General features: G+C 38.7%; 2 pseudogenes; both read left to right on the forward strand.

Annotated features, from left to right (window-relative positions):
- Nucleotides 1-451: 451 nt before the first annotated feature.
- On the forward strand, nucleotides 452-1,170 carry LOC118929742 (swi5-dependent recombination DNA repair protein 1 homolog; annotated as a pseudogene).
- Nucleotides 1,171-21,645: 20,475 nt separating this feature from the next.
- Nucleotides 21,646-59,046, forward strand: LOC118929741 (transcription elongation factor A protein 1-like; annotated as a pseudogene).
- The last annotated feature ends 13,043 nt before the right edge of the window (nucleotides 59,047-72,089 follow it).

Here is a 72,089-nt window from a genome sequence, read left to right on the forward strand (position 1 = left end):
GATGTGATTAAAGTAAAGTTCAAGATCATCTTGGATTAAGGTCAGCCTTAAAAGAGATGGAAAAGAAGAAGAACATCTACACAATGAAAAAAGTGATGTGAATATAATGGCAGGGTTTGGAGTATGCATCCACAAGCCAAAAAATGCCACAGATTGAGGGCCACCACCAGAAGCTGAGAGAGAAAGGAAGGGAGTGGATTCTCCCTCAGAGCCTCCAGAAGAAGCCAACCCTGGTAACACCTTGATTTGACATCTCCGGCCTGCAGAAACATATTCTGTTATTTTAAGCCTCCCAGTTTGCATTCATTTGTCATGGCAGGGCTGGGGCACTAATATAGGAATGACCCTGCAAGGCCCTATCTCTGGGATGGTGGCTAGGGTGCGCAGGTCTGAGAGCTGAACTTCCTGGGGAGGTGGGGAGCATTTTCTGTGGAGGTGAGCAGAGCTCTCTCTCTGTGAGGTAAACCAAGATTTCACTTTCAAGATGGAAAATCCATCAGACTCAGCTATGATGTTACTGAGCACTAAAAGACCTGTGCCTATCCACCTTCTCCCTGGACAAACAGTTCAACAAAACAACCTGTGTGTGCAACACTTAGAGAACAATCAAGGAAGACAAGGTCCTCATTCGGTTCCTGTTGCAGTGTGACAAATATCTGACAGCAAGAATGAAGAAAATGATCAGAACTTTTCAGAGAAACCAGCATCTTCAATACAAGAAAACTGTTTGAGTATCAAGAATATTGTAAACACATAGAGAGTGAATTTCAAGAAAGGACATATTTGAAAAATAGCATCAAGAATATCAATGAACATTAAGTCAATCACTTGACACAGGATCATGCAGTGATCTCCAAAATGATTTTGTGAATATCTTCCCAAACCAGGAATAAATGGGAAAAAACCCGCAAAATTGGTGATGCAGAATCAGGAGAAAAAAGCCTTTCTTCAGAGACTAAAATTAGGCAAAATGTATAGACCACAAAGAATGACCTCAGTTGCTAATTAAGAAGTGGAGAAGATGTAGGCAGCCATTGCTTAATTAAGTTGCAGTCAGTTACATCTGAGAAGAAAAAATTCAGCCTTTCTTAGCTGATAGACCGACCACTCTGGATAGATGATCGACTCCTACATTTTCATACAAATAAAGAAGAATTTACAGGTGTTTAATTCACAATATTTTCTACAGAATATTTTTGAGAATGACAAGTTAATTAAAAGATACTTATACACTTTAAAGGGAAGATATAAACTATTAGGGCTTAGAGAAGGTATCCTACTAAACATCAACTGAAGCCACTATGTTCTATAAATATAAACTAAATTCTGAAATTAAAATTTGGTATTTTGGGTAAATTTGCCAAGGAAAGCAGTTAAAAAAATGATTTAAAAAATCGTGTTTAAAAAAACAATTTGGGCAATTCTGGAAGTCACTTTTAATGAGTTGATTTAATGACTGTTGTAAAAAGTTTTATGTTAAATGTTAAAAAATAGTCATAGCTGGTGAACGTCTAGACTGAAACGAGTCTAAAATTCCTGCCTCTCTCCTAAGTTTATGATTGTTGTTTCCGATTTTAGTGCGTATTTCCATCTAGATGGTCTAGCAGGTAATTAAACAGCTACGTGCAAAAATTTAAAATAACAACAACATACATGGAGACAAAAATTGGGGGCCACTGCACAAGCCAGAAGCTTTTGCTCACATCCTGCCCCAAAGCTGTGCCATATGTCCGACATCAGGCCCTTTGAGCATCTAACGTGATAGCTCCTCTGCAGTGGCCACCAGGGACTTCACAGCCAGCCTGCAGAACCAGCTGCCTAGCCCTCCTGTTCTCTCCCCATCACATCACCCTGGCCTTGGGCCCCAGTGCTAGGCCTGTATCAGGCCCCTCCCTGGTACAACACCCTCTGTAAAGTGGCATATTGGGGCCCCCAGTGTCCCTTGATCTGAGAAAGCAGTGACCTGTGGAGCATCTGAGATTGTTCTGGGAAGCCTACTAGTTATCTCAGGGATGTGCACTTTGGGGTGTCCTGTGTGAGGAGGAAGGGTTTTCCTGTCTGCTACATAGGTACCTATGCTGAATGAATAATTTTAACCATAACTATGTGAGCTGTACTTTTTAAAAACTAATTCATACATAATGTAAAAAAAATAGATACATCAAATAGAACATTTTCCTGGGGGAAAAAGAGAATCTCCCTTTCCTGTGTGTTCTCATGTCCCCAGTTACTGGACCCTCTGGGTTTCCTAAACCCTCCCTCCACCCTCACCATCTCCTGCTCTCCTCCTGTTCTCATATCTGCTCCGGCTCTGGCTCTGCTGCAGGACAGCCAGAGCAGAGATGTGCAGGATGTGGGGTTCCAGCACCGTAGCAGAAAACAAGCAGTGGGGATCAGCAGCCAGTAGGCTTTTGGTCAAACTTGTCTCTTCCACATAACCAGCTGGGCAAGCTCGGCCACATATTTCACCTCCTCTGAGCATGTTTCCTTGTGTGTGCATGTGCACGTGGGGATCCTAATGTCCACCTCCACACTGGAGGGAATTTGATGGGAGGACAAATGTAAAGATGCCTCACTCAAGGAGGACATTACATAATAGGAAAGCAGGCAGCCATGGGTGCCAGGAACCCTGGGGGGCTCCCAGGTCACCACAGCTTCTCTCTGGAGTCTGCTTCCTTCTTTCACTTCTCTCCTCTGAGCAATTCCTGTGATGTCTGGTCCCAACAGCAGAAAAGGGTTGCCCATGGTGCACACATTTTGGTTCCAGCCCCTCCAGCAATCTAACCAACAAGTCTGAATCCCAACTCCATGTTTCAGGAGAGAGCACCAGATTGGCCAAGCTTAGGTGACAACTGCCAGCCCATTTACCTGCATTCAAGGGTCAAAGACATGCATGTAGCTATAGTGCCCCACCTCTGTGAAAGGGGTGCCCTCATGAACTAGGGGCCCCCAAAACCTTAGCTCTGTCACTACCTTGCTGCCTAGGTTTTCGCACAACATCTCTCTTTTTCCTCAACTGTTACATGAAAGAATTAAACTGTGATTGCTAAAATTCCCTTCAGTTCTGAAATCCTATGGTCCAGTGATTCAATAGAAGGAACTTAGGAAGCTGTGCTATCAGCGGAGGCTAGAAGTCAGAGGAATGGAGATGGTCGTGATCTAGCCTTCCTTGACCGATAGGCTAGACACCCTCATCTGTGAGTAAAGTCAGTCTCCTTCTAAGACTAACAAACCCAAGCACATTTGCTTAGGATCCAAACTGCCTTAGGATGCAGGCAGATACATATTATCCAGGTCTTCTGGGCTTCAGCTGCTGGGGCTCAGTGTCAACCTGTGTCCAGGATGTACTCAAGTGGGCTTAGAACTGGGCTAGATATAGTGGTTCAAAAGGAATATAGTATTTATAATATAAAAATATTTACAAAGTATCACCCCTTTAACAGTACTTATATTCCTAAAAACACAAAAATCAAGTTTTCCAAATGTAATTATATATAAACAGTCTATAGAATGTTTTATTTATGAGATGCACAGAAATGATCATTTTGGAAGGTGAAAAACTCCTGAAATAAAAATAGTTATTTTCTTATTCATCTCTTTTGTTCTGGCATGAATTTTTGTTTGTTTTTAGAGTTTTATTCAGATGTCATTAACAAAATTTTAAGATATTTAAAGTGTCCGTGATGATTTGATATTTTTATCCATTGTGAAAGGATTCCCACAATCAAGTTAACACATTCATCATTTCCCATACTTACCCTTTTTTTGATGAGAACACTTAAAATCTACTCTCATAGCAAATTTCAGTTATACAATATAGTGTAATTAACTATAGTCACAATGGTATCTGTTAGATCTTCAGACCTTATTCTTCTAACAACTGAGTTTATACACTTTAACCAACTTCTCCCCATTTCCCCCACCCCCAGCATCTGGCAATCACCATTCTACTCTCTGTTTCTATGAGTTTGGTCTTTTTTTCTTTTTTTGATTCCACATATAAGTGATACCATGCAGTTTTGTCTTTCTCCAACTTATTTCACTTAACATAATGTCATGAATGAAACATGAACCCCTGGGTTCCCTACATGGTAGTTCAACACGGCCAGAGATGCTTTCTGAAAATCTCTGACTTGTGATTGGGCAACAACAATGGGAAATACTCATTACTACTGCTCTGTGTAGCCCAGAATGCATCCTTTTACCCTTGGCCATATTTATATAAACGATAGATGTGTTCCCTTAATCTCCATCTAAAACTGTTACTCCCAGTGGGAAGACACTGTGTTTTATATAGTTATGTTTATAAATGGGGAAGGCACTCATTGATGCTTTGGCTGATGGCTGAAGAAAAACCCTGGGAGCCTGAAACCAACCCTTTTGATCAAATTAATTCACATTGCCTGGCAAGAAGCAGAAGACAAATAAAAATTTAGAAGAGGAAACCAGCAAGAGCTTCCTGCTCTTTCCTCCACAATAAAGAACAAAGCATCATAGACAAGACTAATACCAAGGCTGTTTAACTCTGGATTTCATCTTTTATTGGCTAAAGTCAGAGTCAAAGAGCAACAGACCCAGACCAGTCTCATCCAGGTTTAAAGGCTAGGGAGTTCTTTATATTCAAGAATAAAATTCTTGTTTTATTGTTATATCTCATAGCTCACTCAAATCTTTTTAAAAATTTTATGCTGCACTTTGACAATGAAGAATGAACTATAGGGTTCTAGGAAATGTAAACCCGACTGTCAGGCTCATTTCTGTAGGCAGGGTGAAATTTTATTTATTGCATTCTTAGTATTACTATCCACAGCTCTGATTCTGGTCCCCCCTGCTGAGTGTGGTGAGTGGGCGTGTTTTCTGGGGGGTAAGGAAGAGGGGTGAAGGGCAGGAGTTGGAAGGGCTTGGGGCAACAGTAAAGGAAACCATCAGGTGCTTGTTAAATCTGCAGAGAGTGCTTTCCACAAAAAGATGACGGTTTAAGGAATCGCTTGACTAAAATTTGCAATCATATCTATTAATTCAATGCTTTAAAAATATTTTTTATACTTCCTTTTCCAGGCTACAATCAAATGAATAGAAACAACCATTGAAAGTTTCACATCAACAATTCATCTCATGCTCTCAACCTCTCCCCCACCTCTTTGTTTTTTAACTGCATTCAGTTTACACTTCTACATAATAACAATGACCGTAATATATTTAATCCCCTCTTAATGTGTATTTTATAACTTTTATATAACACTGTTTTCCTGAGAATTTCACCTTCTCGAGTTGTTCTGTAAAGATTGGGAGGAATCTGAAGCTGGAGCCGGATTCTCAAGTTACAGCTGGTCTGTGAGCTGGTGCTCTCTGGTGGACATTTATCACATTGCACATGCTTTTTTTTTTTTCAATGCAATTTTAAGTGAATTTTAAATGAAATTTTAAAACATATTCATAGGCAAACAAACATCTCATAAAGGCAGGAAGTAATCTCAAAATATCCCTGTGTGATCAAAAATGCATGAATCTACTAAGTTGAGCTGATTGTATTCCTCTCAGGGAACTTGTTATAAAGAAATGGCTTGATAATAGCTTGGAGTGGCAGATAAAACCGCAAGGGACTGCAAATCAACAATTGTTTTTTAAAGTGTTTGTTCCGATTGATGAAAGATGGGAAATTGGGTTTGGGAATTGAAGAAATTCCACCCCCACCCTAGGGACAGTGCAGCATGGTACAGCAGGAGCCACAGGAAATACACAATAAATAAAGCGTGTTTGTTTTGAGCAACCAGATGCTGACCCTTGCACGGACCCTTCAAATCTTCCGCAGAATGCAGCCCAGAGTGATTCCAGGAGCGGAAGGGAGCTGGCTGAGTCAGACCCAGAATCTGAGGGGGAAGCTGAATATGAGGCCAACACTGCCATATGAAGCACCATGGCCTTCATTTGGGAGCTGTGTAAATCTATAAAGCTCAAGTATCTCTGAGTCCTACTGGAAGTGGTTGAAAAGAGGCAAAAGCAACACTTTAGGTCAGTGTTTCCCAACAAAGTAAACACAGGCAATGATGACCTGCATAGCCCCTGACAGAGGTGACCCCAGACCCGGTGCGGCTTCTACAAGCTCACAGACATCAGTGTCTGAGCACAGCTGCACCCTACTGAAGGCAGGCGTGAGTTAATTTTCATATTATTACAATTTAATTTTATAACCTCTGGCTGTCAGATCTTGGAAAACACAGAGCCAAGTTTTCATGCTTTTGACTTATTTGATAATTGCTTAAAAGGTTCTCTGTTCTCATTCTTTGCCTTTGAAAATAGAGAATATGTGAGACTAAATTTTGAAACCACTCAAGGTAAGTGGGTGTTAAAGTTACTTTCCAAATCTGAACCTTGTGATGAAATCATTTTTTTAGTTTGAAATTTCTCTCTTGTTTCGTTGTACAAAATGTTCTGGTTAGGAGATGTGGCTCCTTTAACTTTCCTGAACAAGTTTCGAATAGAAAAGTCAATTGGAGAGAAGAGTGAGTTACAAATAATGTTATGCTATTTCAACACTTACACACATCTGACCAGTTTACATTCTTTCAGTTTGAAAAGAGAAAGAGTGTTGATTATTCTTCCAAAAACAGAACAGAAGTGGAAGAAACCCTTCTCTGACTGAAGGAACACTGGCTCTAAACACTTCACCTCCTAGTAGCTATCTACACCTTTGTCTTTTTCCCCTCTTCAAGGAAGAAAGAAAACAGGGAACTTGGTTGAAGTAACCAGTGTGTGAAGATTACTGAATAACAGTGTAACAGGTAGAAATAAAATATTTGGAACAATAGCACAAAAGTTGCAGGGGGAAGAATGGAATCATACTCTTGTAAGGTTTTTACATAAAGTTGTATAACATTAATATAAAGTAGACTGTGATGAATTAAGGATGCATATTCAATTCCCTAGAGCAACCACTAAAACAAAGGTATAAAGAACCAGTAGTGAAGATAAAATGGAATACTAAAAATACTTGGTTAACCCCAAAGAGGGCAGGAGAAGTTGAACAAAGGAAAGAGGGGACACAGAGAAGAAGGTAGGGAGAAAACAGACTTACCCAACAACAGTCACATTCCCGGTGGGGGGAAGGGACACCCACCAGTTGTAACTACCACTCAGTGCTACCACCACCAGGAAACCATTGCTTCTAGTTCCCAAGATTTGGGAGCACGGGGTGTTCCGGAGTGTTGGTTTGTTTCTATCACTTTCCCCCGTCTATCCCTGTGCAGGTTTTTAATCAAGTAGAAAAGCAGAAACCTCACTCGGTTCATTGCCCTTTGGCTCTCCAGCTTCCAAAATGTTCTTGATAGCATTTGCTGTCATCATTTGTTCCTTTGCGGGTTTAATCCTTTTGTTTTATGTTTATTTCTTTTTTATCCTCTGTAGCCCTTCAGGTGGGGCTTGGGGAGGAAGGAGAAGTAAATGAGTGTGTTTAGTTCACTGTGTTTAACCTCAAGTCCCAAAGGTGTTTTTAATCAAAGCTGATGTTTAAGATTCACATTAGAATAAACCTAGATTGAATTTGGGGGCAAGGGGCAGACACGCCAGAGTGTATGGGCTCAGTTGGGAGGATTTTGGAGTTTGTCTTTTCTAGCAATGCTTAATATCTGAAGTTTTGAGAATTAAAATTAGTATGTGTAAAGGATGGAAAACAGATTACAATCATTACATGGGACTATTTTACACAGAATGATAGATACCTTGCTTCTTTTTTATTTATACCAGTGACAGGCAACCTGTTTTATTGCAAACAGCTTTAGTTAGAATGTTTTCTCACTTTGTGCCAATATCAGTTCTAGTAATTTTCAAAATCTGGGCCAAGTTCTACCTTTGGAATAACACCAAATAAGTCTTATCCTTTAGATTATACTTTCTCTTAAAAACCTTTACTCTAAAATAAATAATTATTTTTGTCATTTAAAATGCATTTTAGATCGCATTTAGAAAGGTGAAGCAAACGTCGTGGTGTATAAGCCAGCTGAAACCCTCCAATTGCAATTTATCTAATTGACATCTAATATATTGATTTCAGGTGTACAACATACTGATTCAGCAATTACATATGTTACAAGATGCTCACAGTTATAAGTATAGTTACTGTCACCATAACAAGTTATTACAACATTACTGACTGTATCCCCTAGGCTGTACTTTTCATTTCTGTGATTATTTATTTTATAATTGGAAGTTTGCACCTCTTTATCCTCTTCACCTATTTCCATCCTCCTCTATGGCAACCACCACTTCTCAGTATTTAATAAAACCACTTTAAAGCAAGGCTTTGCATGTTAGACGTGGCCCTCTGAAGCCTGCTCTAAAGAGAGCAGTCATTCCCTTAATCGCCACAAAAGGAGTGGTTCTGACAGGGCTGTGTGCTTGTGCAGGGATGTGGCCTTGGTGACACTCTGCGACCCTCTGCACCAGCATAGCTGACCCACAAGCAGCAAATCTGGAGATGGTGGACCACCTGCATAAGGTGGCCAGGCCAGGAGGGAGCTCAGGAGGATGGACCCAGACCTCTCTTCTAAGATGTTGGCATATAAGGCTTACATGAAAAAAACAGGGAGTGAGATAACACAAACAGAAGAGATACCCAGAGAGAGAGAGGGGCAGTGAACACCTTCAGCAAAAGTACATGCAGCAGGGAGGTGAGGGGTGGAGAGGGGAGCTGGTGACAGTCAATGGGAGCAGCATGGGGATGGAGAGGTGCCAGGTTGTCAGGCCAGCAGGAGAACCTCCCTGGGGGGGCTGCCTGGGGAGCTGGCCCCTCCGGAGCGTGGGCTGGGCTTCTGGGGGTGGCTCCTGCCTTCCCTGCTCTCAGTCCACTCACCTGTACCCATGCGCATCCCTTCGGAAGGAGCTGGAAACACGCTGGAAGAGGCATTCAGCGTCTTTTGTGTGGAAGTGGTCCACATTAGGTGGGCGAGAAGGTGCTGCAGCCAGCTTTGTGTGATGGAAGATGGGACAGCTTGTCAGGGGAGAGCTAGGTTTTTGTCACTTGGAAATGCAAGGGGCAGGTTTGTTTTGGAGAACATACTTTGCAGGGTTCCAGTAGAAAGAATTCAAAACCCTTCCTTGCCGCCAAGGGAGGTTTATTCCCTTGTCAATCCATCTTTCTGTCTACGTGTCTGTCCCTCAATCTGCTCACTCACCCCTCCATCTGAATCATCTTACTGAGATGTTGGTTGTTGCTACTGAGATCAAAGTTCAGTGATTGTCAAGCTGAGCTTATTACCCTCCAGTCTCCTCAGGTTTACGAGCAGGTGGGATTTCCCATTCCTGCCTACACCTGGCCTCAGGGGATGTCCCCCTGCAAGGACTTCCACTTGCTCTCCCCAGAAGCACTCCCCACCCCACCCCCAGAAGGAAGAAGCCTGACCTCCTAGAGGGTCCTCCACATTCCTGTCGCCTGCCCAGAGGTGACCTGGCTCCTAGACTAACCCTCTCAGGGACCTTGGAACTGGGATTCATGAGATATATCCAGTTAGTCTCTGCAGTGTAACAGACTCCAGTGCTGACTTATTTTGATATGTTATTCTTTATTTTGATGTAATTTCACACATACAGAAAAGGAGCAAGAATCATACAAAGAGCTCCCATATGCTTCCACTCAAGTTCATGCTGGCTTCACTATTGTTTTTTAAATTATAGTATAATGTCTGGTATTGGTAGGTGAGTCTCTGATGTCTTCTTCCCCCAAACCCTTCTTTAGTTGTTTTTTTCTACTTGATTTTTTTAGATGAGATTAGAATCATCAGGTTTCAAATATTCCATTGAAATTTTGATATGATTTTTTTTAACCTATACATTAATTTGGGAAGGCTTCAACACTAGTACTAATTTTTCCCATGCAAGAAAACCAGAATCTTTTTAGGCTGTGTCTAACGTTATTGTAGCTTCTACATATAGATCCCACAAATTTTATTAAAGTTACTTCTAACTGTTATTTTATTTTTGTTGTTATGAAAAGGATTTTCTTCCAATATATTGTCTAACCACTGTTGCTGCTATATAGGAACATTATTTATAAATATATGTAATTATCCTGTGTCCAACTTACCATATTGTTACTAACTTTAACTGTCTTTCAGTCTTATATTTTTTCCGGGCATGTAATCACATAACCTAGAAGGAAGGACAGTTTCATCTCCTTCTTTCCAGGAGCTGTACTACTGCAGGCCCCTTCCATTCCATGTCAGTGAGGGAGAGATCTGGGCTAGACAGGCTCTGCCTCAGACTGTCAATTAGATCTTACCAAATTTCTTCAAGTTTTACCTTTTTATCTATGAAATAAAAACATGACAGCCCGTGCTTCACAGACATGTAATGGTTAAGGTGAGGCTGTATGGGTCTTATATAAAAAATAAAAAACACTGACAATACTCCTTAGTTATGATATGGGTCTGAACTCACAGCATGATGCTACTTAATAGCGTATCTTTGGTGGGTCCTAATAGTCAGTTTGACACCTGAGTGTTTCTATCTTATGCAGGGTTATGTTGGCCTGGACAATTTCCATGTTAAGGAGAGAGTCAGCTCTTCTAAGCCTTTCAGGTTTCCCTGGTCAGTGGTAGATGCTGAATTTTGTCAGTGCCCTGGTGGCATCTGTTGGAATGATCCAGTGGCATGTGTATTTGACCTATGCCTGGGATCTCCTGAGTCACCCTCATATTAATCTGTGGATTTTCTAAACCTAGTTTCTTTATAGTTCTGGAATAAATAAATCCCATCTAGGCATGGCAAATTACTCTTTTAATACTTTATACAAGTAAATTTACTTTATACATGTAAATTCTTCTGTTTATATTTTAAAATCCTTGATCTGTTGTTTGGTTTTGTAGCGGTTCCTCCCAGCTTTGGCCACCTGTATGTTTGGTAACTATAACTTTATGTCCTTATCCAAGTGGTTGATGACAGTGCTGACTAGATCTTGACCACCTTTCCAACCTGGACATGGACTGGAGGAACCCAAATTCCAGTCAGAAGCTCAGCTTCACAGCTGATGACTCCATATTGCACCTTCAGTAACTGGAAGGCCACAGTGAACAGAAGAGGAACTTCTGGTTTGTTTCAACAGTTTCAGCCTGCAAAGCACTTAGTGTTGAGTCCTGAGGTCTGATCTTACCCAGCCCTTTAAAATGCTTTTGGCTGCAAACAATAGAAAACTTGACTCCAACTGAAGTAAAATCAATGACTGCATGTAAAATCAAAATTGTCCTGTAAGAGAAGCCAGGGCAATCCTGTCCTCAGGCTCTCCAGCTCTGCTCTCTGCTGGACAACTGCTTGCCCAGCTCTCTTTGTGTCACACTGACTCTCTCTCCAATCTCTCTCTTTTTGTAGGAGTCCCTACATCCTCACAGTTCTCATGGCCAGCAGCGCTGAATGCACAAATAGCAGCAGGGCCTCGGGGTTAGCTGGGATGACCTGGCTTGCCTTATGACCATCTGCCCAAAGCATGAGCAGGAGAGGAGGGAGGCTGAATAAAATGGGTTTTCCAGCACAGGAAAAGCGAGCAAATGAAGTAAACCAAGCTGGCACCCGTGTCCACCAGGCAGTGGTCGGATAGAGCAGGACTGCTGACCGTGGGGTGCCAGAGAGAGTGACCTACACAGATAGGCGGGAAGCCAGGGCCCTTGTCCGGTTCTGCTTACAGGTCTGGAATTTTATTTTACGTCTATTGCAGTACAAGGGCAGGGTCACCAAAACAACCGCTGTGCAGAGCAGGCCCTCCCTGTCCTTCCTCAGCAAGGCCATGTTGTCAGCAATTCAGACAAATCAGCATTTTGTATTCACCTCTGTAATCGGTATTCTCTGTTAGTATTTATTCAGCAGGGCTCCACTCCTCTTGGGTGAGTGGGCCCATGGGATTTCCAGTGTGCAATCTGGTGATCCGGGTTCAGAACCCAGCAGCCTGAAGCTCTGGGCTTTCCAACAGCTACCCTCCCTGAGAATTCTCTATCGGAACTGTTGTCAGGGAACCAGTGGTTAAGTAAACAGAGCGCTGAGCTTGCAGAAAGAAGAGGCTCTGAGAAGGATGATCTGGCCAGACCCGCAGTGTCTCCCACAAATGCTGCAAGCTGTCTACATCGGGTAGCCGTAGGGGCAGCCGGCGAATGGTGGTCCGTGCAGAGGCTGGGGCTTTGCATTTGTAAATGCTAGTTTGAACTCTCAGTCTTTTATACAGTTCATTTATACTGACAAAACCTATTCACTGGTTTTCTGGGAAGAAACTCAAGGACATTGCAAGCTAGGAGAATATAATCCACAAACATTAGGACATTTCACTGTATTTGGCTCTCAACCTCTTTAGATGCAAAAAGGACACACAATGTCCTCAGTAGGTGTTATACTGCTCTGGATATGGTTCTCAGATGATCATCGTGCCACTGTGAGCACAGGTGTGGGGGGCAGTTGCCCCCAGTGCCATGTCAGTGTGCCCAGGGACCAGAGAGGTGGTGGGCAGTTGGTCTCCTTCCATGGGGGCTGTAGGCTTTTGAATAAAATACAGCCCTTTCAAAATAAAGTACCATCCTTCAAAAGTCATTTTCTTAGAATACAAATGTTGGAGCCATATTTTATATAAAAATGCCATTTTAATAAAATTTGTTCTGAAACGAAGATGTCTGAGTGACTTACATATTCAAATTAAGCACTTCCTATGCAGTTCTTATTGGTGCATTTAAATTTTGAAAGTAAAAAGTTAGTTTCCTAAGTGCCTGCTTATCTTATTTTTTTCCTACCAAGTTGCTGCTTAATATAAATGATTATCAAGGAGTGAATATCTATCACATGCTAAACACCATGCTGAGCCTGGACGGAAAAAAACGAAGAAGGCTGAAACTTACTTTTTAATACCCACAAACCTAAAATCTGACCTTTGGAGCCTAATCATATAGCAGGTTCATGCATAGCTTTATTCCTTAAAAAATGACTTCCTTCCCCAATGTAAGATGTAGGAGGAAGGCCATTAAAGGTTAATGTCTTGAGGAGCAGCTGGTGCCTAGATGGGCTTCCTGCCAGAAGAGCCTTGCTTAGAGCTCAGGAGGTGTTCAGACTGGCTCCGGGAAGAGAGCTGGACGCTCTGAGCCCACAAGGCCTGGGGAGCTGAGGGCTGCCCTGCTCTGTGTGAGCAACTTGTGAATAAAGGGGTGTGGGTTTAGCAATAGCCGACTCTAGCCAGCCCTTTCTCTGTCCTGTATTTGGACATTTGAGGCTGGTTCTGGCCGGCAGGGGCTTCCTGAAATGGGGTCCAGCTTCAGAAACCCTCCTACCTCACTGTGCCAAAGACCAGGTGGCCTACAAAGAAATTCGGAGAGAACAACCCTTGCTTGTAGTAAAACTACAATCCCCTTGAGAGGCAGGGAGGAGAAATGATACATGGAAAGTTAAGAAGCTCGCAAAAGGCAATGGTTAAATGTACAGCAAGTGTGGAGGCACAGACCAAACAGCTCCTCAGAGATGGGGACCTGTCCAGCTGCAGATGTTGTTTTCAGAAATGAAGTCACGTTTTATTTTCTGTTTATGCAATTTAACTAACTGTTGCTCTCCTCCATTAAATACTATCTGCACCAGTCTCAAGGTTGATTTTGTTTTGTGTCAATACTCTGGTGGGTGGAGGGTGGACCTCTTGAACTTCATGCTCCATTGCTGAACTTTGTGCAGCTCCAACCACACATGCACGGCTGGTGTCCGCTGATTCCACCCTGAAGACCTCCTGCGCCCCCAGGGCCTGTCCCTCCTCGAGTACTGCAGGATCAAAGTACTTGCCTGCCAAATTGTAAGCTTCTGAGGCTTTCCTTTGTGCAGGCCCCATTAGTCCCACGGGGGCCATTGCTCCTCCTTGCTTACACCTTGGGTCCACGGACCCGGAACACTCCTCGTTGGTGCTGCTGGGACGGTGGCCCGCACACTCGTGGCAGTTGTTATGGAGAGGCTTGGGAAAAGGAACAAGGAGAATAAAGGGCAAGAGAAATGAAATTTCACACCAAGACCATTTGGCTCAAAGACTTTCAAAGGAGATCTGCCTTGCACAGAAGCCATGGAGGAGTCGGTCCTGAGCACGAGCTGGACTCAGGTGGATTAAGTGCAGGAGACGGATGACCTGCAAGGACGGGCTGCACAGCTGGTGGACATACCCCTTTGTGTATCTGCTGCATGTACCCAGAAGATAGTAGGAGTTCAAATATTCACGGATTGGCAGAAATCTACATTGCCATCTATGAAATATGTGTATATATGTTATATAATTTAAACTTTTTCCCTACCTCCCTTTCTTGAAAACTATCTTACCAGCCATGGTTTTTCCAGCCACAGATATTCTCAGGAGCTTGATGTGTGTGTGTGTGTGTGTGTGTGTCCTGGCTGCATCCAAACTCTATCAGGCAGGACTCAGCCCACGCCGAGGAGGCCAGCCCACGGGAGTGTCTGCCCTCTTTTGCTAGCTGAGTCAATCTGTAATTCTGATGAGTTGCTAGTGAACATTTTGATGACACGCTATTGGGCAAGGACTCAGAGTAGGGAAACAGGAATTGATGCCAGTGTGAAGGAAGAGGCAGGTTAGCAGGATGGGAAAGCAGGATCAGATACGGCTACAAGTAGGGAGGAGCCCGGTGGGTCACCTGCGGAGATGGTGAGTCAGGGGTGAGGGAGGGGGCGGTGATCGGCAGGGGGCAGCTGCAGGGGTGGCTGGTGAGACCCCGTGTCCTGTCGGGAGCCTGTTATCAGGCTTTAAATGCCCCAGTAAACACGTGGTCTGTCTTGTGGACAAGAGGCACAGCTTGTGATTGGTGAATGATCGAAGAGAGTTTTAGACTGATGTGATGTTAGAAGGATGGAGTGGGTGCAAGCTTGCATTGTCATTGTCGTGTACAGTGCATGACTGTGTTTCAGCCTCTGCACGAAGTGGGGGAACCATGGCCTTGCATGCTATCAGCCCCATGTTCCCACCCCTCTTACTTCTGGCCCAGGGCTCCAGGTGCAGCTGGCGAGTTTCTTCCACTTCACTGAAGGGTTGTTACACAGCGTCCCTGATGGGGAGTTGCTCTTCCCTCCGCCTCCTCCTCACCTGGCCTCAGGCTGCCCTCCTACCTGTTTCAGTTGTCACCCATTCCTTGCACTCACTGCTCTCCTAAATGCAAGGCCTTTCTCTGTCCCTCTCTTCTGACCATCCCCACCTTTGCCGCTCTCCAAGTTTTTCCTTTGAAGCATTTTCTCCGAATGTGGAAAACAGACATAGAAGCATCCAGGGCCGGCTTCTCTGGGCTCCGATGACATCTGAGTGAAAGCACCTGCTGGGATGTGGGGTAAAAAGTTGCAACTTCCTCCATGCACTCATCACATTAGGGAAGAACCAGGGGCACCTTTGGAGTTTCAGTTCTTCCTTTAGGGAAAAATAACTTGGAAGAGTGTGGGAGAGTGAGGGAAGAGGCAGAGTAAACTCCCACCTCTGTAAGGGCCGTGTAGCATGCTGAGTCCTCCCAGGAAGGCCCTGCAGGCCCGACTCCTTGGGATCTTCCCATGGGATGGTGGTAGTGGAGGGTGTTGCTCTTGACTAGGGCTGCAGGTGCTGCTAGGGACACACCAGGTTGTGTAGAATCCGGATCAGGAGCCATGGGAAAATCTGTGGTGTCAGGGTGGGTGGGGGAGGGGTCCCAGCGAACACAGCACATTTCCTCGCAGCGCCACAGCAGGTACTGGTCTAGAAGTGTGGTTCCTCATGTAGCACTTGTGACTAAAGAGCTGATAAGCACAGACTGGTGGGGAGGTACTTGAGGAGTCCAGGTGTGATAGATAGTCGCTGATGGACATACAATATGTCTTTTGTGACTGGCTTCTTTCACTTGGTGTTTCCAGGATTCATCCCCATTAAAGCATGTCAGTACCTCATTCCTTTGCATTACTGAATAGTACTCCATTGTACTGATGGATATACATTTTGTTTATTCACTCATTCAGTGGACATTTTGGGCTGTTGCCACTTTTTTACCTATTATGAATAGTTATGCTAAGAACATTCCTGTGCAACACTCAGTATGAACATATGTTTTTATTTCTCTTGGGTATATACCGAAGAGGCAGAATTGCTGGGTCTTAGGATAACTTAACCTTTTGAGGAACTTCCTGACTTTTCCAAAGTTGCTGCATAGTTTTACATTGTCATCAAGTGTGAGAATTTCCAATTTCCAGTTTTACCACATCTTAATCAACACTTGTTACATCTTTTCGATTATAGCCATTGTTGTGTATGTGAAGTGATATCTCATTGTGCTTTTAATTTGTATTTCTCTGATGACTAATGATGATGAACATATTTCATTGCTTGTTGGCCATTTGTATATCTTTGGAGAAATATCTGTTCAGATTCTTTGCCCATTTGTAAACTGAGTAATTTTATTAGTGAGTTGTAAGAAATCTTCATATTCTGCATACTAGACCCTTATCAGAGATGAGATTTGCATGTATCATCTTTCATTCTGTGGGTTGTCTTTTTACTCTCTTGACAGTGTCTTTTGATGTGCAAAAGCTTTTAATTTTGATGAAGTTTAATTTATATCTTTTCTTTTGTCACCTGTACTTCACATTTAGAATAACTACAAATTTGAGGTGATGTAGTAAAATTATAATTCACAGTTTAAGTGATGTTGCTGAGCTGTAACTCAAATTCTTATAGTGTTTTCCTTTTTAAAAATACATCTTTATTTTTAAACCTCTAAATCTAATAATTCTTACTCAGAAGCATTTAAGTTGACTGAACATCAATAATGCACACTTAAAATGCTGGTTTATGGCTCTTTGAAAATATTGTTATGATAGAAATGGATAATTGTTTTTATATCTTTGTATCCCTTATCCACCATCTCCTATGTGTCAGGCACTCTATTTTTTTTAATTTTTTATTTTTTTTATTTTGTTATCATTAATCTACAATTGTATGAAGAACATTATGTTTACTAGGGTCCCCCCTTCATCAAGTCCCCCCAACAAATTCCATTACAGTCACTGTCCATCATCATAGTAAGATGTTGTAGAATCACTACTTGTCTTCTCTGTGTTGCACATCCCTCCCCATTCCTCCCCCACACATTATACATGCTAATCATAATACCCCCTTTCTTCTTCCCCACCCTTATCCCACCCTTCCCTCCCATTTCTCCCCAGTCCCTTTCCCTGTGGTAACTGTTAGTCCATTCCTGGGTTCTGTGCTTCTGCTGCTGTTTTGCTCCTTCAGTTTTTCTTTGTTCTTATACTCCACATATGAGTGAAATCATTTGGTATTTGTCTTTCTCCGTTTGGCTTATTTCACTGAGCATAATACCCTCTAGCTCCATCCATGTTGTTGCAAATGGTAGGATTTGTTTTCTGCTTATGGCTGAATAATATTCCATTGTGTATATGTACCACATCTTCTTCATCCATTCATCTACTGATGGACACTTAGGTTGCTTCCATTTCTTGCCTATTGTAGATAGTGCTGTGATAAACATAGGGGTGCGTCTGTCTTTTTCAAACTGGGCTGCTGCATTCCTAGGGTAAATTCCTAGAAGAGGAATTCTTGGCTCAAATGGTAAGTCTATTTTGAGCCTTTGGAGGAACCTCCATGCTGCTTTCCACAATGGTTGAACTAATTTACATTCCCACCAGCAGTGTAGGAGGGTTCCCCTTTTTCCTCAACCTCGCCAACATTTGTTTTTGTTTGTCTTTTGGATGGTAGCCATCCTTACTGGTGTGAGGTGATATCTCATGGTGTGGTTTTAATTTGCATTTCTCTGATAACTAGCGATGTGGAACATCTTTCCATGTGTCTGTTGGCTATCTGAATTTCTTCCTTGGAGAACTGTCTGCTCATCTCTGACCATTTTTTAATTGAATTATTTGTTTTTTGTTTGTTGAGGTGTGTGAGCTCTTTATATATTTTGGATGTCAAGCCTTTATTGGATCTGTCATTTACAAATATATTCTCCCATACTGTAGGGTACCTTTTTGTTCTATTGATGGTGTCCTTTGCTGTACAGAAGATTTTCAGCTTGATGTAGTCCCACTTGTTCATTTTTGCTTTTGTTTTCCTTGCCCAGGGAGATATGTTCATGAAGAAGTCACTCACGTTTATGTCCAAGATATTTTTGCCTGTTTTTTTCTAAGAGTTCTATGGTTTCATGACTTACATTCAGGTCTTTGATCCATTTCAAATTTACTCTTGTGTATGGGGTTAGACAGTGATCCAGTTCCATTCTCTTACATGTAGCTGTCCAGTTTTGCCAGCACCATCTGTTGAAGAGACTGTCATTTCCCCATTGTATGTCCATGGCTCCTTTATCATATATTAATTGACCATATATGTTTGGGTTAATGTTTGGAGTCTTTATTCTGTTCCACTGGTCTGTGGCTCTGTTCTTGTGCCAGTACCAAATTGTCTTGATTACTATGGCTTTGTAGTAGAGCTTGAAGTTGGGGAGCGAGATCCCCCCCACTTTATTCTTCCTTCTCAGGATTCCTTTGTCTATTCAGGTTCTTTGGTGTTTCCATATGAATTTTTGAACTATTTGTTCCAGTTCGTTGAAGAATGCTGTTGGTAATTTGATAGGGATTGCATAAAATCTATATATTGCTTTGAGCAGGATGGCCATTTTGACGATATTAATTCTTCTTAGACAAGAGTATGGGATGAGTTTCCATTTGTTAGAGTCCTCTTTAATTTCTCTTAAGAGTGTCTTATAGTTTTCAGGGTATAGGTCTTTCACTTCTTTGGTTAGGTTTATTTCTAGGTATTTTATTCTTTTTGATGCTATTGTGAATGGAATTGTTTCCCTAATTTCTCTTTCTATTGGTTCATTGTTAGTGTATAGGAAAGCCACAGATTTCTGTGTGTTAATTTTGTATCCTGCAACTTTGCTGTATTCTGATATCAGTTCTAGTAGTTTTGGCGTGGAGTCTTTAGGGTTTTTTTTATGTACAATATCATGTCATCTGCAAATAGTGACAGTTTAACTTCTTCTTTACCAATCTGGATTCCTTGTATTTCTTTGTTTTGTCTAATTGCCTTGGCTAGGACCTCCAGTAATATGTTAAATAACAGTGGGTAGAGTGGGCATCCCTGTCTTGTTCCCAATCTCAGAGGAAAACTTTCAGCTTCTCACTGTTCACTATGATGTTAGCTGTGGGTTTATCATAAATGGCCTTTATTATGTTGAGGTACTTGCCCTCTATACCTATTTTGCTGAGAGTTTTTATCATGAATGGATGTTGAATTTTGTCGAATGCTTTATCAGCATCTGTGGAGATGATCATGTGGTTTTTGTCTTTCTTTCCTGGAAGTGTGATTCTTTTTCTTTCCTTCTGATTGATCCTAATAGGTCAGAAATGGATCAGAAAGTCCTTGGAAACATTGATAGAAGAAAAATGTCCATGGAGACATTGATAGAAGAAAATTGTCCATGGTAGATTTGAGATATAGGTCTATAACCTCCTCATCAAAAGCTTTACAGAGTCTGATATATTTAAGAATTCCAAATTTTTTGTATTTTATAAAAATTATATGCTATATGACCAATGTATTACATAACATACTCAGTGAGAACTAGGCAGTTCCCAATAATCAGACATTAACATTTCTGTAGTGAAATGCAGTACTCTCATATTACATGGGAGAAATTGAACATAAACGGCTTTACATCTGTTGAGATTAGGTGCTGCTGCCAAATGAGTTTATTGAAAATCTGTGAGAAATCTTATAGTTTTCAAAGGTTTCTGTTTTAGGGATTTGCAGATAAGGGATTGAAGACCTCATTTGGTCACAAAGATGCCATGTCTTTAGAAATTTTTTATTAATAGTAAATTAGAAGTCAAATGTTTTTCTTCTCAAACATAGTGTTCCACTCTTTTGGGTTGTCTCTAAATAAAAAGAATTTATAGACTTTTAGGATCAGAAGGGATCTTTAAGCAGCAAGTCACTAAAAAGCTTCATCACAACCTGTTACATAATTTCTGTTGAACTTGTGAGGTACTGGGTTAAATTAAAATGATGTATCTGTTTGTTGCCAGAAGAAAAGTTGATACTTATTTATTCTCCACAGCCATGTCTATTGTCTGTCAACTTTAAATGGAAAAATTATATGACTGGAAGCCTTTACTTGATTTTACATTTAAGAAATACAATGATACCATGAGATTCCATGCATGTTCCTTCCTTTGTGGTGCATAATAAGGGACATGCTCTGGGGCTATTTTTGTGGGGTATGCTGTGTTTCATTGATTTCATATGTCAACATTTTGGAAATCAGAATGAGTTATGCATATTGTTGGCCAGATGGCCGTTGGGAATGTTCTTTGATAGACAGAATGTCAGACCCACCCTCAACATTTGCATAATGGGTATCAGCAACTTGGAATAAAATCTGAGAGACGTTAGTGAAGTGCGCTTTGAACCTTGAGGAAGTGCAGTGGAAGTGAAAAAAACTCCTAGCTTTCTGTACTGCAGAGCCAACTAGAGCTAATGGCTTTTTAGCTGTTTTGTGAATTCTGTTATGAGGCACTGCATTACTAATGTTTCTGATACAACTTTTTGTGGGATGAATACATGTTTGTTTATTGACTCTAAGTCAGTAAATGATTTATAAACACTGGACTCTGGATGCAAAGTAGTTTTAGATATACCTTAATCAATTTGGTTTGCTTATATTTTTCTTTTTATATATGTAAAAGGTGATACTATGATAAAAATTTCCAAAGTCTAAAAGAATTACAGAGGCAAACAATGATAATAAAAGACTGTCATAGTTTAATAGTTTTTTCTTTATTAGTGGTATAGAATAATATGGCCAAATATAGTATATTAAGTGTATATATTAGACTAAATAATATGATTGATTAGGTGAATGTATTAGATTAGATAAAATATGATAGTTTAAATGAGTATCAAATTGGAATATTTAGCCACAAGCTGTAGGTGGTGCTGTTGCTTCTCATCTAAGTTCATTCCTCTTAACTTTAGGTGATTAATGGAATTCTTCCATGAGTCTTTGTTCTGTCTTCATTTACATGGGAGCCTTTGATTCTAGATGGACACTGGCAATGGATAGGCCTGTGAGCTTAACAGATTTTAATTCTGAATTCGCTTTCAGAATTTGCTTTTTTACTGCTTTGCAGGAACTGGTAGCAGCACTTTTCTTGGGGCAGACAAACGAGATACAGGAACCCCAAGAATCCTAGTAAAGAGATGCGCGCTCCCACTGTCCTGTGTGTGAGAGCACTGGAGGTGCTGCAGCATCTTCCGGCCCACTCCCACTTCCTCAGGGTCGGCTCCTTCATCAGGCTCTGTTCTTGGAGATTTGGGGTGTGTTACACCACCACAGTAAGAAATTTCTGATGCATATAAACAACTATTGAAAATAAACTTTTACAAGACAATACTTGGTTAAGTGCTGGTCATAAATAGTAGATGGATTTTATTATCTAAGTTGCAGCCTTTGTTTGGAAAACACTGCCTTCTTCCCTCCTCTCTCTCCAATTTATGTATCTGTAAATCTTTACATATCTGCCATTCTCATACGAACAATGAGTTATAGTGAGTTGTGGCTAAGAAAACAGAAATTTAAATCATTAGTCCTTGCTTTACTATCTAGGAAATTCAATATGAATTTTATTTTGAAGGCTGGGGCATTGGATTTGCTGAAAGAGCTTAAGAATGTTCCCATGACTTTGGAATTACTACAGGTATGTGCTCATATGTCACAGTGTTTGAATAGGTAATTGTCATAAAAATACTGAAACACCTTCAATACCAATATGTTTTTTGTATTGTCTTGTTATGGTGTAAATCATTATTAACTGATATTTTTTTAAAGATGGTAACATAAATCAATAATAAGTTACCATATAGAAAAGTGTTTCTTAAGAATAATAAAACCTGAATCAGAAAGGTTGGCAATGAGAGTGAAATCTCTATTTCGCTCTGTGGACTCTTGGCCCTGATTTGATCTCCTGAGATTTCACTTGCTTGGTCTGTCATGGATAGCTGCTGACGAGTGAAGTTAGCTTCAGGGTCATGAGGATGGTAGAGTATTTCTTCTCTCCTTCCTGGCCAACTGTGTACACAATCACATATCTAGTAGACATATTGATTCATTACTCAAGTCTTATTTTAATGTTCCATCAAGACTAAAATACAAAAATAAGTTTTAATTTAAAAATGTTGAAAAGGAAAGTAAATAGCAACATGAATCTGGCTAATCTACTAAAATTCCTTATTATCCCTGTGCCACCTTTGATATTTCTGTTCCAGTAAGTCAGAATTTAGGGAAGGGTGTTTGGGAGTGTGTACATGTTTGGGAAACAATCACATATTTATTTTCACTAACATCTAACTGGAATTGAGCGTTTCTTGCATTTTGAAAGTAATAAACCACATTTGTATTAGCAATATTTATAACTGTAACTTGAAGAAATCACAGCTATCTTAACTTAGTATTACAGGTGTAGATTTTTGACATCCTTGTATAATTGATATACAATATTATATCAGGTGTACAACGTAGTGATTTGGTGTTTGTATATGATGACTGAGTAAACCTAGTTACCATGTTACCATATGAAGTTACTGCAATATCACTGACTGTATTCCCTATGTTGTACTTTATATCTCCATGACTTATTTATTTATAATAAAACTGGAAGTTTGTTCCTCTCTATCCCCTTTACTTATTTTGCCCATCCCCCCAACTACCCTCCCCTCTGGCAACTACCAGTTTGTTCTGTGTACTTATGAGTCTATTTCTATTTTGTTTGTTTGTTTGTTTTGGTTTTTAGATTTTACATATAAGTGATGTAGGACCCAAGAAAGAGAAAGGAAGCAAGTCATTAAATCCTGTCTTCTCAGTTCAGATATCCTGTCCAAGGATCAGCAGTTTCTTTGGCAAATGAGCTTTGGGAATAAACTTGCCTTTCAGCAGTACCTTACCACATAGGTGTGGCCTTGTCCTAGCAGGCCTTTGTGGGGATAACCAGACTGAAAACAACATAGTAATCCCAGTATTTGTTTGGAGAAATGGGTAGCATTATAGAGGGTGTGGAGTTTGGTAGGGTCATCGTTTATAATGTACCTTTGATTTTTTCATATGCTTCCTACCTTGGAAAGTATATATTTACATAACAAATATTTCAGTTTTTATTAGGGTTAGAAATTGTGTTGAAGTTACAAAGATGAATGAGATATGGTCTTTTTCCTTCTTTGAACTTAAAGTCTAGTAGAGGAAAACTGATATGTAAGATACAGTTACCCAGATAGAAATCTATATAGGATTCATTTGTTGGAGGTAGGTCAGGAAGAAGCACAAAGAGGTTTACTCCTTAATCTGATTACTTAATTTGGGAGGCTCAGGAAAGCCTTTATGTAGGCAGTAACCTATAAACTGAGTCTTAAAATATGAATAGATTGTCCGTAGGCAGACAGGACTGGGAAGGGTATTCCAGCAGTACGAAATGTGAAGTTGAGGTAAAGGAAGGCAGGTCAGATACAGGGCTGAAGACTTAGGCAGGCGTGCAGAGTCCCGTGGAAAGGTATGGGGCAAGAGAGTACATGACCAGATTTGCAGGGTGGAAGAAGCAGGCCGACTTAATGAGTAATACAGGTACTCAGGGAAGCAGTGATGAGTACTTGCACTAAGGTAGTAGCGATGAAGGTGAAGAGAAGGGGTACCTGCTACTGACGGAAAACTACGGGAATTGGTAGCTGTCTGGATGGGGGTGAAGAAGGAGGGATTTAGGATGACTGAGATTTTTGCCATGGTGACTGGGTAGGTGGTAGACTGAATAGTACAGCCAGATTCCAGAAAGATTACATGGTTAGGATTGGGATAAGAAGGAAATAAACGTGGAGGGATGAAGAGATAAAGGATAGTTTCAGATACATTGGGTTTGAGTTGCCTGTTAAACAAATAGGTATAGATGTCTGAGAGGTAGTTGGTATATATTCTAGAACAGTGCTCTCAAAAAGATCTTCCTGCAATGATGGAAATATTATATATCTGTGTTGTCTAATATGGTAGCTGCTAACCACATGAGGCTATTAAACACTGGAACTCTGACTAGAGAACTGAATTTTAAATTTTATTTAATTTTAATAAATTTTAATTTAAATTAGAAGTTGATTTAAGTGTGTAAAAAGGCTCTAGAATGTAGGAGGAAGGACAGGTTTAGGAAACAGTAGGAAGCTAATTGGCCTAGTGGTAGATTAGAACCTCCAGGAAGAAGAGTAAACAGTGTTAGGATGTAACAGATTGGTTAAATCACACGGGAACTAGAGTCCATTGGAGTTCCAGTTAGACTGCTGGAAACTTTCAGTAGAGTGATAGAGTAGAAGGCTAGTTAGTATGGATTGGAAATGAGAAATTAAACAGGAAGACAAAATACTATAATAGATTTGGCTAGTTTTATAAATTTTTATATACAGTTGAATATTCATTCAGTAGTTGGTACAAGCCTGCCGTGTACTAGATATTATTCTACATGCTGAATATAGTCCAATTCCCTGGCGTCACAGAACTCAGGGTGAAAGTAAGTAAACATAGTTAAATAGGGCTGTATCTTTTTTCTTTTTTTTGACAGCTTTAATGAGATAAAATCCACATATCATGCAATTCACTCATTTAAATTGTACAATTCAATAGTTTTTAGTATATTCAAAGAATTCTGCTACCAGTCAATTATAGAACATTTTATCACCTCAAAAAGAGATCACATACCTTTTTAGCAGTCATTCCCTATTTCTCTCCAGTTGCACCAGCCTCCCCTTCTTCTGCCCTAGGCAACTGCTGATAAGTCTACTTTTTATCTATAAATTTACCTCTTCTGGAGATTTCATATAAATGAAAACATACAATATGTAATCTTTTTTGTCTGGCTTCTTACACTTAGCATAGTCTTTTTAAGGTCCCTCCATATTGTAGCATGTGTCAGTACTCCATTTATGGCTGAATAATATTCCATTGTATGGGTAGACTGTATTTTATTTGTCAGTTGATGGACATTTGGATTGTTCCCACTTGTTTGGGTGGTATGATTCATGCTACTGTGCACATTATGTACTAGTTTGTGTGTGAAAATTTTATTGTTTTTCTTGGGTAGATACCTAAAATAGTGGAAATGCTAAGTCATCTGGTAACTTTATGTTGAACATTTTGAAGACCTGTCAGACTGTTTTTCCAAGTGGTTATACCACTTTACATTCCAAGCAGCACAGCAAGTAAGTGCATTACCCATCTTTCCAGGGTATTGTCTTTCTCATTGTATACCTGGTGTTCTGTAGAAACCAGGTAGCCAACCACAGGCAAAGGCACAAATTTCTGTGTCTAGAATTTGTGATGTATAGTTTATCTCAAAAACTTTCATAGGTCCTGCAGTCAAGAAGCCTATTTAACTCTATGATTCCTAATATTATTTGAGCATAAAACAATTTTTTAAGCCTGTTATATCCTGCAAATCATTGTCTGCCAGTTTTAGGAAAAATCCAGAGTCTAGGGAATTCTTAGAGACAAATCTAGACTTGGTTATACAAGTAAAATAGCTTCCAAATCCTTTCCTGTCTTCTTTCTTCTATTCTTCCCAAAATACTTCCTAAAAGGAGAAAAAAAGCTTACTCAAATCATTGTTACTGTATCTCAGCAATCTCATTTCTTACTATTCTTGACTGGACAGTCTCTTCCTTAGATAAATGAGTTTATTACAGATTTCTGTATTTTCCATAAGGGTTTTCTTAGGTTTTAAGCAGAAACTCATGGACTTTATAGTGATTAAAACATCCTATGATAATTAAGGAGCAGTTAGTCACCTTACACAATTTGTGCATAATCTCCTTAAAACTTTGCTTGTTTCTGACCACCTCCTAAAATTCAGTTTCCTTTGCCAATCTGTGTCAGTCCCAAGTTTCAGAACTTCATTAGTACCTCAGGTTATTTTCTTCATTCACTCAAAAAGTAGGTTTTCTAGGTGGTGTGGTGGGGTTGAGGATGGTCAAGAGGAAGAGCCGGGAATGGGTGCTGGAGAGGAAGAACACTCAGGCTTCAGGGTCAGCAAGTGAGCCCTGACACTCGGTGTGGCTGCCGCAAAGACATCCCCTGCTTCCGAGCCACCAGCTGCATCCAGTGGAGCAGGTCCAGGCCACACAGTTGTGAGCTGGACCATTCAGCCCAGGCTCTCGATTCTGTAAAGTTTTCCATATTGAAGTACCTGCTTCATTAGCTGGCAAAATGGTGTTTTCTGAAAAGTTCTAAAAGTATTTTCTTTACTAAAAAAGTTGTGAGAGGACTAGGGAGAGGAGCCAAGATGGTAGCATGAATAGGGAAGCGGAAATCTCTTTCCAAAACCATATATATTTTTGAAAATACAACAAATACAACTATTCCTAACAGAGAGACCAGAAGATACAGTACAGCAGCCAGGCAACATATACATCTGTGAGAACTCAGCACTTCACGAAGGGGTTAAGATACAAGCCGCGACCCGGTGGGTCCCAAGTGCTCCCCGCACCCCAGCTCTCTGGCAGGAGGAAAGGACTCAAAGTGGGGAGGGAGTGGAAGCCCAGGACTGCTAAATACCAGACATAGTCACCTGCACCACAAGCGCAGACCCACAGTGCATGGTGTGTTGGATATTAGGGAAACAGAACAGTAAAATCTGCGAGCAGGTCCCCACAGCTGGTGCCCCTGGGAAAAAGGAAAAATGAGTGCTTTTTGAAAGTCTTAAAGGGACACGGGCCTCACAGCTGGATGGAAGCATCCCGGCACACTCAGCTGAAGAGCTGGGAATCCCAGGGAACTCTGGATGCCCTAACCCTCTGGAAGGCACCACACCTCTGAGGACCCTCATGGAGATAAACAGCCTCCCATCCATTCCCCCTCTGGTGGCACCCCGCCATGGTAGGGGAGCAGCCTGAGAATGGCGGTGCCCACAGCAACCACCCAGAGCCTCCTCCACAGCCACCTGGGCCAGACTCAGAGGCCCTGTCAGCAAGCAGCAACCCAGCACAAGCCGCTGGGGGTCTCCTTTCTCATGGGAAAGGAAGGTGACTAGCAAGCAAGAAGGGACTTTGTTCTCCCAGCTGACACAAGTGCCAACTGCCCATGACTACATTTATCACCATGAAAAGGTAGAAGAATTTTATCCAGACGGGAATCACACAGACAACTCCTGAGAAGAAGCCTGGGGAGATACATATAACCAATCTTCCTGAAAAAGAATTCAACACAAAAGTCATAACCATGCTGATGGAGATGCAGAGAAATATGCAAAACCTAACAGATAAAGTAGGGAGGTAAAATACAGGAATAAAACAATCTCTGGAAGGACTTAAGAGCAGGCTGGATGAGGTGCAAGAGGCCATTGATGGAAAACAAATCAGACAAGAGGAACACAGAGAAGCTGAGGCAGAGAGAGATAAAAGGATCTCCAGGAATGAAAGAATATTAAGAGAACTGTGTGACCAATCCAAACAGAACAATATACTCATTATAGAGGTACCAGAAGAATAAGAGAGAGAAAAAGGGGTAGAAACTGTATTTGAAGAAATAATTGCTGAAAACTTCCCCAAACTGGGGGAGGAAATAGTCTCTCAGACCATGGAAGCCCACAGAACTCCCAACAGAAGGGACTCAAGGAGGACAACACTAAAACACATAATAATTAAAATGTCAAAGATCAAGGACAAGGACAGAGTATTAAAGGCAGCCAGAGAGAGAAACAAGGTCACCTACAAAGGAAAACCCATCAGGCTATCATCAGACTTCTCAACAGAAACCCTAGAGGCCAGAAGAGAAGGGCATGATATATTCAAAGCAATGAAACAGAAGACCTAGAACCAAGGATACTGTATCCAGCATGATTATCATTTAAACATGAAGGAGGGATTAAACAATTCCCAGACAAGCAAAAGTTGAGGGAATTTGCCTGCCACAAACCACCTCTACAGAGTATTTTAGAGGGAATGCTCTAGATGGGAGCACTCTTAAAAAGAGCACAGAACAAAACACTCAACATATGAAGAATGGAGGAGGAGGAGTAAAAAGGGAAAGAAATAAACATCAGACTGTGTTTATAATAGCTTAATAAGTGAGTTAAGTAAGACAGTAAGGTAGCAAAGAAGCTAACCTTGAACCTTTGGTAACGATGCATCTAAAGCCTGCAATGGCAATAAGTACATATTTTTCAATAATCACCCTAAATGTAAATGGACTGAATGCACCAATCAAAAGACACAGAGTAATAGAATGGATAAAAAAGCAAGACCCATCTATATGCTGCTTACAATAGACTCACCTCAAACCCAAAGACATGCACAGATTAAAAGTCAAGGGATGGAAAAAGATATTCCATGCAAACAACAGAGAGAAAAAGCAGGTGCTGCAATACTAGTATCAGACAAAATAGACTTCAAAACAAAGAAAGTAACAAGGGATAAAGAAGGACACTACATAATGATAAAGGACTCAGTCCAACAAGACGAGTTAACCATTATAAACATATATGCACCCAATAAAGGAGCACCAATATATGTGAAACAAACACTAACCGAATTAAACGAGGAAATAGAATGCAATGCATTCATTTTGGTAGACTTTAACACACCGCTTACTCCAAAGGACAGATCCATCAGAGAGAAAATGAATAAGGACACAGAGGCACTGAACAACACTCTAGAACAGATGGACCTAATAGACATTTATAGAACTCTACATCCAAAAGCAACAGGATACACATTCTTCTCAAATGCACATGGAACATTCTTCAGAATAGACCACTTACTAGGCCACAAAAAGAGCCACAGTAAATTCAAAAAGATTGAAATCCTACCAACCAACTTTTCAGAACACAAAGGGATAAAACTAGAAATAAACTGTACAAAGAAAGCAAAAAGGCTCACAAACACATGGAGGCTTAAAAAAATGCTCCTAAATAATCAATGAATCAATGATCAAATTAAAATGGAGATCCAGCAATATATGGAAACAAATAACAACAACAAAACAAAACCCCAACTTCTGTGGGACGCAGCAAAAGCACTCTTAAGAGGAAAGTATATAGCAGTTCAGGCATATTTAAAGAAGGAAGAACAATCCCAAATGAATAGTCTAATGTCACAATTATAAAATTGGAAAAAGAAGAACAAATGAGGCCTAAGGTCAGCAGAAGGAGGGACATAATAAAGATCAGAGAAGAAATAAATAATATTGAGAAGAATAAAACAATAGAAAAGACCAATGAAACCAAGAGCTGGTTCTTGGAGAAAATAAACAAAATGGATAAGCCTCTAGCCAGACTTATTAAGAGAAAAAGAGAATCAACACACATCAACAGAATCAGTAACGAGAAAGGAAAAATCATGACAGACCCCACAGAAATACAAAGAATTATTAGAGAATACTATGAAAACCTATATGCTAACAAGCTGGAAAACCTAGGAGAAATGGACAACTTCCTAGAAAAATACAACCTTAAACCTGACTCAGAAAGAAACAGAAAATCTAAACAGACCAATTACTAGCAATGAAATTGAAGCGGTAATCAAAAAACTACCAAAGAACAAAACCCCCGGGCTAGATGGATTTACCTCAGAAGTTTATCAGATATACAGAGAAGACATAATACCCATTCGCCTTAAAGTTTTCCAAAAAATAGAAGAGGAGTGAATACTCCCAAACTCATTCTATGAAGCCAACATCATCCTAATACCAAAACCAGGCAAAGACCCCACCAAAAAAGAAAACTACAGACCAATATCCCTGATGAACATAGATGCAAAAATACTCAACAAAATATTAGCAAACTGAATTCAAAAATACACCAAAAGGATCATACACCATGACCAAGTGGAATTCCTCCCAGGGATGCAAGGATGGTACAACATTCGAAAATCCATCAACATCATCCACCATATCAACAAAAAGAAAGACAAAAACCACATGATCATCTCCATAGATGCTGAAAATCATTCGACAAAATTCAACATCCATTAACGATAAAATCTCTCAACAAAATGGGCATAGAGAGCAAGTACCTCAACATAATAAACGCCATATATGATAAACCCACAGCTAACATCATACTGAACAGCGAGAGGCTGAAAGCTTTTCCTCTGAGATCGGGAATAAGACAGGGATGCCCACTCTCCTCACTGTTATTCAACGTAGTACTGGAGGACCTAGACACAGAAATTAGACAAAACAAAAAAATACAAGGAATCCAGATTGGTAAAGAAGAAGTCAAACTGTCAACTATATGCCGATGACATGATATTGCACATAAAAAACCCTAAAGACTCCACTCCAAAACTACTAGAACTAATATCAGAATTCAGCAAAGCTGCAGGATACAAAATTAACACACAGAAATCTGTGGCTTTCCTATACACTAACAATGAACTAATAGAAAGAGAAATCAGGAAAACAATTCCATTCACAATGGCATCAAAAAGAATAAACTACCTAGGAATAAACCTAACCAAGGAAGTGAAAGACCTATACCCTGAAAACTATAAGACACTCTTAAGAGAAATTAAAGGGGACACTAACAAATGGAAACTCATCCGATGCTCCTGGCTAGGAAGAATTAATATTGTCAAAATGGCCATCCTGCCCAATGCAATATACAGAATTGATGCAATCCCTATCAAATTACCAACAGCATTCTTCTATGAACTGGAACAAATAGTTCAAAAATTCATATAGAAACACCAAAGACCCCGAATAGCCAAAGCAATCCTGAGAAAGAAGAATAAAGTGGGGGGATCTCACTCCCCAACTTCAAGCTCTACTGCAAAGCCACAGTAGTCAAGACAATTTGGTACTGGCACAAGAATAGAGCCACAAACCAGCGGAACAGAATAAAGACTCCAAACATTTACCCAAACACATACGGCCAATTAATATATGATAAAGGAGCCATGGACATACAATGGGGAAATGACAGTCTCTTCAACAGATGGTGCTGGCAAAACCGAACAGCTACATGTAAGAGAATGAAACTGGATCACTGTCAACCCTATACACAAAAGTAAATTCGAAATGGATCAAAGACCTGAATGTAAGTCATGAGACCATAAAACTCTTAGAAAAAAACATAGGCAAAATTGTCTTGGACATAAACATGTGTGACTTCTTCATGAATATACCTCCCCGGGCAGGGGTAACAAAAGCAAAAATGAACAAGTGGGACTATATCAAGCTGAAAAACTTCTGTACAGCAAAGGACACCATCAATAGAACAAAAAGGTACCCTACAGTATGGGAGAATATATTCATAAATGACAGATCCGATAAAGAGCTGACATCCAAAATATATAAAGAGCTCACACACCTCAACAAACAAAAGCAAATAATTCAATTAAAAAATGGTCAGAGGAGATGAGTAGATAGTTCTCCCAAAAAGAAATTCAGATGGCCAACAGACACATGAAAAGGTGCTCTGATAACATCGCTAGTTATCAGAGAAATGCAAATTAAAACCACAATGAGATATCACCTCACACCAGTAAGGATGGCCACCATCCAAAAGACAAACAACAACAAATGTTGGCAAGGTTGTGGAGAAAGGGGAACCCTCCTACACTGCCGGTGGGAATGTAAATTAGTTCAACCATTGTGGAAAGCAGTATGGAGGTTCCTCAAAAAGCTCAAAATAGAAATTCCATTTGACCCAGGAACTGCACTTCTAGGAATTTGCCCTAAGAATACAGCAGCCCAGTTTGAAAAAGACAGATGCACCCCTATGTTTATCGCAGCACTATTTACAATAGCTGAGAAATGGAAGCAACCTAAGTGTCCATCAGTTGATGCATGGATAAAGAAGATGTGGTACATATACACAATGGAACATTATTCAGCCATAAGAAGATAACAAATGCTACCATTTGCAACAACATGGATGGAGCTAGAGGGTATATGCTCAGTGAAATAATCCAGGCAGAGAAAGACAAGTACCAAATGATTTCACCCATCTTTGTTGAGTATAAGAACAAAGAAAAAACTGAAGGAACAAAGCAGCAGCAGAATCACAGAACCCAAGAATGGACTAACAGTTACCAAAGGGAAAGGTACTGGGGAGGATGGGTGGGAAGGGAGGGATAAGGGGATGGGGAGAAAAGAACGGGGGTATTACAAGTAGCATGTATAATGTGTGGGGGAGGAATGGGGAGGGCTGTGCAACACAGAGAAGACAAGTAGTGATTCTACAGCATCTTACTGTGCTGATGGACAGTGACTGTAATGGGGTATGTGGCGGGAACTTGGTGACGGAGGGAGTCTAGTAAACATAATGTTCCTCATGTAATTGTAGACTAATGATACCAAAATAAGAAAAGGTGACTGAAAAAAAAAAAAAAATATATATATATATATATATATATATATATAGTGAGAGCATCTCACTTTCTAGGAGCAATGGATCACTTTCTGTGGAGGGAGAAAAAGCAAAAATCATTAATGCCATCATTTTGGAGATTTTAGAAGGTGGAGTCCCCTTGTTTTTCTGCTGTAGAACTTTATAAGACTTTCCAGCCAAACCCATATTCTAATTCTTGAACAAAACTTCTGTCCAGAATCTCTGTTGAGAGGGTTTGAATAATTTAGAAGATTACCTTACATACCCATTTATTTTTCTGCCTTTAAGTTTACAGCAGGGGTTCCCTTCTTTTATCTCAACATTCACAATTCCTTTTGTTGTTTTTTTCTTTCAGTGACCATATGTTTTGAAAAATTTTCTATTAACAACCTGAAGTTAACTAAATATTTTACCATTTTTTATCATCCATAACTGGCCTGTTGCAGCATTTTTTTTTAGCACAATTTGAAAACCATTGATGTGCTGACAAGAGCATGGATTTTGGAGGTGAACAGACCTGGATTAAAATCCCAGCTTTGCCAATTAGTAATGATCTAAATGGTGGGCACATTATTTATTAGTACTTCCAATCTCTTCATCTTTTCAAATAAAACAGGCATAACAATGTTCACTCTGAAGTGTTGTTAGGAAGATTAATGAATATGGATGCTCCCAGTGTGATCCTGGGCACATATATTACCACATGTTAAATTACCTGTATTCCAGGAAGTCCATTGTAATAATCTGTGAGTATATGCTGGTTTGGGGAAAAAATGCTTTTTAAGCCTCATAGATGGTAATATTTGAGTGGGCATCCTCATTACAAGTTGGTAGCAGCTGGTCTATGAGGTAATCTATGTAGAAGAATGTGTAAAGACATGTACATATATTAGCACTTCCTTTATACACACATTGCTTTAGCCTTCCTTCTTAATAAATGCACACCTTTTATATTTTATTCTTGCTTCTCTCCTGTGGAAGATTGATTTCATTTTTTTCGTTCTCCAGCCTTACTATAGTAACAAGTTAAATACTCGCAGATGTCAGTGATAAGAACCTGGATATGAGTCCATTGTTTGATCTGAAAATGTAGGTGTCTTTTAAGTCTATAATAGAGTGTTTTAAGAATTCAAATAATTAAGCATTTTTCTATTCTAAAATGGAGTAGGCATCTGAGAAGGTAGAAAATGACACAACAAATGGTCTGAAATAAAATTGCTTGTACAGATTTCTTTGTCATTGCTTTGCAGTCCATAAGAATTGGAATGTTAGTAAATGCTATTCACAAGCAGAGTACAGATGAAGAAGTTACATCTTTAGCAAAGTCTCTCATCAAGTCCTGGAAAAAGTTATTAGGTATAATTAATCTTCCCTAACATATATTTATAATGTTCTGGTGTTTTCAAACATTTATTTGTTGTGGGGTTTTTTTTCTTATGAATATAGAGGTACTGAAATCATTGCCTTATTATGAGTGAGGGATGTTAGTTTGACCTTGATGGTTTTTACTTGTTAAGCTAGTCAAATTTAGCTTTCATGTCTTCCAACACTTATAACTAGATTGCTTCTTTAAGTAAGAAGATAACTTTTTCCCAAGGGGAAGGTTGTCATAAATGTTTGAAAATGTCTTTGAAATAATTTTGTAACAGAGAACTTGCAAGAATAATAAACGTAACTCACATGTGTTCTTTTTCTAGATGACTAGTTTTTATCTTTGCCTTATGTGTTTTGTCATTCTTTGTCTTTTTCTCTATATGTGTATACTCACACATACACACAAATTCATTTTTCTGAACCATTTGTGAATAGGTTACATCTGTCATGCTTTACCTTTTAATACTTACTGTGTTTCCTTGGAAGAAGTTTATTTCCTTATGTAATCAGAATACAGGAAATTCAGGAAACAACATTGGTACAGTACTTTAATCTACAGGGCATGTTTCAGTTTTGCCAATTGTCCCAGTAATGTCCTCTGTAGCTTTTTTTTCTCTTCCAGATCAAGATCTAGTCTAAGGTCACATATCTAGTCTAGTCTGGAGTGGTTTTTGAGCCCTTTTACCTTATGACACCGACATTTTGAAGAATACAAGCACCCTTCCCCTTTTGTTTTAAATAGCATGTTCCTTATTTGGAGTTCATTTGCTATTTTCTCATGGTTAGTTCAGGTTGTGCACCCACAGTTGGGATACTATGTGTGTTTTTTGCTTCTCAGGGTATCACGTCCAGAGGCATCAATGATGCTAATTTTGAAAGTCCAGTCAAGGTATGCACTGTTTAGTTTATTATTTTTCCTCTTATATATAATAGGTGTTCCATGGGAGATACTTTAAGACTCTGAAACTGTCTTGCTTCTTATCAGACTTTGCCAAGTCTCCTAACCCCATTTAGTGTCCTCTGATTCTTGCTCAAGTCACTCTTCATAATGACAGTTGTAAAATTGTGATTTTCTAACTTGATTTCTTCAAAGTTTATGAGTCATCCTTGTAAGAAAAAAACCCTCTTTTACTTCCCAGTTATTTTACTATAATTAGTGTGGACACATGGATTCCTAGTCTATACCATGAATCACAATGCTGTTCTTATTTATTTTGATGTTTAATTGTCCCAAATTTGACTAGTGGGCACCCCTTCAAACTGGGTCCTGTGTCCCTTTGATTAGCCTCCTTTCGTTCTTGTTTTTTTTTTAGTTTCTTATATTCTGGCACCATAAAATGTATTGGTCTTGTCTGTCTTTCCTTCTCCAGCTCTGTAATCAGCCATTTCTATAATTGATTATTGGTCTTAATATGGATGAGAAAATAGGAAAAGTGAACCTTTTAAAATGTCAAGGAGAGAGGGGCGGAAGATGGCGGCGTGAGTAGAGCAGCGGAAATCTCCTCCCAAAACAACATATATCTATGAAAATATAACAAAGACAACCCTTCCTAGAATAAAGACCAGAGGACACAGGACAATATCCAGACCACATCCGCACCTGAGAGAACCCAGCGCCTCGCGAAGGGGGTAAGATACAAGCCCCGGCACCGCGGGAGCCGAGCGCCCCTCCCCCCAGCTCCCGGCGGGAGAAGAGCAGGCAGAGCGGGAGGGAGACGGAGCCCAGGGCTGCCGAACACCCAGCCCCCGCCATCCGGGCCAGAGTGCAGGGCGCTCGATACTAGGAAAACAGGGCAGCAAGAACAGTGAGCAGGCACTGGAGGCTGGGCGACATAGGACATAAGAAAAGCGCGCGACCATTTTTCTTTTTTGCTTTTTTGCTGTTTTGTTTTGGCGAGCGCGTTTTGGAAGTCTTAAAGGGATAGGGACCCCAATACTAGGGAAACAGGGCAGAAAGACCAGTGAGCAGAGGTCTGAGGCTGGCACCGGAGAATAAAGAAAAACGAACGAACACCTTTTTTTTTTTTTCTTTTTTTTTAATTAAAAAAATTTTTTTTTCTTTTTTTTTGGTGGGCATTGTTTTGTTTTGGCGGGTGCTTTTTGGAAGTCTTAAAGGGGCAGGGCGGGTCACTTAATCCAGAGGTAGGGAATCCTGGATCTCTGGGCACCCTAACCCCTGGGCTGCAGGGAGCAGGGAGGCCCCTTACGGAGATAAATAGCCTCCCAGCAGCTAATGCTCCAACTAGACTCCACCATTTTGGAGTAGCTGCCCGAGCTAGGCCACGCCCACAGCAACAGCGGAGATTAACTCCATAGCAGCCGGGCAGGAAGCAGAAACCCTGTCTGCGCGCAGCTGCGCAGCACAAGCCACTAGAGGTCGCTGTTCTCCCAGGAGAGGAGGGCCACAAACCAAGAAAGGAAGTCCTTCCAGCCGTCACTTGTCCCAGTTCTGCAGACTATTCCTATCACCATGAAAAGGCAAAGCTACAGGCAGACAAAGATCACAGAGACAACACCAGAGAGGGAGACAGACCTAACCAGTCTCCCTGAAAAAGAATTCAAAATAAGAATCATAAACATGCTGACAGAGATGCAGAGAAATACGCAAGAGAAATGGGATGAAGTCCGGAAGGAGATCACAGATGCCAGAAAGGAGATCGCAGAAATGAAACAAACTCTGGAAGGGTTTATAAGCAGAATGGATAGAATGCAAGAGGCCATTGATGGAATTGAAATCAGAGAACAGGAACGCATAGAAGCTGACATAGAGAGAGATAAAAGGATCTCCAGGAATGAAACAATATTAAGAGAACTCTGTGACCAATCCAAAAGGAACAATATCCGTATTATAGGGGTCCCAGAAGAAGAAGAGAGAGGAAAAGAGATGGAAAGTATCTTAGAAGAAATAATTGCTGAAAACTTCCCCACACTGGGGGAGGAAGTAATCGAACAGACCACGGAAATACACAGAACCCCCAACACAAAGGATCCAAGAAGGGCAACAACAAGACACATAATAATTAAAATGGCAAAGATCAAGGACAAGGAAAGAGTGTTAAAGGCAGCTAGAGAGAAAAAGGTCACCTATAAAGGGAAACCCATCAGGCTAACGTCAGATTTCTCAACAGAAACCCTACAGGCCAGAAGAGAATGGCATGATATATTTAATTCAATGAAACAGAAGGGCCTTGAACAAAGGATACTGTATCCAGCACGACTATCATTCAAATATCACGGTGGGATTAAACAATTCCCAGATAAACAAAAGCTGAGGGAATTTGCTTTCCACAAACCACCTCTACAGAACATCTTACAGGGACTGCTCTAGATGGGAGCACTCCTAGAAAGAGCACAGCACAAAACACCCAACATATGAAGAATCGAGGAGGAGGAACAAGAAGGGAGAGAAGAAAAGAATCTCCAGACAGTGTATATAACAGCTCAATAAGCGAGCTAAGTTAGGCAGTAAGATACTAAGGAGGCTAACCTTGAACCTTTGGTAACCACGAATTTAAAGCCTGCAATGGCAATAAGTACATATCTTTCAATAGTCACCCTAAACGTTAATGGGTTGAATGCACCAATCAAAGGACATAGAGTAATAGAATGGATAAAAAAGCAAGACCCATCTATATGCTGCTTACAAGAAAGTCACCTCAAACCCAAAGACATGTACAGACTAAAAGTCAAGGGATGGAAAAACATATTTCAAGCAAACAACAGTGAGAAGAAAGCAGGGGTTGCAGTACTAATATCAGACAAAATAGACTTCAAAACAAAGAACGTAACAAGAGATAAAGAAGGACACTACATAATGATAAAGGGTTCAGTCAAACAACAGGATACAACCATTCTAAATATATATGCACCCAACACAGGAGCACCAGCATATGTGAATCAAATACTAACAGAACTAAAGGGGGATATATACTGCAATGCATTCATTCTAGGAGACTTCAACACACCACTCACCCCAAAGGACAGATCCACTGCGCAGAAAATAATTAAGGACACGGAAGTACTGAACAACACAGTAGAGCAGATGGACCTAATAGACATCTATAGAACTCTACATCCAAAAGCAGCGGGATATACATTCTTCTCAAATGCACATGGAACATTCTCCAGAATAGACCACATACTAGGCCACAAAAAGAGCCTCAGAAAATTCCAAAAGATTGAAATCCTACCAAACAACTTTTCAGACCACAAAGGCATAAAACTAGAAATAAACTGTACAAAGAAAGCAAAGAGGCTCACAAACACATGGAGGCTTAATAACACGCTCCTAAATAATCAATGGATCAATGACCAAATCAAAATGGAGATCCAGCAATATATAGAAACAAATGACAACAACAACACTAAGCACCAACTTCTGTGGGACACAGCAAAAGCAGTCTTAAGAGGAAAGTATATAGCAATCCAAGCATATTTAAAAAAGGAAGAGCAATCCCAAATGAATGGTCTAATGTCAAAATTATCAAAATTGGAAAAAGAAGAACAGATGAGGCCTAAGGTCAGCAGAAGGAGGGACATAATAAAGATCAGAGAAGAAATAAATAAAATTGAGAAGAATAAAACAATAGCAAAAATCAATGAAACCAAGAGCTGGTTCTTCGAGAAAATAAACAAAATAGATAAGCCTCTAGCCAGACTTATTAAGAAGAAAAGAGAGTCAACACTAATCAACAGTATCAGAAACGAGAAAGGAAAAATCACGACGGACCCCACGGAAATGCAAAGAATTATTGGAGAATACTATGAAAACCTATATGCTAACAAGCTGGGAAACCTAGGAGAAATGGACAACTTCCTAGAAAAATATAACGTTCCAAGATTGACCCAGGAAGAAACAGAAAATCTAAACAGACCAATTACCAGCAACGAAATTGAAGAGGTAATCAAAAAACTACCAAAGAACAAAACCCCCGGGCCAGATGGATTTACCTCGGAATTTTATCAGACATACAGGGAAGACAAAATACCCATTCTCCTTAAAGTTTTCCAAAAAATAGAGAAGGAGGGGATACTCCCAAACTCATTCTATGAAGCTAACATCACCCTAATACCAAAACCAGGCAAAGACCACACCAAAACAAAAAACTACAGACCAATATCCATGATGAACGTAGATACAAAAATACTGAACAAAATATTAGCAAACCGAATTCAAAAATACATCAAAAGGATCATACACCATGACCAAGTGGGATTCATCCCAGGGATGCAAGGATGGTAAAACATTAGAAAGTCCATCAACATCATCCACCACATCAACAAAAAGAAAGACAAAAACCACATGATCATCTCCATAGATGCTGAAAAAGCATTTGACAAAGTTCAACATCCATTCATAATAAAAACTCTCAGCAAAATGGGAATAGAGGGCAAGTACCTCAACATAATAAAGGCCATCTATGATAAACCCACAGCCAACATTATATTGAACAGCGAGAAGCTGAAAGCATTTCCGCTGAGATCGGGAACTAGACAGGGATGCCCACTCTCTCCACTGTTATTTAACATAGTACTGGAGGTCCTAGCCATGGCAATCAGACAAAACAAAGAAATACAAGGAATCCAGATTGGTAAAGAAGAAGTTAAACTGTCACTATTTGCAGATGACATGATACTGTACATAAAAAACCCTAAAGACTCCACCCCAAAACTACTAGAACTGATATCGGAATACAGCAAAGTTGCAGGATACAAAATCAACACACAGAAATCTGTGGCTTTCCTATATACTAACAATGAACCAACAGAGAGAGAAATCAGGAAAACAACTCCATTCACAATTGCATCAAAAAAAATAAAATACCTAGGAATAAACCTAACCAAAGAAGTGAAAGACTTATACTCTGAAAACTACAAGTCACTCTTAAGAGAAATTAAAGGGGACACTAACAGATGGAAACTCATCCCATGCTCGTGGCTAGGAAGAATTAATATCATCAAAATGGCCATCCTGCCCAAAGCAATATACAGATTTGATGCAATCCCTATGAAACTACCAGCAACATTCTTCAATGAACTGGAACAAATAATTCAAAAATTCATATCGAAACACCAAAGACCCCGAATACCTAAAGCAGTCCTGAGAAAGAAGAATAAAGTAGAGGGGATCTCACTCCCCAACTTCAAGCTCTACTATAAAGCCATAGTAATCAAGACAATTTGGTACTGGCACAAGAGCAGAGCCACAGAACAATGGAACAGACTAGAGCATCCAGACATTAACCCAGACATATATGGTCAATTAATATTTGATACAGGAGCCATGGACATACAATGGCGAAATGACAGTCTCTTCAACAGGTGGTGCTGGCAAAACTGGACAGCTACATGTAGGAGAATGAAACTGGACCATTGTCTAACCCCATATACAAAAGTAAACTCAAAATGGATCAAAGACCTGAATGTAAGCCATGAAACCATTAAACTCTTGGAAGAAAACATAGGCAAAAACCTCTTAGACATAAACATGAGTGACCTCTTCTTGAACATATCTCCCCGGGCAAGGAAAACAACAGCAAAAATGAGTAAGTGGGACTATATTAAGCTGAAAAGCTTCTGTACAGCAAAAGACACCATCAATAGAACAAGAAGGATCCCTACAGTATGGGAGAATATATTTGAAAATGACACAACCGATATAGGCTTGACGTCCAGAATATATAAGGAGCTCACACGCCTCAACAAACAAAAAACAAATAACCCAATTGAAAAATGGGCAGAGGAACTGAACAGACAGTTCTCCAAAAAAGAAATACAGATGGCCAACAGACACATGAAAAGATGCTCCACATCGCTAATTATCAGAGAAATGCAAATTAAAACTACAATGAGGTATCACCTCACACCAGTAAGGATGGCTGCCATCCAAAAGACAAACAACAACAAATGTTGGCGAGGCTGTGGAGAAAGGGGAACCCTCCTACACTGCTGGTGGGAATGTAAGTTAGTTCAACCATTGTGGAAAGCAGTATGGAGGTACATCAAAATGCTCAAAACAGACTTACCATTTGACCCAGGAATTCCACTCCTAGGAATTTACCCTAAGAATGCAGCAATCAAGTTTGAGAAAGACAGATGCACCCCTATGTTTATTGCAGCACTATTTACAATAGCCAAGAATTGGAAGCAACCTAAATGTCCATCGATAGATGAATGGATAAAGAAGATGTGGTACAAATACACAATGGAATACTACTCAACCATAAGAAAAGGGCAAATCCAATCATTTGCAGCAACATGGATGGAGCTGGAGTGTATTATGCTCAGTGAAACAAGCCAAGCGGAGAAAGAGAAATACCAAATGATTTCACTTATCTGTGGAATATAAGAACAAAGGAAAAACTGAAGGAACAAAACAGCAGCAGAATCACAGAACTCAAGAATGGACTAACAGGTACCAAAGGGAAAGGGACTGGGGAGGATGGGTGGGTAGGGAGGGATAAGGGGTGGGTGAGAAGTAGGGGGGTATTAAGATTAGCATGCATGGGGGGGTAGGAGAAAAGGGAGGGCTGTACAACACAGAGAAGGCAAGTAGGGATTCTACAACATTTTGCTATGCTGATGGACAGTGACTGTAAAGGGGTTTATAGGGGGGACCTGGTATAGGGGAGAGCCTAGTAAACATAATATTCGTCATGTAAGTGTAGATTAGCCATACCAAAAAAACAAACAAACAAAAAAAAATGGGCAGTTCCTGTGTGGTAACCTCCAATGAGTTCTACACAAGAGTATAAAGGGCATATAAAAGTGTAGGCAAAGGGTCTGTTTGTGTTTATACAGAGGATCAAAGCCTAATTCGGCTACCCCAAAAATGAACTAAGATACGATATGAAAAAGAACTTCCAACATCAGCACTCTCTTGAAGACTCATGCCAGAAGATGATCAGCAAAAAACCCCAACAAAGATCCACGCATTGCTACAGCTGTAGATGCACTCATCCCACCAGTTCCTGGACTTGACATGGGAATGAGGAAGGAGATATCTAAGCTGGCCTGTGCATACAGTAAAACAACAAATTTGACTGGATCTATACTGTTGGAACTCAACCAAGAATTTGGAGCAGTGCAAATTGTAGCGCTCCAAAATCTTACAACTACAGACTATTTACTGTTAAAAGAACATATGGCATGTAAACAGTCCCCAGGAATGGGTTGTTTTAATTTGTCTGATTTCTCTCAGACTGTTCAAGTTCAGTTGGACAATATCCACCATATCATAGATAAGTTTTCACAAATGCCTAAGGTGCCTAACTGGTTTTCTTGGTTTCACTGGTGATGGCTGGTAATTACAGATATGCTTTGGTTATGTAACTATACTCCTATTATGTTAATGTGTGTGCGCAATTTAAGTAGTAGCTTAAAACCTATATATGCTGAAGTTACTCTACAAGAAGATATGTCAAAGAAATAATCAATCTTCCCATGTTTTCTTCCGCCTGCTACTTCTATAGCTTTTTTTCTTCCTTCCTAATTACAACCCTTAAATAGAATTCGTGCCTCATATCAAATTTACCGAGTATCATAATTCTTCCAAGTGGTAAAGATACCTCAAGACAAATGCTGGGCATAGAAGCCACAGGGCATAAATATGCAAAGAAGTAAAAAGCTAACCTTTTCAAACAATAAGGCTTCCCTCTCACTTACCAACTGCACATTTCCCTGTATGGCCCCGGAAGATGACTGGTTAGCCAGAGACGGGTAAGATTCCTCAAGGGAGGAACAACCTAAGACAGGCACAGTCGCACAGGGGCCATCAGGTGAGAAATTGGGGATCAACAGAGGTGAGGCTTAGAACCTCACCCCCCCTGTTCTGAGAGAAATCTTCTGCATACGTGGATGTTTTATTGCCCTTGTGTAGCTTGGATTAACACATAGTCTACAGGCACACACCTGATCATCTACATTTGCTCTCTTACAACACTAAACTATGTTTTCTACCTTTATCTTGTATCTACCTACCACTTCAGCATTTTATTAAAAATAATAATAATAAAGAGAGAAATGTGGTATCCACATATAAATCAAGTATAAAAACTAAATGAGTATTCATATTTGAACTGACTGTTTAGAGTGCATAATGCATGAGCAAAACCGAAAGTTTCTGTGATGACTCCCCTTGTACTGTTCACTATGTAACTTATTCATTATTTAAGAATTTGTTCTACATGTAAGAACTTGTTTGTTATGCCTCAGAAGATTGGAGACTGACGAAAATTAGGCTTGGGGTGGATTAATGATTGTGCATTGAGCATTGACTCCCCTATACAGAATTTTATTGTCGTTAACAACCATTTGATCAATAAATATGAGAGATGCCCTCACAAAAAAAAAAAAAAAAAAAAGGACAGACTTCCAATGGTAAAATAAATAAGTAACCGGGATGTAATGTATAGCATAAGGAATATAGTCAAGATATTGTAACAGCTTGGTAGGGTGATAGCTGGAACCTCGAATTATGTATATAAATGTTCTACCACTGTGTTGTACACTTGAAACTAATGTAATGTAATACTGTGCGTCAACTACCCTTCAATAAAAAATAATTATTTAAAAAAAAAAAAAAAAGAAAACAAACACATTCATATTCAGATACCCTGTTTTGAAATTTCCAAACCTATCTGGAAGTTTCTGTTTCTCTCTAAGCCAGCCCTCCAGTGTTCTTCCTGCCAGCTGGTCAGATGTTTATACCTTTTGCAGTGGACAAAAACTGTTGTTATAGTACTTGAGCTTAACTCTAAGGTTTACAGTATGGACTCCATTCTCTGGATGGCCAGAGGCATGTCTTAGCCTTTTCTAACACAGGACAAAAACTGAAAAACAGCTCTTCTCTCAAGTACTAGGAATAGCTTTCAAAACTATTTTGGCCCTCAAATCCAGGAACGTGAGTGTCTGTCCCCACTGATTTTTTTCTGTGATCTCTTCTTCCTGGTGAAATCAGCCTCAGCCTCATGTCCTAGTAAAAAAAAAAAATGTCAAGGACAGCAGTCATACTGATAAAAACCTATTGCTTACAAGAGCTTAGAAACTAGGAACTAAAATTGTAAAGCCTATAAAATTAAAAAGATCAAATGCAATACATGATCCTGTATTGAATTCTGGACCAGAAAAAAGCATTGCTGCAAAGATGATTATTAGGATAAGTGGCAGAATTTGTGTAAGGTTCTGTAAGTGAAGTAGACAATATTGTATCATTATTAAATCTATTTATTAGTTGCTGTGATTATATAAGTGAATTTATTTTTACAGACTACATAGGTGAAGTATTTAGGGATAGAGAAGCATGATGGCTGCTACTTATTTTCAGATGGTTCAAAATATGTCTGCATACAGTGGTGTGTGTGTGTATGTGTGTGTATTCAACACACATGTTGTATATATATATGGGGGGCTGAATGAATGAGGAAGCAAGTCTGCCAAAATGTTAACAGTTTGGGAATCTTGAGTAAAGTACTTTGTACTCTTCTTAAAACATTTGTGCAAGTTTCAAATTATTTCAAAATAAAAAAAATTTTTTACCGTCTAGTCTCTAAAGACAAACTGTAACTGTGCTTATAGTTCATTTGAATTTTAAATGTAATTCTATATTCTAAAGTAATTAAGATCAGTCATAGAAAGTTGATTGAGAACCATATGCAAGCACTTTTATTTCTGGAAAGATGGTTCACATTTTGTGGGAGAAAAGAGTGGATATTGTAGTTACATTTATTTAATCTTCAATCTAAAGAAATTTTTACTTGTTGGAGGTACCTAATATCAGTACAAGTTCTCCTGTAATAACTTTTATTTATGTCAAAACATTTACATGCTCCATTAAATAAAATTTTGAGGGTTGGAGGAATGAAAATTCATCCTTAAGTCTATCTCTAAATACAAATATCAGTTAATATCTTGTTGCATTTCTTGTCTCTTTTTATTTCAGTACATGGATTTTGCTTCAATTGTAATTTTACTGTGCTTTTATAGATATTTATTTTTACTGCCTTTTCAATGGATTTTCTTTTGTATTTTTCATCATGACTGTCATTTTTCTCGGTTTCAGAATAATCCATTGGATGATCGCGACATAGTTTAATCACTTGCCTGTTAGACTTGTTGCTGTTTTTAATTTTACAGCTTTTATAAATAATGTCTTGATGAATCTGTTTCTGTGTAAAGCTTTTTCTTTGACTCTTAGCTAGATTTCTAGATTCACTGCTGCTGCTATGAGGTAGCACAGTTTAGGATACTTGAGATATACCAGGCACGACCTGTATTAAGGTATATGATCTTCCCACGGAGCCAGTGTGCTAGGTGTTTATATCCCCATTTTATGCTGAGAAGGTTGAGGCACAGAGGCAGTTAAGCATGTAATGGATTGTTGGATCAGTGGTGAGTGTATGATCTGCAGACAGTCTGAGTCTAGGTTTGGAGCACCTGCTGGCTGTGCTGCCCATGATTAGAATGTTTTTAAGGCAGCTCATACCACATATTGCTTTGCTTTCTCAAAGGATTGCACCAATTCACATGCAGGGCAGTATGTGGGCTCAGTGATACTGCTCCCTGACAGCAGTGAATCCTAGTTAGATAGTACTGCACTGTTGTACCACCTTTCAAATGCTTTCTACCTTGTTACTTGTGGAATATTCTCAGTCCTTGTTATGTTCTTTAATGTCATTATTAATCCTTGTTTTTTACCTCACAATACTATGGCTTCTTTCTGTTTTTGAGTCCTTCCAAGTGAATTACAGAGAATACAGTATTAGTATGTGAAAACTAATGATAGTCATAGGGGACTTGAATTGTGTTTCAGGTTTGATACCTTAAGCATTATGAGATGACTTCTAGAATTGTGATTTGAGCCATTCTCTATCATTCTTATCCAGATTATATTAAAGTCTTATCCAGAGCATATTAAAGTCATCTGGGGGACTTCAACAAATTCTGATGTTCATGCCTGACTGCCAGAGATTTGGATTGAATGGATCAGAATCGAAGTTTGAGTATGAGGATAAGCTTAAAAGTTAGTTGCTTAGGTGGTCCTGATAGATAGTTGAATATATGGATGTGGAGAATTTAATTACTTATATAGCTCTTATTACTTATGTAGGAATCACAAATGTACATAAGTGGAGCAATCTGTGCACTAGATACAAATATTTTCTGAACCCAGCTTTAAGGCTGCTTTGGTTGATTTAAACATGAAGGTTACTTATCAGTGCTAAACTATTGCATTGGCCCAGCATATTTTATGTACTTCTTATTTCGTGTTTAATTGCTCACCTCATGAAGACTAAGGCTTGTGTACTCCATATTCATAGATTATTTAAGATAGAGGAGGTGCTAGGTAGGCTTTACTAATGAAAATGTTCTTTATTTACTATCCCTGTCATATTTATATGTATTTTGGGTACCACCTTAAATTCTTTGACTTCATGAAAAATTATTAAAAGTGTTTCTATTTCTGCTTTGCACTTTCATTTTAAAATGATGGTACTAATATTTTTTCCATATTCTTTCCTTCCCTTTGTTCTGTATACTTTCCTCCCTTTTAGGTTCACCTTGGCATATGAATTTGTGGTTCCCATCAAATGAGGGAGTTTATTTGGGAATGCTGACTGAGCATTCATTGTGAAAAATACCCAAGTACATTTGATAATAGAAGAGCTTGAATAAACTTCAATTACTTGTGGAAAAGTTAAGATTTTAGCTTTTTTATTGCTGCATAAATTTTATGACCTGATAACATGAAGGAGTTCAGTTTTGTTTTGTTTTTTAATACATGCTGATGACTTAGGGACTTCATAAATTTTCAGATGGACCATCAACAGATAAAGACCCTGAAGAAAAGAAAAAAGATGCTGCAGTTACATCACAGAATAGCCCCGAAGTAAGAGAAGAAAGGTATTTTGCTGTATGGAAATTCACTTATGTTAAAAGACAGTTTCACCTGACTGTCCCTTTGTCCGTGGTCATATGATTTCATGTCTGTACTCTTCCTGTTTTCTAATCAGACAGAATTAGTTAATGTATATGGCCAAATAGTCTAAGGTTTCTTACATTTCCAGAAATTATTTGCACTGTACTCAACAAGTTGAATTGAGTGAAATCTCTGGGATAGCACTAATAGGATTGATAATGATGTACTGATTAGGGATTACTGGCTACTTCATTTACTGCATTTATTTTTTTAGATTTTTTTTTGGCCCTGGATCTAATGCTCCTTTTTATGCTCTTTTTTCCTTCCCAATCTAGCCATTTCTCAAAAAGAACTTAAAATAATGAAGGGTTCAAATTGTTCTCAGTTCTTGTGAGGCCTTTGTATTTATTCTTTCCAAGCACATAAGTGAAACTGCAGTATCCAGCACATTGATCTAACAGGTGACACGCTTAATAGATTCAGTACAGTCTTAGTAGATTCAATAGTAGTTCTGTTCTTGGGAAGCTTGTAATTTAACACTTGACTTTGATTTAGAGCAGTATTTTTTAAAGTGTGGTCGCTGAAAGAGCATGGAACCTGGCAATTTGTTAGAAAAGTCAATTCCTGGGCTTTACCCTGAAACTATTGAGTGAGGAATTCTGCTCTTGGAACCCAGACATGTTTTAACAAGTCCTTCAAGTGATTCTGATGCACTCAGGATTTAGGCTGCCTATTTTAACTTCACTTATTTCTCAATATTTTCCCCAAATTGATAATGTACTCTTTAATTTCTTCTTAGTAATAATGATCAAAAGCCTATACACTATTACTTTACATATTAGTACTAACTAAACATAATGATAAAAGAGGTAAGCTAAAAATAGTTAAATGCCAGTTGTTAATACAATTTATTTTTCTAAATCATTTGAGTGAATTCTAGACTTTTAGAAAATTGTAAAAACAGAACTCCCAGTTGCCCCAATGATATTTATATATGTATATGCATATGTACATGTATATGTACACACACACATAAGCCAGTTTTATTTATTTATTATTATTATTTTTTTTTTTTAGGAGAGCAAGGTACAGGCCTTTATTTAGAGATAAAGTGAAAGGACAGAGCTCCCGGCTCACGCCAGGAGGGGACAAGAGAGCCCAAGCCAGTTTTATTTTGAACCAAATAGGAGTCATTTGCAGACATATACCCTTTATATTCCTAAATACTAAGTCCAGCAGTGTGTATTTTCTATGAACAAAGACATTTTCTCACCTATAACCAAAATAGATATCAACATCTGGAAATTAATATTAATACAACACTTTTTTTTCTTATCTACAGACCCTATTCATCTATCATTAGTTGTCTCCATAATAATGGCTTTCATTAAAAAGTAAAAAGATCTTTCCAAAATATCATCTGGGATCACATATTGCATCTAGTTATCATATCTGTAGTTTCTTCTAACTTGGAGTAATTCTGTCATGACCTTGATATTTTTGGAAAGTGCAGGCCATAATTTACGAATTTTTTAACATAGGCTTTCAATTGTGTTACATTCAAAGTCACTGATTTAATATCTTGCATATAAAAGTATAGACAATATTTTAAATAGACACTGAAGGAAGATTAAGTTCTTAGTATTTTTATCAGTTTTATGTAATTGAGGTTTAGAAATAGAGCCTGTCTACAAAACCATAGAATTATCATGTATGAAGTCTGATAAAGTGAGTGGTTGGTATCTATGCACATACACACACACACACACTCTCAAGAAAATTTTAGAAAGATTGTAGAAATGAGATTGAGGTTTCATCTTAAGGAAGATACAAAGTTAGATCTAAGTGACTTGCAGTTGAGAGGGTTTTAGACTTTGGTGTAAGATTTTAAAAAGAAAGAAATGTGGTTAAATACTTTAGAAAGAAGGAACCATAATGTAAGAAATGGGGCCAGTGATAGTGAAGCTGGGGAGGAAGAGGCTCCATCAGTCCATGTGTGCTGTTTCCATTGAATGAGTGAGGCTTTGGGCTGTAAGTACTGGGTGGCAAAAGGGATTTAAGAAGTGGGATTTTTAAACATTGGTTAGCTCATTGATTCACCACTGACAGATGGTATGCTGTGTACTGGGACTACAAAGAGGATTAAGTCCTTGTCTTTGTCCTTGAAAAGCTCAGTCTGGCAGCGGATTATATCTGAAACAGCATTGTAATACAAACCTGTGTATGTAGGTAATGCTTTAGGATATCAGAGAAGGCTTCAGGAAGGAAATGACTAAACTTAGAAAGAATGCAGAATGACCATTTTGCCCACAGTGATCTCTTTGTGAAGTTTGATAGTGGAGAGAAGGCAAGGAGATATCTCCTTGCACTGATGCAGCATGTTAGATCTATGGAGGGTGAATGAAAAGGTTTGTGGCAAGTATCTTTAATGCAATGAAGTTAATTGAAACCAGTCAAGAGAAATATTTTGCTGAGAATCTAAAGAAGAAGTTAATCAGAAACAGTTTAAAAGATTAGGTTGACTGGAAAATTACTGACTGTCCTGATGGAATTGGTGTTTCTGGGAAGAAATTAAGAGAGCTTTTTAGATTTTGGTATCATTGGTCTACAATAACATGAGGAACATTATGTTTACTAGACTCCCCCCATCACCAAGTCCCCTCCACATACCCCATTACAGTCACTGTCCATCAGCATAGTAAGATGTTGTAGAATCACTACTTGTCTTCTCTGTGTTGCACAGCCCTCCCCATGCCTCCCCCCAAATTATACATGCTAATCATAATGCCGCCTCTTTCCCCCCCCCCCTTATCCTTCCCTTCCCACCCATCCTCTCCAGTCCCTTTCCCTTTGGTAACTGTTAGTCCATTCTTGGGTTCTGTGTGTCTGCTGCTGTTTTGCTCCTTCAGTTTTTTTCTTTGCTGTTATACTCCACAGATGATTGAAATCATTTGATACTTGTCTTTCTCCACCTGGCTTATTTCACTGAGCATAATACCCTCTAGCTTCATCCATGTTGTTGCAAATGATAGGATTTGTTTTCTTCTTATGGCTGAATAATATTCCATTGTGTATATGTACCACATCTTCTTTATCCATTCATCTACTGATGGACACTTAGGTTGCTTCCATTTCTTGGCTACTGTAAATAGTGCTGCAATAAACGTAGGGGTGCATATGTCTTTTTCAAACTGGGCTGCTGCATTCTTAGGGTAAATTCCTAGAAGTGGAATTCCTGGGTCAAATGGTATTTCTATTTTGAGTTTTGAGGAACCTCAAATGGTTACATTCCCACCAGCAGTGTAGGAGGGTTCCTCTTTATCTAAGAGAGCTTTTTATATTCTTACAACACACTTCTCACTATCCATGCTTTTTATTCCAAAGGGATAAAATAGAAATAAACCTCATTGGCTGTCTGATTGGAACAGGTTTTCAAACATTTCCCTCCTCCTCTATTTTTGATTGACAGCTGTCATAATCTTTGGTGCCATCCCCTCACCCCTCTCCTTACAACCAAGGTCCTTGCTTTTCATTTATTATATTGAGTTACATTATGTATTTCCCTATTAAGAATATTGTTTAATTTCTAAAAGGATAATCAAGGTAAATGTTTAGTTGGTTAAAAATAACATGAGACTTGTCTCTTATTTATTAAAATTTTAACTTCTTTTTTTAATCTATATGCATTTTTTTAATGTAAGTCACTGAAATATCTTATTTAGGCCCCCAAATTTTATATTCAGAGAGTAATAGTAATGATATTTCTTTGAGTTTCTCCTAATTTATTTTTGGTATGTGTGTGTGTTTATGTGTATTTTAGTAGCTCCAGTGGCAACATAAGCAGCAGAAAGGATGAGACAAATGCTCGAGATACTTATATTTCATCTTTTCCTCGGGCACCAAGCACTTCCGATTCTGTACGGTTAAAGTGTAGGGAGATGCTTGCTGCAGCTCTCCGGACAGGAGGTAGGTTGAGTGTACCTTGCTTCATTGCTCAGTCCTTTGATCATCACCACCACTGCCACCTTCATATTACTGTTTTCCCAGCAGCACATCCCGCTGATAGCTGTCCACTGTAGCTTGGCTCAGGGAGCAGTTGTTGCTAGTCAAGGTTCGGAAGGCAGAGAGCTACAGGCATCACCGGGCCTCCTCAGCTTATTACCATATAATTCCAAGAAATAGGTTCCTTCTAATATATGGATGTTCCTCAGCTTATTACCATATAATTCCAAGAAATAGGTTCCTTCTAATATATGGATGTTTCATCTGATTCATAGTAATTTTAATTTTTTTCACAAATCTTGCTCCCCCACACACATTTAATCTGCAAGCTAATTACTCCCTCCCCAAATTAATGGTACTGAATTTGGGTCTTGGTGTTAAATGTTACCATGACGTATGTAAGTTTCATGTCCATAATTCCATTTTCTACTTTTTTTAAGTGGAAAAGAGATCGATTTATATGGGAGCTTTAATTTAACTTGATACCATGACGTATGTAAGTTTCATGTCCATAATTCCATTTTCTACTTTTTTTAAGTGGAAAAGAGATCGATTTATATGGGAGCTTTAATTTAACTTGACTGTATCCAATCTTATTATGTGAAATTTTGGCTTTAAAGTTTTATGTACAGGAATATTTATTTATTATCTTAGACAAATTCATCCTTTTTCTTTTCTGTTATATGAATCATAGTATGACCTGTTTTCTTCTTACTCTGTCCTTCCTACTTTGATTCCCTTACTGTCTTTTTAAATATTTTTTCTTTTTTATTTCTAGTTTCTTTTTATTTCCTTCTATCTGTTTGAATATTTACATAGGAGTCTTCTAAGTGTGTCCATACAGATGAAATGAATGGTTTCTTTGCATTGAAGCCTGAGTCACACAGGAGACAAGACAGTGCAAGACAGTTCTTTCTGTAACTTTCTCTACTCTCCTGGAACCTCCAGAGTTTATGGAGTTGTGAAATGAGGAATTGCCTGCTAGATCAATTACTTCCCCACTTCTGAGGGATAAGGAGTCATCAATGCAGGAGCACTGTGGACATTAGGTGAATCCAGAGGAGTCAGTGGGTAGTAAAGAGACCAGATTCTAATGAAACTAAAAATGCTTTATATACGGCAAATGGGGTTGAAGAAATTTTCTTTTAACTTGTTATAATCACTTATGCTTGACAATTCTCTGTGCCTGTGTTTAGATGACTACATCGCCATTGGAGCTGATGAGGAAGAATTGGGATGTCAAATTGAGGAAGATGTCCTTTGTGTGTATACTCACAGTGTTTTAAGTAATCCACTAGATCCATTATAATTTTTTCTCCCCATATAGAATTCAATTTAATTTTTCAGTTTCTATCTTGATTGTATTGTTTTGATGGGAAAGGAGAGAGCCATCTATGTCATTTTATTCTTGTTTTCCTGTCATTCAAAAGTAAAATGTAGTGTTGATAGTATTTTCATTTTTCTGCCTCAAAAATTGAGAGTGCAACAATTGAAGTTGTGCACAAGTATGCAGAAAACACACACTAAATGTGTGAAGTAGGATTTCACATCTGGGGTTAACTCAGCGATGCATACGCAACCCCTGAGAGTGTTCCCTTGGAGGGAAATGTGTTAATGCCAGACACCTTAGAGGGGTGCTCTGGGAGACAGGGATCTTGCACATGGGAATAGATAATATGGAACATCTGGGTGACAGCATGATGGCCCACCTCTCCTGGTTGAGAAAGTGGTCTTGTTATAAAGGGAGCTCCTCGAGGGCTCAGTCTCTGCCTGGGCCCGTTCTGTCGAGAAGAACCTGCTGAACTCACTTCTTGCCGAGCTGGGGAAGGAAAGGAACCTTCAGTTCATCATGAATGTCTTTTTCTCAGAAGGTCCCCAAGGGAACTGTGTAATCATTGAGAACTTTAAGATCCTTGGTAGACTTCAGATTTGGGAAAGTTAAAGCTTGGCTCCAAGTTCAAGCTTTTTTCCAAAAGTTTTCTCACTCAGATTGAGTGAGTACCTGAGTTAACTTTTGAAACTCTTATTTGTGTACTGCTGGCATTAAACATTAAGAAGAAAGAACTGCTCATTCATAGTATAAATGTACAGTCATTATTATTTTCTAGTTACAGATCAAGAAATCACGTAGAAATCGTGCCTTGTCATTAACTTGATCTAAATTGACAACAATTTTTGTGAACTGCTTAGAAATTTCAGGAGTTCTTATTTTGGCAGAATAGAGAAAAATGGTCTTACCTTTATAATTTAACCCTTTTTCCTTGACAACCTAGTACCCATATATCAAGAAATAAGGAACGCAGACATGAAATACAAAAATAAAGTATGAAGTAAGATATCAAATCTTAAGGATGCTAAGAATCCAGGTTTAAGGAAAAATGTACTGTGTTGCAATATTTCTCCTTATTTGCCAGAATGATGGCCTAGGTGAGTTTATCTGAATATAATGTTTACATGATGCGATCCCATGACGTCTGCTGAGAAGCCTGTTAAAATCATGAAGTACTGTATAAATACTACATATGTAATAAATCATAAGCTATTCTCATACATTTGTATATATGTATATGTAGAGAGAGACAAATACTTAAGGTGACTGAATCTGTTGGCATCTATACCTTGTCCCTTCCACAACTGTACCATGATCTTAGGATGACTGCCTTAAATCATTGTCTAAAAATAAAATGTTTTTACTTTTTGTGGATTCATGTAGAATCAAAGAGATGTGTGTCTAATTGCAACCAGACTTTGTAATTTCTAAGCTCTTTTCAGAATTAAGACCTATAAAATTGGTTACATCTTTTCAACTATTCCTTAAATTTACATGATGATGGAGAAAATGAATTCATAGCTTGGTGTTTATAGACATAGCTGTTCATAGGTAATAGCTTTAGTGTGTCTACAATCTCACTATTAAGCATTCAAGAGAGTGAATTCATTTTTCTATATACCTAGTAAAAATTCTGTTTTTAAAACCTCCTTGAAATAAATATAAACCATTTAAAAAGTAGAAAGCATTATGTAATAAAATCCCATATATCCATCACCCAGGCTTCAAATATTTTCAAGAATTTGTCATCTTTTTCATCCATTCCTTTTTTCTTCTTTTATTTCTTTCTTTTATTTTTCTCTGAATTATTTTCAAGCAAATCCCAGATATATCCTTTACCTTAATATACTTGGGAGATAGCTTAAAATATAACATTTTTCTAATATAACTACCCACAAACTATCTATACATTATGTTTGGTTTGGTTTCTTAAGATTTTGTGTATGTGTGTGTGTATGTGTAATATATATATATATATGTATATATATATATAACATATATTTAAATCTAAAGCAATCTCTTCCCCTACCTCTAACCCCTTCTTTTGTCTTTCATGACATTGACCTGTTGAAGAAAAATTTCATTTCACCTGTATCCTATGGTATTATATTTCTTCCTCATAATGTTATTTAACTTTTTTGTCACCTGTTTTCTGTAGTTCTATAGGCTTGAATATATACAAGTTCAACTTTTTCCCCTCATACATACTTTATAAGCAGTGCATTTTACTTTACATTACATCACATCGGGAGGCATGTAACACCTGTGGCTCTGCTGTCAGTACGCAGAGACTATCAGTGTGTTCGGGCATGGAGTCTGGATTCCCTGCTGCAATTTTCTCCATCAGCCTTTCATTTAATGTGTTGATCCACTGATAATCCTTGCCTGAGTTGGTTATTTTATTGGGGGTTGCAAAAGAATGATTTCTAAATTTCTGTCATTCCTTTCACATTTATTAGCTAGATGTCTTTGATAATGAAGCACTTTCCCTTATAAACTCAGGCTCTTGGTTGCCCTGTTGGTTTGGGTAGGAAAGAGGGGATAGATGTGTAATTCCTGCCCTTTGTTATCAGAATGAGGAGTTGGTGCCCTAATAACTGTCAGTGGGGGCTTTTTTGCATTTGGGTGCTCTCCTTTTTTAAGTATCACCATTTGTTTAAAAGCTGAAGAAATTGTCTGACATCTTGGACCATTGTGAACTCCTCTCTGTCCACTTACCTCAGCCACAGTAGTCTTTGGTAGCTTCCATGCATTCTGGCACAGGAAGATGCCCCTGGCTTACTCTGTGTATTTTGTGACTCAGAACTGGACCCAAACATTTCTCAGAAGGTGAATTTACTTTTTGGAGGCAGGGGTGGCAATGGTAGAGACCACAGTCTGGATACTAGAGGTGCTTGTTGCTATAAGATTTTGTTGTTTATAAGCATTCAAGCAGTAATTAAACCCAGTTTTCACATACAGTCCTACAAGTATTTGAAGAAATTATCAAAGGAAGCAAACTCATCAATGCTTTGAGGAAAAATATTTATTTTTTACTTCTAAAACTTTACAAATTGATTTTTTATTTTATTATTAAGCTAACTGACCACAAAAAACACTCAGGATGTTTATAGGAGATGCCTGTAACTGAGTGTGGTATTGCCACCTGAGACAGGGACCATGGATGTAGTCAGAGTAGGGTGAGGGCCTCCGGAGGGAGCAGGGTGGGATATTTGCAGTCAGAGCAGTGTAACTACATGCAAGGAAACCCCCCAACTAAAACTCTATGTTAAACATTGAGCTCTAAAATCATTCTTCAGTGAGATCAGTTAATGTTCCCCAGATAAAGAAGAGTAGCACATGTTTTATTATGCTAATCATTTGTAACTGTTAGGCTGGAGGAAGGAAAAACAAGGATATGCAAACAGAACAGAGAGATGCCATAGGGGGAGAACAGACTAGACCCCAAGGTCCGTGCCTTATATGGAAAGGGGACAGCTCTTCCTGAATTCCATCCTTCTGATGTGCCAACTAAGACCCGGATATCAGCCTCCTCCCTCTTGGAAGGAAAAAAGTTTCTAGTTGTCTATTATGTCACCTTTAGCCAATCATACATCTCCACGCCCCCTAGGATAGCTTGCCCACTCCTCCCCCTCCTAATCCCTTATAAGCCCCCACCTCCCTGACCAGGTGTGACTTCCCCGGCCTGTAATACCCAGACCGTGGAACATCACCCAGGAGTGGCATTCAAATAAACTACCTGGCCCTTTGTTGCCTCTCTTCGCCTGCTTATTTCGGCTAAAATTTATCTTACCATGTGTAAGATTCTCTTTAACATACTAAAAGGCCCAGGCCTATGTGCTGTCTTTCCTCCTTCAGATCTGATGAGGTGATTTTGCAAACTGAGCAACTAACTTAGCATGCAGACCCAGCTGTGGACAGCATGATAAAAGGCAGGAAGAATTCCATATTAAAGATAAGATTGCATTTTAACAGCCAGGAAGTTCAAGAGGCAGGATTCTTTAGCAAGTAGACAATACCTCAGCCCACCTTGGGGGCTGGGCAGGCAGCCTTTTGATATGCTCCCAGACCAAGGCACCGGTGTCCCAGAGAGAAATCAAGGCAGGAAAGTCCTTAAGTTAATTTTTAATATTCAGGGACCACTTAACAAGTCCCCACCCCTAAGCTTTTTCATTTCTCAAAAAATCCTCAACTCCCTATAAAACCCCCTAGACAACGCACCACTATGGACTCCCTTGTCCCCTTCTGGCATGAGCTGGGAGCTCTGCCCTTTCACTGTATCTCTAAATAAAAGCCTGTACCTTGCTCTCCTACCTTGACTGTTTGTGAGGCTCATTCTTTGGCTCCGCAAACAAGTACCCTGGCATCACACCTACCTAATAGGAAATGGCTAGTGGTGAGCTCAAAGAGATGCAGAGAAACTTGACCAAAGAAGCCATCAGAGAGCATCAGATGGCCAAGATGGGTGGGACCCAGACTGACTTATTTATGTGGTGAATATAAAAAGAATTGTACTTACACACAGGTTTGTGATTGTTTATATTCTTATTTTCATATTAAGAATGCTTCCAACTTCCATTTCAAGTTTGAAAACAACTAGTAAGATAATTAACAGTACTTTGAGGTTCTTCAAGAGATGTGATCCCTTAAGTGTAAGAATGCTTTCCTAATATTGATGAATTCCATTTAATTTTGAAGAAATTGTTACTGTGAAGGTTATATTGATTAAATAAAATTTACAAATTGTTATAGAATTTAATAAAATGGCCATATTCTTTCTCTTGAGTTAATAAGCAGTTGAGTATTGGTTATTTTGCATACAGGTTATAATTCTTTTTATTAGGCAGGATTATATAATTTAAGGAAATGTCTTTGCTTTTTCTGAGACATGGCCTGGGTACTTTTAGCTTGCCTGGTTTACAGACATTTATTCCTTTTTTGCAGCATGTTGATGACTTTTGTGACTCAACTTTTTTGTTCTTAACAGTTGAAAAGAGCCACATGATAGTTACCTTGGTTGTGTGTATATATGTGAAAATGGTTTTTTATCACTCATTGATTTCATTTGCCAAATAGATGTTTTATGCTTTATCTGTCTCTGCCAATCTCAAAATTTTCCCTTTAAAGAACAATTTGCTGTTATTTTTCAAGTTAATTGAAAGATTTAAGGAATTGAATTGTTTAACTGCAAATTAAGCAGTTAAAAAAATAACATTACTAACTTCTGCATAAGTTATAAAAAGGAACCTTTATTTAAAAATTTTTTTTTCTAGAAAGTATTATATTCTCAAGGTTAAAAATTCAATAGGGGCAAAATTATGAGTGGAAAGTTACCCACTTTTACCTGCAGTTACCTTGTTCCCCCTCCCTAGAGGTAAATCAGAATTACTAGTTCGTTGTATGACTTTCTGCATATTTTATGCATATACATGCAAATATGAATATTTTTGGTTTTGTTTTCTAAACACATGTGGGTACTGTAGTGTTTAAACTTGTTTTATTTGTCAAAGGTACATAACACTCCATTTTCAGATACATCATTTAGTCATAGTTTTCTATCTGATATTTTAGTATTTTATTTTGTAAAAGTATTACTGATAGTTACTAAAATATTAACATGTCTTAGAAATTTCTGAGTTTGAATTGCTCTATTATCTTTCAGTCCAGTAGAAAAATGTCAGCAATACAAAATCTATCCTAAAAATGCCACAAAAGTATTAAACAGAAAGGTATTTAAAAGTCAAAGCTTCTTTAAAACATAGAAGTGATATACTTATGTAATCAGATTATAAGTAGCTACGATAAGAGCATTCTTTTAACAGGAAGAATTTAGTTTATAGATGAAGTCAGTATGATTTTCTTAGAATCAAAAAATTCTGTCTGTAGATATATAACACTTCCAAAGGTGTTGGCAAAATAACATTCAAAAGACTGAAGTGTGACTCTTAGTTAACATGAACCCACCAGGACATATTTTTCCCCAGAGGGCAGCAGGGTCCTCATATCTGTATCTATTTTTAGAGGCCTAGATAGCAATATTAAGTATATGTGAAATATTTCAGAAGTATTATTTAAACCATTTTTTATCCAAAGGCTTTAAATAAGTAGAATAGATATTTAAAGGCTCTTGTTGCTGCCTAAATTTAAGAAGGGTTGCAGCAGTTTATATTTGTCAGAATGAAATATTTCTAGTTTTTACATCTTTGCTAATTTGGAAGAGAAAATTGACATCTTTTAATTAACATTTCTGTGCTTCCTAGTGATAATGGGGATTTTTAGTGTGTGACTTCAGATGATTTTCCCACTTATCTGGGATTAAACTAAACATGAAAATATAAGGAAGGACATAGAAAAATTTAATTTGGGGATGTGATGTGTGTTCTTTCAGTATTACTTGGCGTGTGTGGACTGGTTTCAGGCTCTCAAACATTGTGTCACAGTGCCGTTGTGTATTGTTTATCTTCATATAGAATGTGCTTACTTAGGCTGACTTTTTATTATACTGTGAAGAATGCTGTCTTCCACTTGATTTTGCTGCAGGTACAAACTCGTAGTACTGATGAAACAATGATGACATTTGTAGTCTGGAATGAATGTGGAAATTGCTGGAAGGTATGGTGCTTTCTTAGATTTGTACTTTACTCATTTATAACAGTAATTTTTTATGTCTTTTAATAAGCCTACCTAGATATCTAAATATATACATATGCTTACACTGTCCACCACTATGCCAGTCATGACTAACCATTTGTAATGGAATCTATTTTGTACCCTAGTAGAAAGAATGTTAACTTAATTTTCCCACCTTCATAGTGTTTTGGTACAGAAATAACAGGATTGAATCTTAAGTGTCAGATCCTGTATCACAGTCCTGTATATATTGTATTCATTCAGGTGTTAGACTTTGTGCTTCCAGAAAATCTGTACATGTATTTTGTTTTCATAGATTTTGATTCTGGGAAAGCTACGTTGTTGAAATCCAGCCCAGTGATTTTAGTGTTTATCAATTACAGACGACTCATGGTTTGGTAAGCTTTTTGCTAAGCCTCCATATTGCCTTTGTACTCGTGAATTAGCCCCACACAGGCAAACTTATGCTATTTAAATAATTCATTCTTGAGAGATTTTTGGGAGCCACAGAAATATAATTTAAAATTGGAAGAATTACACATCACTCCTAAGACCATTTTTATTGTTAATATGGGTGGGGATGTTAAGAATGTGGGGTTGGGAGACTTTCATTGTAGGAATATAATCTTTGTAGCCAAACAGGTTTTGAACTCCTTTGTCAGTTGACCATTACTGAACTGGAATTTCCTCATGTACTAAATGTAATTAATATCTACATTACAGGTTGTGGCAGTGAGTAGAGATAATGTATTTAGAATGCCTGGTAATTGTTGGTGTTCCAGAAATACTGGCTATTTTTGTTAGTTTTTTGACGTCTATGCAAGATTCTTTTTTTAAAGCTATACTAAGTATTGGCCTTTTTAGTCTACTGATTATTTTGAATTACTTTCATAGACTAAAGCATTTTCTGAAAGCCAGAAGTGAATTAAAAGCCAAACAATGGGGGAATATTCTCCACAAATATAGTATGGGACTTGGGCCCTACACACATATTTTAGGCATTGAGGCCAGTACCCATTTTATTATATGCAAAGACTACTTTCTGAGCTAGGAAAGTTTTACTGGTATTGAGAATGTTTTCCATGGTTTGAAACAATGTACCCTATGTAAGATAAATTTTAGCTGAAATAAGCAGGAAAAGAGAGGCAACAAAGGGCCAGGTAGTTTATTTGAGTGCAACTCCCAGGTGATGTTCCGTGGTCTGGGTATTACAGGCCGGGGAAGTCACACCCGGTCAGGGAGGTGGGGGCTTATAAGGGGTTAGGAGGGGGAGGAGTGGGCAAGCTATCCTAAGGGGCATGGAGAGGTATGACTGGCTAAAGGTGACATAATAGACAACTAGAAACTTTTTTTCCTTCCAAGAGGGAGGAGGCTGACATCTGGGTCTTAGTTGGCACATCAGAAGGATGGAATTCAGGAAGAGCTGTCCCCTTTCCATATATGGCATGGACCTTGGGGTCTGGTCTGTTCTCCCCCTATGGCATCTCTCTGTTCTGTTTGCATGTCCTTGTTTTTCCTTCCTCCAGCCTAACACCCTGAGTTGGTAGCTTTTTACAGTGGTCTAAGAGAGTGACATAACTTTTTCAATCTTGTTGAGCAAATATCTTTTCTAGATAGCTCTCTTAAATACTTTGTGTGTGATTTATTAGTATTATTATTGGGTAAATTGCAGTGTTTCGAAAACAGGCAGTTTGTAGCATACGTTCTGACAATAGTACCTATTGGATTTAAGAAAGTCCAGTTTAATGTAGAAAGCTGGTGTCTAGGGTGGCTTACTCTAGAAGTTAAAATTTGGAATTAATTTTCTAAACCTAAAAACTTTAATAAAAGAGGTACTTAAAATATTTTATACTGTTTCTTTAGTTACATATTCCTACTGATTCTAAATTGGAAAAGTCAAACATGTAAGACAGGTGACTATTTGTGTCTGAAAAATATAGCATCTTTTCCAAAACTGCCTCTTTAGCAATATAAGGTGTATGCTCTGCTAAAGTGGGGTTGGGGAAGGTATACCCTGTTGTCTATATTGAAAGGTCTCACAAAATACTTTTTTTTTTCCCAACACTTCTGTTGAGTTGGAAGAATTGGCAAAATGTCTGGACCATTGAGAAAATAGATTTTGTAATTAGCTTTAAAACTAGACCAAGCAACTAGTTTTTCTGTAAATCATATTTTTAAAGTAACATACATCCCTTGGGTTAGTTTTGGTTTTGACATAACATCTCTTCATTAAATGTTTTCTGTAGGTTCAGATCAGTAGAGAAACCACATAATAATTTTATCTGTTTCAAAACTTTTTTTTTTCATTTTTCTAAGTAAGTTGATATTAAACTTCTGGCAATTAACAATCTTGTTTTTTTTTTCTTAAAGGAAAATGTACCTTAACATTTTTTACAGTCTGAAACATACATAGTACATTCTTCTCAGTTCCTGTATTGGCATGTAACTTGCAAATACTAAAATATATGTATCCAAATAATACTTGACCAGCTTATCTAATATGTACTTAATATTTGAGCTAGCATATGAAACTGACTTTAATTAGTTTGTTCACAATCTGGGATAATAAGATATTATTTTGCATTTGTAACTTACCATGATCATTTCTTGTAAATTCTTGTACATGTTTTTTACTTGTTCTTAATAGATTTTACTTTTGGAAACATGACTTTGATGAAATCAGTTTGGTTTTGTTGTTTATTTACCTGTTTGACTTGGTAGAGTATTTTAGTTTTGCAGAACAGTGCAGCAGTTTAGTAGGCTTTTTCATAAACCCAGCACTGACAAAGAGTGGAAGCTTCTGACCACTTTTTCCCCTCACAGGAAGACATACTGGGAAGACAATGTTAGTATTTTAGTACAGTGTAGTTACTGTAAACAGCTCATGACTTGATTTTGGTTTGAAAATCTAGATGACCAAGGATTAAGTTTAAGGATTACATAAATCATTAAAACTGTGGTTTTTCTCTATGGAAACTGATAGAAAATATTTTATCTTGAGTCTAATTCGCTGACTCATACAACGAATGAGGTTGAACAAACTGAATATATGGGCTATGATGCAATTCGTTTTATAGTATTGATTCTAAATTTAAGTATTACTTTTTGTTTAAGTGTATACCATTTGTTTTCTTAGGAATAAGAAAAAATGGTATTTGCAGAGTATGTTCCTTAGGGTGTGCTTGGCTCTAGCACATCTTAAAGGCATTGTTACAAAGTCCATGTTTTATCATGCTTGCTCTATATTCTATCAAATGCGTGTAGAAAGACCTCAGTACATGCTTTGCACTCCTCTTCACTTCCTTCTTCCCATTACTTATTGCAGATCAATTTAATGTAATACAGAAAATATTTTAAAGGTCCGTGTTAAGAAGCCATATATAAGGATTGGCCTACCAATACAACCCATGTCTTCTTTGTCAGTTTTGCCGATTAACTTTCTATCATTTGAAAAATAAAGTGTTTTTTAAAATAATTAGTTTAAAAAGAATATAACTGAAATAGTCCCACTTTAAAGTTAAACAATTCATTAAAAAATTTGTAATGTGAGAGGGGTGGAAGATGGCGGCGTGAGTAGAGCAGCGGAAATCTCCTCCCAAAACCACATATATCTATGAAAATATAAAAAAGACAACCCTTCCTAAAATAAAGACCAGAGGACACAAGACAATATCCAGACCACATCTGCACCTGAGAGAACCCAGCACCTCGCGAAGGGGGTAAGATACAAGCCCCGGCACGGCAGGAGCCGAGCGCCCCTCCCCTCAGCTCCCGGCGAGAGAAGAATAGGCAGAGCGGGAGGGAGACGGAGCACAGGGCTGCCGAACAACCAGCCCCAGCCATCAGGGCCAGAGGGCAGACACAGTACGTGCCGAGGGGGCCCTGGATGCTAGGGAAACAGGGCAGCAAGAACAGTGAGCGGGCACCGGTGGCCTGGCCCCGGAGGACACCAGAAAAGCGCGCGACCATTTTTTTAATTTTATTTTTTATTTATTTATTTATTTATTTATTTTTCTTTTGCTGTTTTGTTCTGGCGAAGGCTTTTTGGAAGTATTAAAGGGATAGGGCCCCCAATACTAGGAAAACAGGACAGCAAGACCGGTGAGCAGATGCCTGAGGCTGGAACCGGAGAATAAAGAAAAACGAGCAGCCACTTTTTTTTGCTTGTTTGTTTTTGTTTTTTTTAATTTACAATTTTTTTTTAATTTAAATTTTTTTTTCGTTTTTGTGGTCGTTGTTTTGTTTTGGCAGGTGCTTTTTGGAAGTCTTAAAGAGGCAGGGTGGGACACTTAATCCAGAGGTAGGGAATCCGGGGATCTCTGGGCACCCTAACCCCTGGGCTGCAGGGAGCAGGGAGGACCCTTACGGAGATAAATAGCCTCCAGGATGCTCCCCCTCCAACGCGACTCCACCACGTTGGAGCAGAGGCTCGAACCAGGCCACACCCACAGCAACAGTGGAGATAAACTCCATAGCAGCTCGGCAAGAAGCAGAAACCCTGTCTGCGCACAGCTGTCCAGCACAACCCACTAGAGGTCGCTGTTCTCCCAGGAGAGGAGGGCCACAAACCAACAAGAAAGGAAGTTCTTCCAGCCGTCACTTGTCCCAGCTCTGCAAACTATTCCTATCACCATGAAAAGGCAAAGCTACAGGCAGACAAAGATCACAGAGACAACACCAGAGAAGGAGACAGACCTAACCAGTCTCCCTGAAAAAGAATTCAAAATAAGAATCATAAACATGCTGACAGAGATGCAGAGAAATACGCAAGAGAAATGGGATGAAGTCGGGAGGGAGATTACAGATGCCAGAAAGGAGATCGCAGAAAAAAAACAAACTCTGGAAGGGTTTATAAGCAGAATGGATAGGATGCAAGAGGCCATTGATGGAATTGAAACCAGAGAACAGGAACGCATAGAAGCTGACATAGAGAGAGACAAAAGGATCTCAGGAATGAAACAATGTTAAGAGAACTGTGTGACCAATCCAAAAGGAACAATATCCATATTATAGGGGTTCCAGAAGAAGAAGAAGAGAGAGGAAAAGAGATGGAAAGTATCTTAGAAGAAATAATTGCTGAAAACTTCCCCACACTGGGGGAGGAAATAATTGAACAGACCACGGAAATACACAGAACCCCCAACAGAAAGGATCCAAGAAGGACAACACCAAGACACATAATAATTAAAATGGCAAAGATCAGGGACAAAGAAAGAGTTTTAAAGGCAGCTAGAGAGAAAAAGGTGACTTATAAAGGAAAACCCATCAGGCTAACATCAGACTTCTCGACAGAAACCCTACAAGCCAGAAGAGAATGGCATGATATATTTAATACAATGAAACAGAAGGGCCTTGAACCAAGGATACTGTATCCAGCATGACTACCATTCAAATATGATGGTGGGATTAAATAATTCCCAGACAAACAAAAGCTGAGGGAATTTGCTTCCCACAAACCACCTCTACAGAACATCTTACAGGAAATGCTCTACATGGGAGCACTCCTAGAAAGAGCACAGCACAAAACACCCAACATATGAAGAATCGAGGAGGAGGAATAAGAAGGGAGAGAAAAAAAGAATCTCCAGACAGTGTATATAACAGCTCAATAAGCGAGCTAAGTTAGGCAGTAAGATACTAAAGAGGCTAACCTTGAACCTTTGGTAACCACAAATTTAAAGCCTGCAATGGCAATAAGTACATATCTTTCAATAGTCACCCTAAATGTTAATGGGCTGAATGCACCAATCAAAGGACATAGAGTAATAGAATGGATAAAAAAGCAAGACCCATCAATATGCTGCTTACAAGAAACTCACCTCAAACCCAAAGACATGTACAGACTAAAAGTCAAGGGACGGAAAACATATTTCAAGCAAACAACAGCAAGAAGAAAGCAGAGGTTGCACTACTAATATCAGACAAAATAGACTTCAAAACAAAGAAAGTAAAAAGAGATAAAGAAGGACACTACATAATGATAAAGGGCTAAGTCCAACAAGAGGATATAACCATTCTAAATATATATGCACCCAACACAGGAGCACCAGCATATGTGAAACAAATACTAACAGAACTAAAGGGGGAAATAGACTGCAATGCATTCATTCTAGGAGACTTCAACACACCACTCACCCCAAAGGACAGATCCACTGCTCAGAAAATAAGTAAGGACACGGAAGCACTGAACAACACAGTAGAGCAGAAGGACCTAATAGACATCTATAGAACTCTACATCCAAAAGCAACAGGATATACATTCTTCCCAAGTTCACAAGGAATATTCTCCAGAATAGACCACATACTAGGCCACAAAAAGAGCCTCAGAAAATTCCAAAAGATTGAAATCCTACCAACCAACTTTTCAGACCACAAAGGCATAAAACTAGAAATTAACTGTACAAAGAAAGCAAAGAGGCTCAGGAACACATGGAGGCTTAACAACACGCTCCTAAATAATCAATGGATCAATGACCAAATCAAAATGGAGATCCAGCAATATATGGAAACAAATGACAACAACAACACTAAGCCCTAACTTCTGTGGGACGCAGCAAAAGCAGTCTTAAGAGGAAAGTATATAGCAATCCAAGCATCTTTAAAAAAGGAAGAACAATCCCAAATGATTGATCTAATGTCACAATTATCGAAATTGGAAAAAGAAGAACAGATGAGGCCTAAGGTCAGCAGAAGGAGGGACATAATAAAGATCAGAGAAGAAATAAATAAAATTGAGAAGAAAAAAACAATAGAAAAAATCAATGAAACCAAGAGCTGGTTCTTCGAGAAAATAAACAAAATAGATAAACCTCTAGCCAGACTTACTAAGAAGAAAAGAGAGTCAACACAAATCAACAGTATCAGAAACGAGAAAGGAAAAATCACAGCGGACCCCACAGAAATACAAAGAATTATTAGAGAATACTATGAAAACCTATATGCTAACAAGCTGGGAAACCTACGAGAAATGGACAATTTCCTAGAAAAATACAACCTTCCACGATTGACACAGAAAGAAACAGAAAATCTAAACAAACCAAATAACAGCAACGAAATTGAAGCGGTAATCAAAAAACTACCAAAGAACAAAACCCCCGGGCCAGATGGATTTACCTCGGAATTTTATCAGACATACAGGGAAGACATAATACCCATTCTCCTTAAAGTTTTCCAAAAAATAGAGGAGGAGGGGATACTCCCAAACTCATTCTATGAAGCTAACATCACCCTAATACCAAAACCAGGCAAAGGCCCCACTAGAAAAGAAACTACAGACCAATATGCCTGATGAACGTAGATGCAAAAATACTCAAAAAAATTTAGCAAAACGAATTCAAAAATACATCAAAAGGATCATACACCATGACCAAGTGGGATTCATCCCAGGGATGCAAGGATGGTAAAACATTAGAAAGTCCATCAACATCATCCACCACATCAACAAAAAGAAAGACAAAAACCACATGATCATCTCCATAGATGCTGAAAAAGCATTTGACAAAGTTCAACATCCATTCATAATAAAAACTCTCAGCAAAATGGGAATAGAGGGCAAGTACCTCAACATAATAAAGGCCATCTATGATAAACCCACAGCCAACATTATATTGAACAGCGAGAAGCTGAAAGCATTTCCGCTGAGATCGGGAACTAGACAGGGATGCCCACTCTCTCCACTGTTATTTAACATAGTACTGGAGGTCCTAGCCATGGCAATCAGACAAAACAAAGAAATACAAGGAATCCAGATTGGTAAAGAAGAAGTTAAACTGTCACTATTTGCAGATGACATGATACTGTACATAAAAAACCCTAAAGACTCCACCCCAAAACTACTAGAACTGATATCGGAATACAGCAAAGTTGCAGGATACAAAATCAACACACAGAAATCTGTGGCTTTCCTATATACTAACAATGAACCAACAGAGAGAGAAATCAGGAAAACAACTCCATTCACAATTGCATCAAAAAAAATAAAATACCTAGGAATAAACCTAACCAAAGAAGTGAAAGACTTATACTCTGAAAACTACAAGTCACTCTTAAGAGAAATTAAAGGGGACACTAACAGATGGAAACTCATCCCATGCTCATGGCTAGGAAGAATTAATATCGTCAAAATGGCCATCCTGCCCAAAGCAATATACAGATTTGATGCAATCCCTATGAAACTACCAGCAACATTCTTCAATGAACTGGAACAAATAATTCAAAAATTCATATGGAAACACCAAAAACCCCGTATAGCCAAAGCAATCCTGAGAAAGAAGAATAAAGTAGGGGGGATCTCACTCCCCAACTTCAAGCTCTACTATAAAGCCATAGTAATCAAGACAATTTGGTACTGGCACAAGAACAGAGCCACAGACCAATGGAACAGACCAGAGAATCCAGACATTAACCCAGACATATATGGTCAATTAATATTTGATAAAAGAGCCATGGACATACAATGGCAAAATGACAGTCTCTTCAACAGATGGTGCTGGCAAAACTGGACAGCTACATGTAGGAGAATGAAACTGGACCATTGTCTAACCCCATATACAAAAGTAAACTCAAAATGGATCAAAGACCTGAATGTAAGTCATGAAACCATTAAACTCTTGGAAGAAAACATAGGCAAATCCTCTTAGACATAAACATGAGTGACCTCGTCTTGAACATATCTCCCCAGGTAAGGAAAACAACAGCAAAAATGAATAAGTGGGACTATATTACGCTTAAAAGCTTCTGTACAGCAAAAGACACCATCAATAGAACAAAAAGGAACCCTACAGTATGGGAGAATATATTTGAAAATGACACATCCGATAAAGGCTTAACGTCCAGAGTATATAAAGAGCTCACACGCCTCAACAAACAAAAAACAAATAACCCAATTAAAAAATGGGCAGAGGAAATGAACAGACAGTTCTCCAAAAAAGAAATACAGATGGCCAACAGACACATGAAAAGATGCTCCACATCGCTAATTATCAGAGAAATGCAAATTAAAACTACAATGAGTTAGCACCTCACACCAGTAAGGATGGCTGCCATCCAAAAGACAGAGACCAACAAATGCTGGTGAGGCTGTGGAGAAAGGGGAACCCTCCTACACTACTGGTGGGAATGTAAGTTAGTTCAACCATTGTGGAAAGCAGTATGGAGGTACATCAAAATGCTCAAAATAGACCTACCATTTGACCCAGGAATTGCACTCCTAGGAATTTAACCTAAGAATGCAGCAATCAAGTATGAGAAAGATCAGTGCACCCCTATGTTTATCGCAGCACTATTTACAATAGCCAAGAATTGGAAGCAACCTAAATATCCATCGATAGATGAATGGATAAAGAAGATGTGGTACATATACACAATGGAATACTACTCAGCCATAAGAAAAGGACAAATCCAACGATTTGCAGCAACATAGATGGAGCTGGAGGATATTATGCTCAGTGAAACAAGGCAAGCGGAGAAAAATACCAAATGATTTCACTTATCTGTGGAATATAAGAACAAAGGAAAAACTGAAGGAACAAAACAGCAGCAGAATCACAGAACTCAAGAATGGACTAACAGGTACCAAAGGGAAAGGGACTGGGGAGGATGGGTGGGTAGGGAGGGATAAGGGGTGGGTGAGAAGTAGGGGGGTATTAAGATTAGCATGCATGGGGGGGTAGGAGAAAAGGGAGGGCTGTACAACACAGAGAAGGCAAGTAGGGATTCTACAACATTTTGCTATGCTGATGGACAGTGACTGTAAAGGGGTTTATAGGGGGGACCTGGTATAGGGGAGAGCCTAGTAAACATAATATTCGTCATGTAAGTGTAGATTAGCCATACCAAAAAAACAAACAAACAAAAAAAAAGGGCAGTTCCTGTGTGGTAACCTCCAATGAGTTCTACACAAGAGTATAAAGGGCATATAAAAGTGTAGGCAAAGGGTCTGTTTGTGTTTATACAGAGGATCAAAGCCTAATTCGGCTACCCCAAAAATGAACTAAGATACGATATGAAAAAGAACTTCCAACATCAGCACTCTCTTGAAGACTCATGCCAGAAGATGATCAGCAAAAAACCCCAACAAAGATCCACGCATTGCTACAGCTGTAGATGCACTCATCCCACCAGTTCCTGGACTTGACATGGGAATGAGGAAGGAGATATCTAAGCTGGCCTGTGCATACAGTAAAACAACAAATTTGACTGGATCTATACTGTTGGAACTCAATCAAGAATTAGGAGAAGTGCAAATTGTAGCGCTCCAAAATCTTACAACTACAGACTATTTACTGTTAAAAGAACATAAGGGATGTGAACATTCCCCAGGAATGGGTTGTTTTAATTTGTCTGATTTCTCTCAGACTGTTCAAGTTCAGTTGGACAATATCCACCATATCATAGATAAGTTTTCACAAATGCCTAAGGTGCCTAACTGGTTATCTTGGTTTCACTGGAGATGGCTGGTCTAATTACAGGTATGCTTTGGTTATGTAACTATACTCCTATTATGTTAATGTGTGTGTGCAATTTAAGTAGTAGCTTAAAACCTATACATGCTGAAGTTACTCTACAAGAAGATATGTCAAATAAATAATCAATCTTCCCAGGTTTTCTGTCGCCTGCTACTTCTATAGCTTTTCTTCTTCCTTCCTAATTACAACCCTTAAATAGAATTCGTGCCTCATATCAAATTTATCGAGTATCATAATTCTTCCAAGTGGTAAAGATACCTCAAGACAAATGCTGGGCATAGAAGCTACAGGGCATAAATATGCAAAGAAATAAAAAGCTAACCATTTCAAACAATAAGGCTTCTCTCTCACTTACCCCTGTATGGCCCCGGAAGATGATTGGTTAGCCAGAGACGGGTAAGATTCCTCAAGGGAGGAACAACGTAAGACAGGCACAGTCGCAGGGGGGTCATCAGGTGAGAAATTGGGGATCAACAGAGGTGAGGCTTAGAACCTCACCCCCCCGTTCTGAGAGAAATCTTCTGCATCCGTGGATGTTTTATTGCCCTTGTCTAGCTTGGATTAACATATAGTCTACAGGCACACACTTGATCATCTACATTTGCTCTCTTACAACACTAAACTATGTTTTCTTCCTTTATCTTGTATCTACCTACCACTTCAGCATTTTATTAAAAATAATAATAATAAAGAGAGAAATGTGGTATCCACATATAAATCAAGTATAAAAATCAAATGAGCATTCATATTTGAACTGACTGTTTATAGTTCATAATGCATGAGCAAAACCGAAGTTTTCTGTGATGGCTGCCCTTGTACTGTTCACCATGTAAGAACTTATTCACTATGTAAGAATTTGTACTCCATGTAAGAACTTATTATGCTTCAGAAGATTGGAGACTGACGAAAATTAGGCTTGGGGTGGATTAATGATTGTGCATTGAGCACTGACTCCCCTATACAGAATTTTATTGTTGTTAACAACCATTTGATCAATAAATATGAGAGATGCCCTCTCCAAAAAAAAAAAAAAAAGTATACACTTCCAATGGTAAAATAATAAGTAACCGGGATGTAATGAATATAGTCAAGATATTGTAACCGCTTGGTATGGTGATAGCTGGTATCTAGAATTGTCATGTATATAAATGTTGAATCACTATGTTGTACACCTGAAACTAATGTAATATAATACTGTGTGTCAACTACCCTTCAATAAAAAAATAATTATCTACAAAAAAAAAAAATTTATAATGCAAAAAAGTTTGTTATTAAAAGTACCAGATCTGTCATTTAGCCACTAAAGCTTGCTTTGCCTTTTGTTTAAAAAGTTTCCCACTCTTAACTACTAACGTGTTTTTAAAGTACAATTTTAATTAAGTGGTACCTGCCTGGCTTTGAGTAAAAACTAGTGTTGAGTAGCAATACGGATCATTTTGTAATAAGAGAGACCAGATACAATAGTCTTACTTTAAAAATACTAGCCAGTTTTAATGTAACTGGAAGTAAATGTTTTCATGGGTAATATTTCCATGACAAAGTAACTGTGTTAAATGAACATACAGAGGAATTAAGCTAGACAAATAGAATGGCAATTAATGAAGGGAAAGCAGAAAATAGCCACCTTGGATTTCTTGCTCACCTGAGAGGGGATGAGCACTGGTTTGTAAGTTGTGCTAAGCCACGGCATAAGTTCTGAAATATTTTTATTCATCTGAACATCAAATTTTAAAGGTGGAAGAATGTTTAAGGTATTAACAAGATAGCAAAATAAGTAACAGGCTATACTTTGAATTTTAATAGGTACACAATGATTGCTCTTACACGTCAAAGTGTAATTTGGAGATTTGAATTGAATTTATTTATCAAAACAAAAACTACAGTTTAAGTGCTGTTATTTGAAGACTTTTAATCAACAGTTATTCCCCCACCACTCCCTTCCCATACACACTTTAGCAAGAGGAGTAATTTAGCTGTAGAAAATTAGCCATTCAAGAAATCTGATATTCCCACTGGAAAATATGATGTGAATAACCATGGATATAAAACACATATTTTTGTCAGTTTCAAAAATAAACAGTGTACCAACATTGAAGATGCTACTTCACAATAAGTAGAACAGTTACTGACTGACAGTTTCCTAGGTGGTAGTGGAAGAATTATGTTGAAAAAAGTGGACATAAATTAAAGTCAGTCAAAAGTAATAGGAAAGTGTATTAGAAAAATTTCATCACGTGGCTATACTAAATAACGAATAGCTATCAATCAGTAAAGATGGAGTAGGTAAGCTTTTAGAGGCAACATATTCACTGCTGTATCTTTAGTACCTAAAAGAGTGCTAGTCACATAGTAAGTGCTCACAAAACACTTTTTCTTGGTTGTGTTTGTGTCAGTGCATTACATTGTTTGACTGAATAGGAGATGGGATAGAAAGAAGGTTCCACAGGTTGAAGACCTGCAGAAGTAGGATAGATATCCTCTGGTTGGCAGGGCTTTAGACTCCATTTTAAAGGAAGAAGTGTAAAATGAGCGAGAGTTTTGGGAAGTCTCTTTTGGCACCTAAATTCTGTAAAGTGATGCAAGTTTTATCATCAATTGAAAAAAATTTCAAATAGACCTGTGTACTCTTGTACTTGTTTATCCAATTGGTGGATGTAAATGAAAGCACAGATGACTATCTCAGAAGACTTGTTCCGGTTCCTCTCCCTGGGTGCTATAAAAAGACAGCTAATTTTTTCCTTAATAGCCATGACTGCAAAGACAGAAACATTTCATATATGATCTACTATACAGTGGGTTAAATTAGTCCAAGTGTTTCCATAATTGGAGGACTGAGTTGCTTTGAAATAAAATGTTCTTTTTATATCTTTTACAAAATGTATCCAAGCTATTTTTGTAATAATGCCATTCAAAAGTGTAGCTGATTTAAAAAAAGCAAAAACCAGGAGAGGAATGGAATGGCATAGTTACACCTTTCATCTTTTTGGCATTA

The sequence above is a fragment of the Manis pentadactyla genome, chromosome 3 (genome assembly GCF_030020395.1).
Source record: "Manis pentadactyla isolate mManPen7 chromosome 3, mManPen7.hap1, whole genome shotgun sequence".
NCBI classification, from domain to species: Eukaryota; Metazoa; Chordata; class Mammalia; order Pholidota; family Manidae; genus Manis; species Manis pentadactyla.